General features: G+C 46.3%; 1 protein-coding gene across 1 annotated transcript; it reads right to left on the bottom strand.

Annotated features, from left to right (window-relative positions):
- Positions 1-44576: 44576 nt before the first annotated feature.
- LOC123079566 (uncharacterized) lies at positions 44577-47314 on the bottom strand. Its single transcript, XM_044502360.1, has 4 exons — positions 47141-47314; positions 45989-46038; positions 45148-45532; positions 44577-44970 (listed from the first exon to the last, which is right to left on the bottom strand). The coding sequence occupies exons 1-4, from the start codon at positions 47312-47314 to the stop codon at positions 44908-44910; spliced, it is 672 nt and encodes a 223-aa protein (XP_044358295.1). The 3' UTR covers positions 44577-44907.
- Positions 47315-72089: the final 24775 nt, after the last annotated feature.

Raw genomic sequence — 72089 nt, 5'->3', positions numbered from 1 at the left:
CTCAATGTTCAGGTAGCTTAATCCAGGCTTTCCATTGAAAACACTTTTCAAATAACCCTATGTGCTGTCCAAAAATTCTACATCATTTCTGATCAACAATATGTTAATAACATATACTCATCAGAAATTCTATAGTGCTCCCACTCACTTCTTTGGAAATACAAGTTTCTCATAAACTTTGTATAAACCCAAAATCTTTGATTATCTCATCAAAGCGTATATTCCAACTCCGAGATGCTTACTCCAGTCCTTAGAAGGATTGTTGGAGCTTTGCATACTTGTTAGCATCTTTTAGGATTGACAAAACCTTTTTGGTTGTATCACATACAACCTTTCCTCAAGAATATCATCGAGGAAACAATGTTTTGACATCCTATCTGCAAGATTTCATAAATCATGCAGTAACTGCTAATATAATTCCAACAGACTCTTAGCATCGCTACGAGTGAGAAAGTCTCATCGCAGTCAACTCCTTGAACTTGTCGGAAAACATCTTAACGACAAGTCGAGCTTTCTTAATGGTGACACTTACCATCATTGTCCGTCTTCCTTTTAAAATCCATCTGTACTCAACAGCCTTACGACCATCGAGTAGTTCTGCCAAAGTCTACACTTTGTTTTCATACATGGATCCTCTCTCGGATTTTATGGCCTCGAGCCATTCATCGGAATCCGGGCCCACCATCGCTTCTCCATAGCTCGTAGGTTCATTGTTGTCTAGCAACATGACCTCCAAGACAGGATTACGTACCACTCTGAAGTAGTACGCATCCTTGTCGACCTACGAGGTTTGGTAGTGACTTGATCCAAAGTTTCATGATCACTATCATAAGCTTCTACTTCAATTGGTGTAGGTGCCACAGGAACAACTTCCTGTGCCCTGCTACACACTAGTCGAAGTGATGGTTCAACAACCTCATCAAGTCTCCACCATCCTCCCACTCAATTCTTTCAAGAGAAACCTTTCCTCGAGAAAGGACCCGTTTCTAGAAACAATCACTTTTGCTTCCGGATCTGAAATAGGAGGTATACCCAACTGTTTTGGGTGTCCTATGAAGATGTATTTATCCACTTTGGGGTCGAGCTTATCAGGATGAAACTTTTTCACATAAGCATCGCAGCCCCAAACTTTCAAGAAACGACAGCTTAGGTTTCTCTAAACCATAGTTCATACGGTGTCATCTCAATGGAATTACGTGGTGCCCTATTTAAAGTGAGTGTGGTTATCTCTAATGCCTAACCCATGAACGATAGTGGTAATTCGATAAGAGACATCATGGAATGCCCCATATCCAATGGGGTGTATCTATGATGTTCGGACACACCATCACACTATGGTGTTCCAGGCGGTGTTAGTTGTGAAACAATTTCCACAATGTCTTAATTGTGTACCAAACTCGCAACTCAGATATTCATCTCTATGATCATATCATAGACATTTTATCCTCTTGTCACGAAGATCTTCAACTTCACTCTGAAACTACTTGAACCTTTCAATAATTCAGACTTGTGTTTCATCAAGTAAATATACTCAACATCTACTCAAATCATCTGTGAAGTAAGAACATAACGATATCCACTGCGTGCCTCAGCACTCATTGGACTGCACACATCAAAATGTATTACTTCCAACAAGTTGCTTTCTTGTTCCATCTTACTGAAAACGAGGCTTTTCAGTCATCTTGCCCATGTGGTATGATTTGCATGTCTCAAGTGATTCAAATCAAGTGAGTCCAAACGATCCATCTGCATGGAGTTTCTTCATGCGTACATACCAATAGACATGGTTCGCATGTCTCAAACTTTTCAAAAACGAGTGAGTCCAAAGATCCATCAACATGGAGCTTCTTCATGCGTTTTATACCAATATGACTTACATGGCAGTGCCACAAGTAGGTGGTACTATCATTACTATCTTATATCTTTTGCCATGAACATGTGTATCACTACGATCAAGATTCAATAAACCATTCATTTTAGGTGCAAGACCATTGAAGGTATTATTCAAATAAACAGAGTAACCATTATTCTCCTTAAATGAATAACCGTATTGCGATAGACATAATCCAATCATGTCTATGCTCAACGCAAACACCAAATAACAATTATTTAGGTTTAACACCAATCTCGATGGTAGAGGGAGCATGCGATGCTTGATCACATCAACCTTGGAAATACTTCCAACACATATCGTCACCTCGCCTTTAGCTAGTCTCCGTTTATTCTGTAGCCTTTTATTTCGAGTTACTATCACTTAGCAACTGAACCGGTATCTATTACCATGGTGCTACTAGGAGTACTAGTAAAGTACACATTAATATAATGTATATCCAATATACTTCTATCGACCTTGCCAGCCTTCTCATCTACCAAGTATCTAGGATAGTTCTGCTTCAGTGACTGTTCCCCTCATTACAGAAGCACTTAGTCTCAGGTTTGGGTTCGACCTTGGGTTTCTTCACTAGAACAGCAACTGATTTGCCATTTCATGAAGTATCCCTTCTTGCCCTTGCCCTTCTTGAAACTAGTGGTTTCACCAACCATCAACAATTGATGCTCCTACTTGATTTCTACTTTCGTGGTGTCAAACATCGCGAATTGCTCAAGGATCGTCATGTCTATCCCTGATATGTTATAGTTCATCACGAAGTTCTAATAGCTTGGTGGCAGTGACTATGAAGAACCATCACTATCTCATCTGGAAGATTAACTCCCACTCAATTAAAGTGATGTAGTACTCAGACAATCTGCGCACATGCTCAACAATTGAGCTTTTCTCCCTTAGTTTGCAGGCTAAGAAACTCGTCGGAGGTCTCATACCTCTTGACGTGGGCACGATCTTGAAATCCCAATTTCAGCCCTTGGAACATCTCATATGTTCCGCGACGTTTCAAAAACGTCTTCGGCGCCACAATTCTAAACTGTTTAACATTACGGAACTATCATGTAGTCATCAAAACGTGTATGTCAGATGTTCACAACATCCGTACATGACGTTCGAGGTTCAGCACACCGAGCGGTGCATTAAGGACATAATCCTTCTACGCAGCAATGAGGACAATCCTCAGTTTACGGACCCAGTCCGCATAATTGCTACTATCAACTTTGAACTAAATTTTCTCTAGGAACATATCTAAAATAGTAGAACTAAAACTCGAGCTACAACATAATTTGCAAAGACCTTTTGACTATGTTCAGGATAATTAAGTTCATCTTATGAACTCCCACTCAGATAGACATCCCTCTAGTAATCTAAGTGATACATGATCCGAGTCAACTAGGCCATGTCCGATCATCACGTGAGACGGACTAGTCATCATCGGTGAACATATTCATATTGATCGTATCCACTATACGACTCATGTTCGACCTTTCGGTCTCTTGTGTTCCGAGGCCATGTTTGTACATGCTAGGCTCGTCAAGTCAACCTAAGTGTTTCGCGTGTGTAAATCTGGCTTACACCCGTTGTATGTGAACGTTAGAATCTATCACACCCGATCATCACGTGGTGCTTCGAAACAACGAACTTTCGCAACGGTGCACAGTTAGGGGGACCACTTTCTTGAAATTATTATGAGGGATATTCTTATTTACTACCGTCGTTCTAAGCAAATAAGATGCATAAACATGATAAACATCACATGCAATCAAATAGTGACATGATATGGCCAATATCATTTTGCTCCTTTTGATCTCCATCTTCGGGGCTCCATGATCATCATCGTCACCGGCATGACACCATGATATCCATCATCATGATCTCCATCATCGTGTCTCCATGAAGTTGTCTCGCCAACTGATTACTTCTACTACTATAGCTAACGGTTTAGCAATGAAGTAAAGTAATTACATGGCGTTATTCAGTGACACGCAGGTCATATAATAATTAAAGACAACTCCTATGGCTCCTGCCGGTTGTCATACTCATCGACATGCAAGTAGTGATTCCTAATACAAGAATATGATCAATCTCATACATCACATATATTTGATTCATCACATCCTTCTTGGCCATATCACATCACATGGCATATGCTACAAAAACAAGTTAGACGTCCTCTAATTGTTGTTGCAAGTTTTTACGTGGCTGCTATAGGTTTCTAGCAAGAACGTTTCTTACCTACGCCAAAACCACAACGTGATATGCCAATTGCTATTTACCCTTCATAAGGACCCTTTTCATCGAATCTGATCTGACTAAAGTGAGAGAGACTCGCACCCGCTAGCCACCTTATGCAACAAGTACATGTCAGTCGGTGGAACCTATCTCACGTAAGCGTACGTGTAAGGTCGGTCCAGGCCGCTTCATCCCACAATACCGTCGAAACAAGATAGGACTAGTAACAGTAAGAATATTGAACAAAATCTACGCCCACAACTACTTCTGTTCTACTCGTGCATAGAATCTACGCAATATACCTAGCTCATGATGCCACTGTTGGGGAACGTAGCAGTAATTCAAAATTTTCTACGCATCACCAAGATCAATCTATGGAGAGACTAGAAACGAGAGAGAGGGGAGTGCATCTTCATACCCTTGAAGATTGCGATGCGGAAGCGTTACAAGAACGCGGATGAAGGAGTCGTACTCGTAGCGATTTAGATCGTGGTTGATTCCGATCTAAGCGCCGAACAACGGCGCCTCCGCGTTCAACACACGTACAGCCCGGGGACGTCTCCTCCTTCTTGATCCAGCAAGGGGAGAGGAGAAGTTGAGGGAGAGCTCCGGCAGCACGACGGCGTGGTGGTGGAGCTTGCAGTTCTCCGGCAGGGCTTCGCCAAGCACTACTACTACGGAGGAGGTGTTGGGGAGGGAGAGGGCTGCACCAGGGGCAAGGGTGAAGCTCCCATGCGCCTCCCCACTATATATAGGGGTGGAGGGGGCTGGTTTCTTGCCCTCCAAGTCCATTGGGGCGTTGGCAAAGGTGGGAGGAAAGAAATCCCATCATTTCCTTCCCCACCGATTGTTATCCCCCTTTTTTAGGGATCTTGATCTTATCCCTTCGGGATATGATCTTATTCTTTCTAAGGGGGGATCTTGGTGCGCCTTGACCAGGGGTGTGGGGACTTGCCCCCACTACCCACATTCATGTGGGTCCCCCTATGCAGGTGGGCCCCACTCCAGAACCTTCTAGAACCTTCCCGGTACAATACCGAAAAATCCCGAACATTTTCCGGTGGCCAAAATAGGACTTCCCATATATAAATCTTTACCTCCAGACCATTCCAGAACTCCTCGTGACGTCCAGGATCTCATCCGGGACTCCGAACAACATTCGGTAACTGCACACTAATTCCCATAACAACTCTAGTGTCACCGAACCTTAAGTGTGTAGACCCTACGGGTTCGGGAATCATGCAGACATGACTAAGACAACTCTCTGGCCAATAACCAACAGCGGGATCTGGATACCCATGTTGGCTCCCACATGTTCCACGATGATCTCATTGGATGAACCACGATGTCAAGGATTCAAGCAATCCCGTATACAATTCCCTTTGTCAATCGGTACGTTACTTGCCCGAGATTCGATCGTCGGTATTCCAATACCTCATTCAATCTCATTACCCGCAAGTCACTTTAGTCGTTCCGTAATGCATGATCTCGTGACTAACTACTTAGTCACATTGAGCTCATTATGATGATGCATTACCGAGTGGGCCCAGAGATACCTCTCCGTCATCGGAGTGACAAATCCCAGTCTCGATTCGTGCCAACCCAACAGACACTTTCAGAGATACCTGTAGTGCACCTTTATAGCCACCCAGTTACGTTATGATGTTTGGTACACCCAAAGCATTCCTACGGTATCCGGGAGTTGCACAATCTCATGGTCTAAGGAAATGATACTTGACATTAGAAAAGCTCTTAGCAAACGAACTACTCGATCTTGTGCGATGCTTAGGATTGGGTCTTGTCCATCACATCATTCTCCTAATGATGTGATCCCGTTATCAATGACATCCAATGTCCATGGTCAGGAAACCATAACCATCTATTGATCAACGAGCTAGTCAACTAGAGGCTCACTAGGGACATGTTGTGGTCTATGCATTCACACATGTATTACGGTTTCCAGCTAATACAATTATAGCATGAACAATAGAAAATTATCATGAACAAGGAAATACAATAATAACCATTTTATTATTGCCTCTAGGGCATATTTCCAACAAAGGCAGCATGTCCATCAGTAAACTGGCAAACGTGGCGACATGCATGGCCATGCAGCAACCGCGGGAAATCTAGAAGACCACCAGAAAAGCTCACGTGAACTGGACCAAGACATATGCATGCATCGCACAACCAAACAAATATTAAAGAGAAAACAAAGGAAGGTCGCTGTAGGATGTACTGCACACACAGAGATAACATGTCACTGAAACAACATAGGACAATTTATAGATCTACAATAGCAGTGGAGGGGACATGAGATTGGACTGAAGTTTTCTAGAAAGAAGTACGTGTCCCGATCGGACCCATCTTCCATAGTAAAAAAAATTGAAACTGATGTAAAAATTGTAACGTGGCAAATTAAGGAACCAGCTATGGACACGTACAATAAAAATACATGAAAGGAAACTGACGTGACATGAAAGTAAACTGACGTGACTCTTCATGGGCATTCAATAGAAAGAAAGACATGGTAAAGAAAGACGTGACTTACGGGCCTAGTATTCTTAGTATATCTCTTCTCCGCTTTCATTAGATAAGGATTGGAACTCATAGCTGACGCGGAGATGGCGAGGCGGCCGGCGGCTGTGGCGATCGCCGCGAATACGGCGGCCTCCGCTGGCCCTGGGCGCGCGGGCATGTCGGCGCAGTTTTGGGCGCTTGCGGAATCAGAGGATGATGATGAAGACGATGGTATCTACGCCGGAGACTCACCGGAGTTGTATTCGCCTACGACATCTGACATGATCAGTGAAGCTTTCAATCTCGGTTATTCGGAGGAGGAAGTGGCCATGATTGTGGACGATGTTGTGCCAAGCAACGATCTGGCGCGGGAGGGTCTGAACCCTGAGGATAAGGTGGAGATCGTTCGACGGATAGTTCACCGGAGGACGGCGGCCTCCGCGCTCCGGCCATGGAAAGGACCGGTGCCCAAGGTATGCATCCAGCCCCTCACTTTGTCGGATTTCTTCCTGCCGGATTCTTGGACATGTGTGACTAGAAAGAAGAAACGGAAAGGCCGGCCGGTGACGGCGCAGCCAGCGCTGGTGACCTGCGCGGCAGCTCAGGTCCGAGCGGCCAGGGAGCAGCATTTGAATCTGCTGCTGGGCTCTCCTGGGCCGGCGGCTGAGCGGGCCTGTGCTGACATGACTGGGTATGTGGCCCAGCATGCCAGCTGCGAGGCAGGGCGGGCCGGACTGTTCGGTCCTGGACATGAGGCCCAGGTAATGTCATTCGTCAATGCAGAGTACATAGCCGCATGCGTCTCGCCGCCTCCCTGTTCTCCTGATCGATCTCCACCTCCGCCTCCGCCTAGGGTTCGTCGTGCTCGTGTTGTCCCCAGGCTTCGTACATGTGGGGTTGGCCGTGCTGTACGTATTCCTCCCCTCGCTGCCATGGCGGGGCGTGGGGGTGGTCCAACTGGACCGAAGCCATCGGCCGGGGCCGTGCCGGTCGGTCGTGGCGGTGGTGTGGCTGCTGGATAGGAGTTTCTGGTTGCGGCTGGGACTGCGTCGGCCGGAGCGGGTCGCGATGGCGGCGCGCCGGGGCTCAGACCTCCGGTGGCTAGTGTCGGACGTGGTGCCCTGGCACCATCTAGGCATCCAGTGGTGGCCGGTGCTGCACCCGTCACCGTGGGTCGAGGTGGGCAGAGGCCGCCGATGCAGGTTCCAGCGGTAGTGACTACCGCCTGTCGGGGTGGCACGGCTGTTGGGCCACGGCCTTCGTCGCAGAGGCCGGGAACGGTAGCGGGACGGGACGGCGCTGCGCAGCCACGGCCTCCGCTGCCTAAGACCACCGTCGTGCCTGTCCCGGCGCCTAATCATCAGTCTCGGGCTGCTCCGCCGTTGCAGCATGTCGCGAGGCCAATGCAGCAGCGGCCTGGACCGGTTCAGACTCATGCTCTACCACCTGGGACTGCCAATGGAGGGATGGGAGTGCCTCGTGACCCAGCTAACTGTGGAGCTAGTGGACTGCCCCGGGGTCAATGGGGAGATGATGGTTACAATGCTTTCGGTGATGGCCAACACCGTGGTTCCTCGTCGACGGGTGGTGGCCGCGGATACGCTTGGCAGAGTGATGGTTCTGCCGAGAGACCTTTTCTCAGTCCTCCAGGTGGTTTTGTTGAGGGGGCGTCTGGCCCTGACTATCGGCAGCGGGGCGGATACAACGTCATCGTGGTGGTCAAGGTGGTCGAGGTGGTCGGTTCCATCATCGGCAGCCTCCTCCATCGGTGGCCGTCGAGCAGATGGTCGCCGCCGGGGTTGCGGAGTCGCCGGTTTTGTCCGGTCAGGCTATGGATGTGGTGACGACGCTCACCAACGCTGAGATACCTGGGACTGAGACTATGGTGTCTGCTTCAGTGGAGGCGGCATATAGGGCTGATTCGGGTAGCGCGTCCAAGTGGGCGCGCAAGAAGGAGAAGATGTTGTGCTATCATTGTGGAGAGAAGGGTCAATTTATTGCGGAATGTGTGGCTGAACTATGTGATACTTGTGGCAAGCCGTCTCATGATACGGGGGAATGCCCGATTTTGCCTGATCAGATGTCGTCCCTTACTATGTATGGAGTGTATTGTGCTAAGCTCATGTTCTTTGAGTCTCCTAGCGCGAGGGAGATTCCGGAGGAGACCCAGAATATGACCACTAGGGTTGTGAAGGTATCCAAAGGAGAGGTCTTTGAGACCCAGATTATGCAAAGGCTGAAGGAGTTAACTCCAGGTGACTTCCAGTGGGAGCTCGTTTGTCTCGAGACCAACATGTTTAGGGTTGAGTTCCCTTCAGTTGAGGATTTGCAGAGACTTCTGAGTTTTGGGCTTTGCAGAGTGCATGGCACAGAATGCATCCTCGAGTTCCACGAGTGGAAGAAGGTCGAACCTCAGGGCAAGCCTCTTACTCAGGTTTGGCTATGTTTTTCGGGGCTCCCTTGAAGCCGATGCAGGACGCTAGGGTCGTGTCTAGCTTGGGCATTATGGTGGGGAAAACTGAGAGAGTGGATATGGCCTTTACCCGAGCTCACGGGGTAGCCCGACTACTAGTGAGTGTTCTGGATATTGAGTCCATGCCTAATGTGGTCAAGTGGACATATAGAGGCCAGATTTATAACCTCGTGATTGAGTTTGAGGATGAGGATTTGTTCGTTGAGGCTTCCAATGGGAATGGTGTAGACATGCACGAGGGAGATGACAACTCGGGTGCTAAGGAGGCACCGGTTGATGATGCTAGACGAGAGTTTTCCAACGGACCGGGGCCCATTTCTCAGACGCCCGGGGATGGGACAGCACCACCCTCTCTGAGATTTGGGTCTTTTGAGCATGCTTCTGCACCCCCCAGACTTTGGAGTGACCCGATAGAGTCAGACGATGTTTTTGAGCGCACGTTACCTACCTTGGATTTTGAGGATGCTGAGGGTCCCGTTCTCGGGGCCTCGCCGACCTCGATCAGGGGAGAGGAGGAGTCTAGGTAGGTGTCCACTCCTTCTCTTGCTTAGCGCGTTGCCTCTCCTCGGGACGCGGTTTTGGTGGTGGAGGTCTTACCTTCAGGAGGGGGTCTGGGACAGGTGGCCTCGGCACCCTCTTCTTCTTTCGCGTCGACAGAGCTGCAGTTGGCGGCTCCGCCTTCTGGAGGGGGCTCGCGACACTTGGCCTCGGCGCCCTCTTCCCCTGGGGCTCCTAGGGTGCTTGCCCCTCTTGTGGCACCGGTGAGTCCCTCTAGCCCTAGGGTGGCCGCCCCTCTTCTGGCGCTGGTGAGTCCCTCTAGCCAGAGGGCTGGGGTGGATGGGGAATACGGGCAGCAGCCCATGCACTCCCCTCCCCCAGTACGTCTGCACCTCCTTGCCATATTGCGCGGCCGACGTCGGCGGCGCCGTGGAGCTCCCCGCCGCCGCTTTCAGGTGTTCCTGATGTTTCGTCGACGGAGGCCGACCGGCTGCGTTGTGGGGGTGAGGCAGGAAGCCCCACCCCGAGTAGGGTCACTCGGGAGGAGGTTATTGCATTTGGAGGGATTCCGGATCCGGTCTCTGTGGGGCGACAGTTGAGCTACCGTCTCCAGGATCATTCGGAGGTTGATGACATATAGCAGCGGTGCGCCATGAGGGAGGCCAAGCTTCATGACGTTGAGGTCACTACTGGTATGTCGGTCAATGCCTCTAATTCCGTTTTGCATTTTTCTAATGATGAGATTATTAATAATGCAAACCAATTAGGAGTTTCACTAGGTAGTAATGATAGTGAAATTTCAAATTCCGTTAATGATATCCTAGATTTAGAGGCGGAGAGGGCTTTAGAGATGATTTGAAACTTACCTGCGGTTAAACCCATGAATGATTCCGATATTGATGCTTTAGGGGTCAGGGAGCTCGATAATTTTTGTGTGGATCTTGCACCATCCCTTCCTGAGTCTGACGAGGAGGATGACACCTCTGAGGCTGTTGTGGTTAGATCCACAGAGCCTGGTTGTGAGGACCAGCTGGAGGGTTAGAACAAACCTAAACGCAAGTGGAAACGGAAGATTTACCCGGCTTCGGCAGTGCGTAGGAGTGCTAGGGTCCGTACTGCTAAAAAAATTCATGACAAAATATGAAAGGAATCTTTTGGAATAGCAGAGGTCTGAAAGACTTGGCTAAAAGAAGGTTTTTTGCAGAGGCGTCTATTGAGCATAGGCTAGATTTTATCGCATCGTTGGAAACTGGTAGAGATAATTTTCGCCACAGTTTCTCAATACTTTATCGGGAGGTATTGATTTTGATTGGCATTGTCTGCCACCGAGAGGAAGATCGGATGGGATCTTACTCGGAGTTAGATGCGATTCGCTCGAAGTCTGAAGTGTGGTGATGGGAGACTTTGCTGTTAAGTTTCAGGTGCGGTCGAAGGCCGATGGGTTTAATTGGGCTCTGGTGGCGGTATATGGTGACGCACAACCCAAACTCAAATCTGAGTTCTTGGCAGATCTTGTTCGGATTTGTGGCTATGAGCAGCTACCAATCTTGGTGGGGGTGATTTCAACATTATTAGAAGGCGTGAGGAGAAGAACAATGATAATTTCGACGGGAGATGGTCGTTTATGTTTAATACCATTATTGAAAGCTTGGATCTGAGAGAGACACAGCTTTCGGGAAGAAAATTCGTCTGGGCTAACGCGTTGCCAAATCCGACGTTTGAAAAGCTGGATCGAGTACTAGCTAGCGTCAAATGGGAACAAAATTTTCCCTTCGTAACAGTTTAGGCACTTTTCCGTGGTATTTCCGATCACACGCCTTTATTTGTAGACTCTGGTGAGGCTACCCACTTGGGAAAAAATCGTTTTCATTTGAACTAGCTTGGTTTGAACGAGACGACTTCTTAGATCTTGTAGCCATGGAATGGGCTAAGGATGCAGGAGGCAGGACCGCGCTTGAGCGTTGGCAGAATAAGATTAGGCACTTGAGAAGTTTCCTACGTGGGTGGGTTAAGCATCTTAGTGGGATTTACAAGGTCAAAAAGGAAAGGCTCCTTACCCTTATTCAGTCCCTAGATGTAAAAGCCGAATCCACGGTTCTGCTGGCCTCGGAGCTTCATGCTAAGCTTGACGCGGAGATGAGATTGAAAGAGCTTCTTCGTGAATAGGAATTAAAGTGGGCGCTGCGAGCCAAGGTACGATGAGTCGTCCAGGGGGATGTGAACACTCAATTCTTTCACATGATCGCCAATGGCAAACACAGAAAGAAGAGGATCTTTCAGCTTGAACAAGATGAAGGAACGATTTTAGGACAGGAGAACCTAAAATTATACATAACCGAGTATTACAAACAGTTGTTTGGGCCTCCAGAGGATAACTTCGTTTCTCTTGATGTGTCTAGGATTGAGGATGTTCCTCAACTTACTACTGATGAGAATGATATTTTGGCTGCTTCTTTCTCCGAGAAAGAGGTGTTTGAGGCCATCTCACAGATGAAAAATAATAAGGCTCCCGGCCCATATGGATTTCTGGCGGAGTTCTATAAGAAGTGTTGGCATATTATTAAGGGAGATTTGTTGCCATTGTTCCATGATTTATTCTCTGGACAACTTCAGCTATTTCAACTGAATTTTGGAACGATAACCCTGCTTCCTAAGAAAACAGAGGATGTGAGAATTGAGCAATTCAGGCCCATCTGTCTTCTTAATGTTAGTTTCAAAATCTTTACCAAAGTTGGGACTAATAGGCTCACGCAAATTGCGCATTCTGTGGTGCAGCATTCCCAAACTGCTTTCATGCCGGACAGAAATATCCTAGAAGGGGTTGTGGTCCTTCATGAAACGCTCCACGAGATTCACACAAAAAACTAGATGGAGTAGTTTTCAAGGTGGATTTTGAGAAAGCGTACGATAAGGTCAAATGGTCCTTCCTTCAACAGGCCTTACGTATGAAGGGTTTTGATGAAGCCTGGCGACGCCAGGTAGAATCTTTCACGCAAAAAGGGAGTGTTGGAATTAAAGTGAATGACGACATAGGTCATTATTTCTAGACACACAAGGGCCTGAGACAAGGTGATCCAATGTCTCCTATTTTGTTCAACATTGTGGTTGATATGTTGGCAATTCTGATAGGTAGGGCAAAGGAGGCTGGTCAGGTGGGTGGCTTGGTGCCTCATCTAGTTGATGGAGGTGTGTCTATCCTACAGCACGCTGATGATACGATCATCTTTATGGAGCAGGACTTGGTAAGAGCAAGAAATATGAAGCTGGTGTTATGCTTATTTGAACAATTGACCGTGTTGAAGATTAACTTTCATAAAAGCGAGTTGTTCTGTTTTGGTAGAGCCAATGAGGAACAAGAGGCTTATAGGCAATTGTTTGGATGCGAATTGGGGACTTTACCTTTCACGTACTTAGGTATACCCATTCACCATCGTAAGCTGACAAATAGAGAATGGAAGTGTATCGAGGATTGGTTCAAGAAGAAACTGAGTTGCTGGAAGGGCAAACTCATGTCCTACGGAGGCCGATTGGTTCTTATTAATTCGGTGCTCACGAGTATGCCTATGTTTCTCTTGTCTTTCTTCGAAGTCCCAGTTGGTGTTAGGAAAAGGATGGACTTCTATCGATCCAGATTTTTCTGGTAGAGCGACGAACTAAAAAGAAAATACGGACTCACCAAATGGGATATCATCTATCGACCAAAGGACCAAGGGGGTATTGGCATTGAGAATCTTGAAGTCAAGAATAGATGTCTTCTCAGTAAGTGGTTGTATAAGTTATCAGTTGAGACTGATGCCACGTGGGCGCAGATTCTCCGTAGTAAGTATGTGCAGTCCAAAACTTTGTCCCAGGTGACAGTGAGACGGACGGACTCGCCTTTTTGGAAGGGGCTCATGAGATTCAAAGCAACCTATTTCAATAGGACAAAGTTTATAATCGTTAATGGCACTACCACGCGCTTCTGGGAGGATACCTGGCTTGGAGAGACGCCACTGGCGCTTCAGTACCCATCCCTGTATAGTATTGTTCAACGACGTGATGCTTATGTTGCAACGATACTACTGCCCATCCCCCTTAATATTCATTTTAGGAGGACGCTTGTTGGCAACCGGTAGGAAGCCTGGCTTCATTTAGTGAGTAGACTGATGGAGGTTCAGCTATCTCAACAGCCCGATCAGTTGTGCTGGAAGCTCACTATGTCTGGAGAGTTCACAGTTAAATTGATGTATATCGATGTTATCAACTCTAGCGCCATTCCTAGTTCCTAATATGTTTGGAAAGTCAAAGTTCCTTTGAAAATTTATGTGGTTTGTACATAAACAAGTCATATTAACAAAGGTTAACTTGGTAAAGCGCAACTGGACAGGATCTACTAGGTGTAGTTCTTGTGATTGGGATAGAACTATCAAACACCTTTTTTTTGATTGCCTGTTGGCCAAAGTTTTGTGGCAGACGGTGCAAATTGCCTTGAACATTACTCCTCTGAATTCTGTTAGTACGTTATTTGGAACGTGGCTTGTTGGGATAGAGTTTGAAACAGCTAGACACATTCGCGTAGGAGTATGTGCTTTACTACGGGCAATTTGGAACTGCAGAAATGATTTGGTTTTTAACAGAACAACAAATATTCATTTTTTGCAGGTTATCTTCCGAGCCACTGCGCTGATCCATATGTAGTTGTTACTTACTCCGACGGAGGCCAGGGAGCATTCGGTTACTGGATCTATCCGGTGGGAGATGGTAGCACGGGATATCTTCAACCGGTTTGGATGGCGGTCATGTAATAGGATAGGCGATTAGTTTTCTTATCTTTGGTATGCTAGCCGGTTGAGGCCTCTTGGCTTTTGTGTTTTTGGCATTGTGGCTCTTTGTGAGCTTGCTGTTACTTTTGTTTCAGACTTTAGGACCTTGTTGAACCTTTTTGCTTATTTATAAAGGTGGCTGTATGCATCGTTCTGATGCAGAGGCCGGGGAGGCCCCCCTTTTCGAAAAATAAAAAAAATAGATAAGGATAAATGACAGAACAACAATGAATCCACCGCCACCCGCTGCACAGGCGGTGGCATTATCCGCGATACATTCTTGCAGCATGATCAGAGCTGGCCGCCCGTACCAGGAGAACTGCGAGGCAGCAAGTTGGCAAGCCGCACCGACGTGATTATTTTAGTCGTGGGCATCATCAAAAATGCTGAAATAAATCAAGTTGTCTAGGGATACACTATCCTCCTAACCATTCAATCAAGGGTTGATTCATTACACTAGCCCTTTTTGGTGTATTTTGCCTTACATGTTGAGTCCGAGCCTTGTATGGTGTGCATGTTTTCTGTAAAACATCGGGAACACATATTCACCAGGGGATAATACTACCGTTTTTTCTTTTGGAACCACATACTGTCTTTTAATTGTAGGGTTCGGCACATCAACTAATTTAACCACGCCCTAAAAAGTGAGCCCTACGCTACACATATGCCCACAATCCGGTGTACCGCCTCGCCAAACTCAGGGCTTCCATTGCAGTTAATAATATATCTAAACCCCAACAAGTTACAATTGTTAAAGGTTTATTGAACATTTACGCAACAACAACTGGTCAACTCATAAACCCCTCAAAGTGTTCCATCATGTTTTTTGGTAATTGTTCTAAGCCAGTGACTAATAATTAGGTTAAGAGGATTCTGGATATTACAAAAGAAGTTTTTGAACAAAATACCTATGTTAGCTAAACGGACATGGAGGTTAATCCAGAACCCTGACGGTCTGTTTGCTTGCCTCCTCGGGCAAAATACTATCCCAACAAAAGTTTACTGGATATGATTTATTCGGGCAACTCTTCGGCCATCTGGAAAGGTATTGAGCATGGACTACAACTGGTGAAAAAATGTATTATTTGGAGGATCGGGGATGGGTCCCAGGTGCACACATGGTGGGATCCCTGGATCCTGAGAGGGCATGATCTAAGATTGATCACCCCAAAGAGAATTGTCGGTTTAACCAAGTCTCAGTTTTTTTTGTACAACCATGATGGTTGGAATTTCGAGAGGCTCCGATAGCATTTCTGGGACGTAGATGTTTAACAGATTTTGAAGCTACTTAGTTCATCATGGAACCGGGCAGACTTTCTTGCATGGTTCCCGAAGAAATCTAGTTGGTTCAGCATGAAGAGGCATATTGTTTGTCTACTAAAGAACATGATGAGTGTTTCGCGGGAGGGGTGTCAAGTACAAACCCGGAGGGCGATCTCTCTCTGTGGAATAATGTTTGGGGCGGAGAGTTTCGTTGAAGATGCGTATTATCGCTTGGAAACCAGGAACCGATGCACTTGCAACAGAGCAAAAAAAAAAGGTTTGCAACCACCCAACAACTCTTGGTCAATGTTGGATGTGTAGCTGAGATAATGAAGGAACCTACCATGCTCTAGTTACACCTGTCGGATTTCGGGTTCCGGCAGACCCTTAAGGTTCGAACTCTGGGGTGCGCACGGAGATCACTCCCCCTACCGGCTCACGTCGTGTCGCCTCGCAAAGGATCTAGGCTACACGAAGAACAACACAAGGGACACAAGGTTTATACTGGTTCAGGCCACCATGGTTGTGTAATACCCTACTCTAGTGTGTGTGGTGTGTGGATTGCCTCAAGGGCTGATGAACAATACAAGGGAAGAACAGCCACGCGAGGGATGTTCTTGCGGTGGTGTTGTCTCTTCGGTTGGGTGATTCCAGATGCCTCTATACTGTGGTGGCTAGCCCTATTTATAGAGCAAGGCCCTGGTCCTGTTCCCAAATATTGAGTGCGAAGGGTGCCAACAATTGGCCATTTTGAAGGGGAACATCTAGTACACTTATCCTGACTAAAGTTGGTCCTCGCCTGCCAAAGGCTCTGATGATGACGCCCTCCTGGGCTCCATGATGACTTCCATCCTGCCGTTCTGCTGGTCTTGGTCTTGTTGCACCGAAATGGTAACCTTTGCCTGATGCCTTGGCCTGTGCTTGCCCCCTTTACACCGAAGGGGAAACAAGGACACTTCCCAGGTCGGCGCCCGCCTGGCTTCGATCGTCATGGCTTGCGTCACGGGCACCTCGTGAGGTACCCCGCCTTGATCTCTCCGCCTCCTCGCGAGCCAGCCTGATGAGGCTGCGCCTGAGGAAGCTTCCCGTCGTCCGCCCCACGAGGCTTGGCCCATCGCGAGGGTCTTGAGCTTGTGTTGACAAAGATGGGCCGTACTGGGCCACTCCTTGAGCCACGCTGCAGGCCGCAGGCAGGCAAGTCTGGGTACCCCCGTTCTCAGAACGCCGACAGTAGCCCCCGGGCCCAAGGCGCGCCCGAACTTGGCTTAGCAGAGAAGCAAAGGGGCAAGTGCGAAGCGCCGCGGGCCCCAAAAACCTGCGGCCTTGGGCGACGCGTGGCGATTGATTGGACGTGGGCGTCCCCTCTTTCGTCTGGCGCTTTGGGAACTTGAGGGCGCTCGACGTGACGGTGCCCAAGGTGGTGAAGGAGTTCCTTCAGCGCCGCATTGCTCCTCTCCAGCGTCACTCCCGTCGGATGTGGGCTTTTGCGGGGCATGAAGACCGCATGAGGCTCCAAGAGGAAGACCTGGCGCCCGAAGTGCTGAGGAAGGTCCTTATGATCCTGACTGGCGATCCTTCCCAGGCAGCCTCCGGCAGGGGGCTGCCCTATTGTATCTTTGCTCGGGCAGGCCCGACTTTGCGAAGTAGATGCCTATCTTTGACGAGTGGGGGCTGCGTCCTGCTGGCCTCACGGGGCCCCGCGAGAATCCCGTCGTTGTGATTGCCCTTCCAGTCGCCCCAAGCGGCTCCGCCTCAAGTGATGAAGCAGGGAGACGGGAACCGTCGGGAGCCGAAGGGGGTGATGTCTAGAGGCTGACCCCGCGTAGAGTCCCAAAGGCGGCATCTCCCGAAGCCTATCCTGGGGCAGCAGAAGGCGAGGAGTCGCGGCCTTCGGCTCCTAAGGATAGGGCTTCTGAGGCCCCAACCGTGGCTCATGAGGCGGCACCTAGCGGCGTCCTCCAGGTTGATTCCCCTTGCGCTGAACACCCTGACGCCTCCTCCATGCTGCAGGTGGACTCTTGCGCCGAGCTCCTTGGCCGCTTCCGCATGGACTTCGAGGCCCTTCAAAAGAGAAAGGAAGCCTTGGGTGGTGATGATTACCCCTGCCGCCTATTGAAGCGCAGGAAGTATTTTGCCATTGACGAGTGAGTCTTCTCCTCTCTTGGTCCCTTGCTTTCCCGTTGCTTCAGCTGACCATTCCCTTGCAGGGCCCTTCCTGCCGAGTTCATGGAGGCGGCTGAGGAGCCGTCCCCTCAAGCTTTGCCCTCTTCACCGATTTTGAGCGCCCCGAGCTCGAGTACCGCTCTTGCCGTGGGGTTGGTCGGAGAAGTGAGCCATCCAGCAGAGCATCCTAACTCTGCGCGCCTCATGCCCCTTTTTCACGAGATCTCCTGGGGCACAGCCAGCCTGCCCTGAGATCCCCCTTTGGTCGTGGATGGCGACTGGCTGAGGTTGATCTTGCATTCTTCCTTGGGGGACGAACCAGCTCCGGGCCAGGCTTCTGGCGGGGCGTGCTCGGCCATCACGAGGGCGCCAGCCCCCAGCCCCCTGCCCGGAGGGGGCGTGCCGGTTCATGGCCCTCCGCATGCGCCAGGGGCGGAGGATGACGCGGAAGATGTGCTCGGGCGCGCTCGGGAGCGCCGCGCCCTTCGCCAAGAGTTTCTTCAGAGGGCGGCCAATGCGGTGAGCCAGCTCGGTGCGGAGCTTGCCGGTGAGGACGTGCGCCTTGAGGCTGAAGGCATGCGCCTTGCTGAGGAGAGGCACAAGCTGAAGGTAGCTGTCGCCCTCGCGCGTCATCAGCGTGACCTTGAAAATGTGAAGGCCGAAGCGTCGCTGGCGGCTTCGCGGGAGGCCTGCTCCCAAGCCGTCGAGGAGGCTCGGGAGGCATACCGATGAAGCAAGGCTGCAGAGGAGCGTGCGTGGGAGCTCCAGGCCTGGAGCAACTCCCTGGAGCAGCAAGTGGAGCTGCGTCAGGCGGCCCTTGTGTCGCTGAAGAGGGCTTCCGTCGACCAGGCGGAGCTCTAGAGACGTGAGAAGGCGCTAGCGCTGGAGGCCGCTAAGCGCACCCTTGATCTCGAGCGGTTGGAGACGAGGGAGCGCCTGGTGGAACGTGGCAGATGATGTCGCTGCGCGGGAAGCCCAAGCCCAAGAGGAGGTTGAACGTCGCGTGGCGGAGGCTCGCTCGAACCTTGAGCACGAGTACGGGGAAAGGCTGGAGCTGATCAGGGTCGAAGCGGAGGGCAGGACTGCCGCCCTTAAGGCCAAGCTAGATGTAGTGACGCGGTGTGCGGACGCCTCCCGGGCCGCCCTTGTCACAGCGCAGGCGGAGCTGGTTTCCTCCCGCGCCGAGGTGCTCCTTCTTCATCAGAGGGTTGATGAGGCTGAGGCCGTTGCACGGTGGAACGAGGACGAGATACGTCAGCGGCAGACCTTGGAGCACGTGCATGGCCCCATGCTCCGCGCGCTCCGGGAAAGGGCTAACGCGGCCTTGGGCAACATCTGTGAGGCAGCCGTTGGGGAGCCCCATGTGATTAACTATGCCGGCAACCTTTGGTTCTTCATAGATGTGGTGACGCGGCTGGAGGCTCGGCCGGGCAGGGCCGACAGGCTTGTGGAGGAGAGGAGTCGTGCCCTGCTTGGACGTGCTTTCTCTCGCGTCTTCAGTTATCTTTAGGACAGGGACCCCCTCTTTGATTTCGACGCCGCCATCGCACCGGTACCCGTGGCCATCCGGGGCGATCTGGCGCACTGGGTGGAAGACAACATGGACGCCCTTGTTAGGGCCTTCACCACTGATGATGATGGCGTGGTTGTGGCTGCCGATGAGGGCGGTGTGGTGAATGATCCGGATGCTGATGACGGCGACGTCGCGGGCGACGGCGAGGCCAGCGACGCCAGTGATGACTCCGGAGGTGCCCTTGAAGATGCATTGGGAGATTTATCCGATTGATCGCGCATTATTCCTGCTGTTTATCCTGCGCAGAAAGAGTTTGGGCTTGGCCCTGAAGGTCGTAAGAGCATTTTGGGAGGGGGAGCCCCTCATGTAAAACTTGCAGTTAGTGTATTTGTAGACATGATGCCGCATGCACGCCATGCCGAGCCATTGGCCCCACGATGGGACAGTTAGCTTTGTTTACCTTTGGCCCAGACGGGCCCCGAGCGATCCTGCGGGGGTTGCAGTGCCCCGAGTGCCTCCTAAGTGGACCCACTGATCCTATAACGAGAACCTCCTGAGAGGGCGTAGTGACATCAGTCCGGGCTGCATACATGCCTGGCCTGGCCCGACTCACGAGGGGCTCGCGAGGGGAGGCAGCTGACGCTGAATGGACGCAAAGCGGTAGCCAGAATGTGAGAGATTGCTCGAATGAGACTAAACACCCCTTCCCCGAACACAGGCAAGTCTCAAGCTCAAATCCAAGTTAAATTCATACCGAGGAGATTCGACAACCAAGAGAAAGGCAAAAAAACAGAAAAGCCGCGTGCGGCACCTAGTCTAGTCTTCGACGTCTTCTCACCAGTGCGGAGCTAAGTGCTGCCACTTGCGTGGGCGGGAGCCCCCGAGGCCCGAGGGCGGCTCTCCGGAGACTCCGGGGCATGTACAGCCCCACTCATTATTACGTGAGAGTGTCACGGGGCGGCGAGCTTCACAGGCACTGGGCCTTCTTCACAGGTACCGGCCTTGCTTCATATCGCCAGACGAGGGCCCCGCCTTGCGCCACACTCTATTGCCACCGACGATGGACGGAGACCGAGGACGCCGCCGATGGGATAGAGCGGTTGCCAGCGGTTCCCCTGACGACCACGGGTCCTCTGCCGGGGGCAGGCCCTGGGGCATCTCCCCGGCAGAGGGCCTACCTCCTGGGGACTCCTTGCTCCGAGCACCGTGGGGGTGAGGCCGGATCTCGGCCCCTCTCCGGCAGCCCCCGGTGCCCTCCTCCTAAGGGATAGGAAGCTGCCGGATTGGGGCGGCCATCTACCATGGCAACCTGTACCTCCTGTGACTCATGGTTAGCGTAAGCTTGCTCCTGAGGAATTAGCGGTACCCGATAGTTGCTGCCACCAGCGCGGTCGTCGAGGCCCTCCTGGGGTTCCCGAAAGAGTTCAGCTTCTGGCGTCTCTTCCCCCCAGCCTGGGCCAAGGAACGAGCCATGGTCTTCTTCTAGTGCGCGCCTTTGATCTACCATGTGGGGCACATAAGCTTCCGGGGCCGCCGCCCCGAACGCCTTGTTGTAGTGCCCCTCGTGCCACGCAGTCCTGCTCGAAGTGCTGTCTTGGGGGTGGTAGCGTGGTGGCCCGCCGGGACCGTGGGCCACAGCAAACACCCCTTCGTCGGACGGAGGTGGAGCCGGCACTGCTGGTCGCCCGATGCTGATGGCCAGGTTAGCGCTGGGGAGGCCTTGGAACCCGCTTGAAGCTGCATGGGCGCGTACGGGGCCTCCATTCGGTCTGCTCTGGACCTGGGGTGGCAGCTGGGCGCAGAAGGGATGAGCCCCCGAGGCGGCAGAGCTCGGGAGCTCTGCTACCCGCTCTAGTAGCACGTCACGGCTGCCCTCCAGCAGCCTGCATCGTAGTAGTTCTCGAGCCACCGTGAGCGCGACCCTTGAGTTCGCCTGCTCCCATCGGGTGTATGGCGCTGTAGCTGCAGCGTGGCTTGAAGCCCTTGCTGCTGACCGCACCTGCCGCGGCGTGAGAGCAGGCGACGCCTGGCCACGTCGCCCGCGACCCGCAGCGCCCTGCGGAGCGCGGGCTGCCTGGGGTACAAGGTTGAGGTCATCCTGGGCGGGCAGCTCGGTGCGGGCAGGCCAGGCCGCCCAGGGGTCGGGGTGGCCCGTTGGGTCGCCGGACATGATGATGATGATGCGACGGAACGCGAGGCGGTGGAAGAAAGATTCTGGTGGACCCCTACCTGGCGCGCCAAATGTCGGATTTCGGGTTCCGGTAGACCCTTAAGGTTCGAACTCTGGGGTGCGCGCGGAGATCACTCCCCATACCGGCTCACGTCTCGTCGCCTCGCAAAGGATCTAGGCTACATGAAGAACAACACAAGGGACACAAGGTTTATACTGGTTCAGGCCACCATGGTGGTGTAATACCCTACTCCAGTGTGTGTGGTGTGTGGATTGCCTCAAGGGCTGATGAACAATACAAGGGAAGAACAGCCTCGCGAGGGATGTTCTTGCGGTGGTGTTGTCTCTTCGGTCGGGTGATTCCAGATGCCTCTATACTATGGTGGCTAGCCCTATTTATAGAGCAAGGCCCTGGTCCTCTTCCCAAATATTGAGCGGGAAGGGCGCCAACAATTGGCCATTTTGAAGGGGAACATCTAGTACACTTATCCTGACTAAAGTTGGTCCTCGCCTGCCAAAGGTTCTGACGATGACGCCTTCCTGGGCTCCACGATGACTTCCATCCTGCCGTTCTGCTGGTCTTGGTCTTGTTGCACCGAAATGGTAACCTTTGCCTCATGCCTTGGCCTGTGTTTGCCCCCTTTGCACCGAAGGGGAAACAAGGATACTGCCCAGGCCGACGCCCGCCTGGCACCCGCCTGGCTTCGGTCGTCATGGCTTGCGTCACGGGCACCTCGTGAGGTACCCCGCCTTGATCTCTCCGCCTGCTCGCGAGCCAGCCTGACGAGGCTGCGCCTGAGGAAGCTTCCTGTCATCCGCCCCATGAGGCTTGGCCCCTCGCGAGGGTCTTGAGCTTGTGTTGACGAAGATGGGCCGTACTAAGCCACTCCTTGAGCCACGCTGCAGGCCACATGCAGGCAAGTCTGGGTACCCCCGTTCCCAGAACACCGACAACACCCCCTCAAGAAAGATGTGTGTGGCAAACCATGAGCTCTATTTGGCCTTTGCCACATGATGATATTCAAGTTGATAACAGAAAAAGAATGGTTCTTACACAATGTTGCTGCATGCAATCCTCAAGGCCGGGACATGGCCATTCTTCTTATATGGGGGATTTGGCAAAACGATTTTGTGCATGGTATGGATGTACCTCCGATTGAGACCACTATGGAATTATTGGATTGCTACTGTAAGTCTCTAGACCTAGCTAGGAATCATAGCTTGGATGAGATTATGAAGGGGAAAATGTTGCTAGGAGAAGAGGCACCACGCCATATGGTGAAGTAGGTGGTGCCACCTGCCCCTTGGCCCCCACCTCCGATGGGGTGGACAACGCTATCGATCGACGACTCTTTCTCTAGTTAATATGGTAGTACAAGTGTTGGAATCATATTGCGTCGGGATGATGGCTCGGTTATTTTTGCTACATATCGAGTTATTTTTAATTACAATGAGGCACTCGAGGCGGAGATACATCCACTGATGCAAGGTATGGTCCTGGCGTTGCAACATACTGATAGGTTAGTGATTTTTCAATCTGACTCCTCCGAAGGAGTTTCAATCCTCTTAGGCGATAACTTACCTTCTTCTGCATATGGACACTTAGTAGCTGAGATCAAGTCGATGTTGATTGGTAGGGAGTTTGCACCTCAGAAGTGCAGTAGAACTCAAAATAGGGTAGCCGATTGTATAGCAAATTATAGTCGTATCGAGTCGTGTACTGCGGTAGGGATGAGTAGATGTACTCCATGTTGTGGGAATATAGTGTCTTTCGATTGTAACCCTATGAGCTTGGAATAAAACTCCCATTACTTTCGCAAAAAATAAGAAGAAGAAAATCAATATGAACCTCAATGTGCTACAAAATCTCAAGTTACACTCCACGTAGTGAGGAGTATCAGATACTAGTATCACGCATGTGATACTATTGTATGACACCACCTTCGCAGTGCAAAGTATCATGCTAGTTTAGTATTAGACGACATCATTTATTGATTTGCATGCCACATAGTACCACAACATTTATTATGATAGGATATCATGATAGTATTGTTTTAGCATCTTCTTTTTTCTCAAATAATACTACTAGCGAATGAGCATATGATAAGGAGACGATTAATGTTACATGTAGTTTTTATATAAATGCCCAAGATATTGTTTATCTACCTCCTTACCAAATACTTCTCCATACCTGAAAGGAAGGGGGTTACGACGTTAATGGTATCCTTAGAGAAGAAAACCAATTATCACTTAAGCCCATGTGCACCACCGTCCATCCTCCAAACCCCACAACTTTTAAAGTATAGAGTGGGTGCATGCAAGAATGAGTGTTTTATGTTGATATTTATGTGTGAGTGGCTATCATGTGACACAACATTAAGCTGGGGTTAGGTGATCCCATGCGCTAGTTGTTCACCGCACTCAATTATGTAATAAGTATTTTGAATTCAAAGAAATATGTCCGAAGAAATTACTTATGCATGGTACCATTGTACAATGAGACCATGTGCAAATATACACAGTTTCACTCCACGGAAAACTAATCACTTGCTCCTAGCTTTTCTTTTGACTGTTAAAGTAATCAATGCCAATGATCCTTCCTTAATATTGTCCTCTTTTCTCTACGGAAAGAAGGAAGGATCAAGGGCAAGAAAATGGTAGACATGACAATAAGAGAGCTTGAATGTTGTTCTTCATAAGCATCGGGAGCATGGGCAGAAGGGGACTCATCCATAATCAGTTTGATCAGGCCATTGGCATTACCTCTCATGTTACTAGCTCCATCATATCCTTTCCCATGAACCATCGCAAAGGTCAAATTGTAGTCCATAAGCATTTTCGGAATTGCAGCTTTTAGTGTCAAAGAGGTAGTATCTTTAACATGAACAACACCAAGAAATCTTACAACCGCCCTTCCTTTCTTATCAACAAAATGCAAGCAAAGAACCAACTATTCATTCTGATACACATCACTAGACTCATCTGCAAGTATTGCAAAATGACCACCATCAAGTTCTTCAATGACTAGTTTAGTAGTCTCTTGTGCACAACATTTTATCACCTCTTGTTGTATATCATGGTGAGTCATCTTGCAGTTCTGTGGAGCATTCTTGAGAACAACCCTATCAACCTCTTCAAAATTTCCTACTAGCCAATTTAGAAGATCAAGGAAATTTCCTTTATTTAGCAAGTCTTCACTTTCATCATGTCCTCTAAATGCCAAGCCTTGGCGCAACAAAAATCTCCCACACTTGAGTGTCCATGTCAAATGTTGTTTATACAAATCCTTGTATTGTGAGGTGTTTGAAGCAATAGAATCCCGAATTGATGTTTGTGGTGTAGTGAACATATCATACTTCTCTTGAGCTTCAGCATGAGCACTACTTACATTACCAACATGCCTTGTCAATCTTGCTTTCATGTTCCAGGTTCTAAACCCATCCGTAACAAATGAATCTCCACTGAGGCTTTTTTGTTTTATCCTTGAACAAATAGCAAACAAAGCAGAAAGTGGCCTCTTTGTCCACACTATACTCAAGCCACTTTGAAAGAACATGAGGTGTCCCATGTTTGGTTTTGGTAATTGATGACAATCTCTATGGACTAATGGTTGCCTTGAGTTATTTTTGAAGGTTTTGTCCATAGGCTTTTCTTGAAGTCCATGTGTTGGTTTCAAGGAGTTTATGAGTTGACCAAGGTGCTATTAAGGAATTATCCAAAGATTGGTCATGTGAGTGTTGAGCTTATTGCAAGCCTGTTTTGAAGAAGAAGATTGTGTGATCACTCATGTTTACCTTCAAGACATCATCCAAATGAAGACAGTTGGAAAGATTCAAGGTTGATCAAGACTAAGTCAAGAGTGAATCAAGTTGATCAACTCACCAAGCGTATAAGATGTACCAAGAGGGATCAAGTGATCCCATGGTATGGTAAGCATTGTCAATTACGCTCTGTGTACTAACCCATGGTATTCGTGATAGTTCTTTGTGGGGTTAGGATGCGGTGTGCAAGTTCAAGTGATGCATCACGAAGAGATCAAGTGCTTGAAGCTTGCCGCCCATTGTGGTGACAATGGACTTGTGAAGATGAGCCGAAGAGTGGCTCACCCATAGTGGACTATGGGGGAGCAATCATCTAGTTTTCATCGAGCCAACGCAATCAAGAAAGGTGGTCCAACTTGAGGGAGTCAAGATCGTCATCATCTAGCTCAAGTGGACCATGTGCAAGGCAAAGGGTTTCCCTTGATAGGTTTTCTATTTTACCGGTCTCATGGTGGTAGTTGGGAGACCGGGTTATAGGATTGTTTGCCATACTATCAAGGGGGGCTCTAAAGTTGGTAGCTTGATCGTATCGTTAGTAGGGAGCTCAAACCATTGCATCCTTGCATATTGTTTCTTGCTTCTTGTTTGGTTCTCTTTGTGAGTCTTAGAGCTTATGGTCATCTTGATGACAAGCTTGAGTTCATCGAAAACGGAGTTCCCATGCGTCTTTTATGATGTTTTCGGTGTTGGAGGTTTTACCGGTCTTATCCGAGGAAGGGTTCTCACCATTTTCTTATGGGCCTTTTCTAATTTGCTTATTATTGATATTTCTTTCATGATTGTGTTATCCCTTGTCACTAGCTTTCCAACAAACTTGGTTTCATCGAATTCGGAGTCCGTTTGCAAAAGTTGTGGCAATTTTGGTGTTCTGAAAAGGCTGCAGCGGTACTACCGCGAATTGGAGCAGATGCAATTTTTTACTACCGCTCCAGAGTGGTACTATCACGGCTCCTACAGAAGTAGTACCGCTCCATACCAAAAACTCGTCCCAAGTCCTGCGGTGGTAGGCCCGGATGTAATTTTTTAGTACCGCTCGCAAGCAGTAGTACCGCTACCCTTAGCAGTAGTACCGCTACCCCTAGCGGTAGTACCGTGAGGTCAAGCGGTACTACCGCTCCGATGGTTCTTCTAGCCTTTTTGCCTCCTCGCTGTTGTGTTTCAAAGGGGTACTACTGCCCTAGCGGTAGTACCACTCCTTGGAGCGGTAGTACCGCTCTATGCGGGCTGTGAGCATAACGGTTGGATTTTTTTCCCACCTATAAAAGGGGGTCTTCTTTCCCAATGAACCTCATCTCTTAAGCTCGTGTTCTTCCCCCATTGTTGACCTTCTTCGAGCTTTCTAACTCTCAATCCCTCCAATGATTCTTGCTAGTTCTTGAGGGAAGAGAGAGAGAAGATCTAGATCCACGTTTCCACCAATCACTTTCTCCTCTAAGTGAGGGGAACCCCTTGGATCTAGATCTTGGAGTTCTTCGTGTTATTCTTTCGTTCTTCCTCTCGTTTTCCTCCCTAGCATTAGTTGCTTTGGTGGGATTTGGGAGAGAAGGACTTGGGTACTCTGTGTGCCCTGGCCATTGCATTTGGTGCATCGGTTTGAGTTCTCCACGTGATACGTGGAAGTTACAAGTTGAGAAGCTTATTACTCTTGGGTGCTTGGTACCCTTGAGCTTGTTACTCTTGGGTGTTTGGACACCCTAGAGCTTGTTCCTCTTGGGTGCCTTGGCGCCCTAGACGGTTGGTGTTGTTCGGAGCTCAATCATTGTGGTGTAAAGCTCCTGGCAAGCATCGGGGTCTCCAATTAGGTTGTGGAGATCGCCCCGAGCAATTTGACGGGTACCGGTGACCGCCCCCAAGGGTTGCCAAAGTGTACGGGTTCGGTGACCGCCCCCAAGGGTTGCCATTTGTACGGGTTCGGTGACTGTCGGTGTCAAAACCGGCGGATCTCGGGTAGGGGGTCCCGAACTGTGCGTCTAGGCGGATGGTAACAGGAGACAGGGGACACGATGTTTTACCCAGGTTCGGGCCCTCTTGATGGAGGTAAAACCCTACGTCCTGCTTGATTGATATTGATATTGTGGATGTTTACAAGAGTGGATCTACCACGAGATCAAGGAGGCTAAACCCTAGAAACTAGCCTATGGTATGATTGTAAGGGTTGTTGTTGTGTCCTACGGAATAGAGCCATCCGGTTTATATAGACACCGGAGAGGGCTAGGGTTACATAGAGTCGGTTACAATGGTAGGAGATCTACGTATCCGTATCGCCAAGCTTGCCTTCCACGCCAAGGAAAGTCCCATCCGGACACGGGGCGAAGTCTTCAATCTTGTATCTTCATAGTCTTGGAGTCCGGTCGATGATGATAGTCCGGCCGATGATAGTTCGGCTGATGATGGTAGTCCGGCTATCCGGACACCCCCTAATCCAGGACTCCCTCAGTAGCCCCTGAACCAGGCTTCAATGACGATAAGTCCGGCGCGTATATTGCTTGGCATTGCAAGGCGGGTTCCTCCTCCGAATGATAGAAGATTGTGAACACCAGGATAGTGTCCGGCTCTGCAAAATAAATTCCACATTCCACCGTAGAGAGAATAATATATACACAAGTTCAATCTGCTGACGTTTTTTGCGGCATGACGTCACGCCACTACCAAGCCATTACTTGAATCGTTTTTTACTCTACCACCTCAGCGCATTTAGCGAAGCGGTTTCCTTGGCACGTCTTGTCGAAGCAGAGATCGTGTTCCCCCTTAATCCGGGATTCTCATCAATACGGACGTGGGTAACCCAACCGCGCCCGTCGCGCGCCCCCTCTATCGAAGGCGAGTCCCAAACGGTCACGGAGACGGCTCTTGGTATTCTCCCCCTTTATAACGGGACCAAGGCTTGTTTCTTTTCTTCAGTCCTCCATCGAATCCTCTCCCTGCTCCAAGTTCCAGCACCTAGAGCTCCAGATTCGAGCGCTTCGGACCTTCAACGATGTCCGGTTCCGACCTCCAGGGCCGGTGGATGCCCTCCTCCGTCACGGAGGAGGACGTGCTAAAGCTGCAGGAGGCCAAGTAACTGGCTTATGAGATTTCGCACAGGTTGCCTGCCGAAGGGCAGGCCATCCCCACCCCCGAGCCCGGCGAGTATGTCGTTTTTGTATCCCACCTCCGTCGGGGTTTAGGCTTCCCGATGGATCCTTTTGTGAGAGGGCTCATGTTTTACTATGGGTTGGAATTCCACGATTTGGCTCCGGAGTCCATCCTCCATATTTCCGCATTTATTGTTGTCTGCGAAGCCTTCCTCCGCGTCACCCCTCACTTCGGCCTGTGGCTGAAGACCTTCAATGTGGCGCCGAAGATGATCGGGGGGCGTCAAGCGGAGTGCGGCGGGGCGGCCATAAGTAGGAGGGCCGATGCCCCGTGGCCCGCTGGCTCCTTCCAAGAGGAGCTCGGCCCGTGGCAGCAAGAGTGGTTCTATATCACCGTTCCGAGGGGCCGCAGACAAAAGCCGCCGCCCTTATTCCGCCCGGGACCTCCACGACGGTTGATGTCGTGGGTCAACCAAGGGCTCAACTGGGGGCCGTCAAAGGACGTGCCCCTACTGCAGGGCCGGATTCGAGATCTCCAAACGAGGGAGGTCGATATGGTGGTGGTAATGCAGGTTATGCTGATTAGGCGTATCCCGCCCTGCAAACGCCGCCCTCTCCGGCTGTGGGAGTTCAATCCGGAGGGCCCACGGATTCTTCAACACTTCATGGGTATGACACCCCTGGAGATGTACAAATTATTCTTCGGATCGCAAGAGGCGCGTCCGGAATTGACCGAGGATGCTGGCCTAAGCTGCAATCGCCCGGATACTCAAGTAAGTAGTTCCAAGTCCGGACATACCGTTTGTTTGCCTTTCGATAATTCGCCTTATGACCAACTTCCTTCTAAACAGGAGTGGATAGCGGAAGCAAAATTGATATGGTGTCCGGCCCCCCTCCCCGAGACCGCGCCGGATTCCGTGCTGGTTCGGATGCTTGAGGTTGCGCCTCCAGAGGAAGGCGAAGGGGAAAGCAGGAAAGCTACTGCCTCGCCTAAGGAGGCTCTTGAAAGAGGGGGGATCGAGAATCCCTCCCTCCAAGGGGAGAAGAGGACTGCCTCCGAGGACCCGGGGGCAAAAGCCCCTAAACGGGGGAAGAAATCTTCGCCAGAGGGCCCTGCGTCCGGGGAGGCCCCGGCCGCACAATCTCCCTTAAGAATCAGCCCTCCAACGAGCCGTAAGTAGAAAGAAAGGAGTTTTATAATAAGGGACATCCCTATTTGTGCTTCTGAGGATAACTAAAGTTTTTACCTTGTAGTTCGGATCTCCGTCCTTCGCAAATGAGCTCGTCTTCGGGGGACCTTCGTCCGGAGATGATGGAGAGCGAGACGCCTCCGTCCGGGGCGCCGTCGGATAGGGCGGACGAGCCTGAAGTGTCGTCACGGAGGGAGCCCCCGGGTTTGGCAAAGCCGGATAGTTCGGCGCCAACTGGTGTACGGCTGAAGGATCTGCTTGAGAAGGCGTCTATCTCAGAAGATCACCACGCATTGATGAGCATGGTGATTGAAAGGGTTTCGTCCGCCGAAGGCGGGTTGCATAATGCCGTCAGGAGTTTGCTGGCGGGGTTTGAGGTGCGTAAAAATGACACACCTTTTAACAGTTTAGCATATAGAATGCGCCCTGTATAGATAGTAGCCCCTGAGACTCGGTAGGTTGTCGAAATCGACAGCGTGCCGAGGATCAAAATCGCAGGTTTAAATTTCCGCCGTGCCGATGCAGGTGGCGGGTCGTCCGGGGGCCAGCCGGACTGATGGAGTTGCTGAACTAAAGCGGCAACTCGCTGTTGCGGATGCGGACATCACGCTGGTCAACAGGCGACTTGATGAGTCGCAAGGTAAGTGTTTCTGTGCGGTCACTTGGTAAGGGGGCCGAAGCCAGCTCCTTACAACATGTGCGTGAAATGCAGATAGTGCCGCTGCTGTGGAGAGCCTTCGGGCCGAACTTGCTCAAGCCAAGGAGCAGGCCAGAAGGAGTAATGCGGCAGCCTCGAGGGCGGCCGAGGAGTTAGCGGCAGAAAGGGCCGCACACTGCCGGAGCAGGGAAGAGATGGCCGAAATGGCCGTGAAGTTAAAAGATGCTACCGACCGCAATGAGGCTCTTGGGAAGGAGCGCCTAGCGGGGCAAGAAGACCGGGAGAAGGCCACCGCCGAAGCCAAGGATGCCCGCTCTGCAATGCGGGCTATAAAGGAAGAGCTGCGCCAGGCCGGAGATATTGTAGCTGGCAAGCCTTTTCTGCTGCGCCGAAGGTTTACGGATCCAAAGTATGCTCAGCTGGGCCAACTGTGGGGTCCAGAGGACCCTTATGTGAACTTAGCAGCGAGTGCGGCGGATGCCGTTGTGCATTTTCAAAGCCAGAAGGATCACAATACGGAAGAGCTGTTTTGGTCTCAATTCCATAGTTCGGAGCGTTCACTTCCGCAGACCGGCCGTTTGGCCGGGTGGGCTGAGCTAAATAGGTTGTCCGGGCTTGCTATGAAGGATATAGTGACCCATGTCCGGCCGGATAGGCCCGAGCCGAAGAGTTACTTTGGCTTATTGCAGCAATTTCTTGGGGCGGTGCCGCATATCAAGGCGATGAAGCGGTCGGCCTGCATAGAGGGTGCGCGGATGGCACTCGCTCGTGTGAAGACACATTGGACAGAGATGGATGCCACCGCTGTTGCGACCCCGGGTTCGGATGATAACCGGTTACCCGCCGAGCACTATTTTGGCGAAGTGCTGCGTGGTGCTCGTGTAATAGAGTCGCAGTGCTCAAAAAATGTTACGTTCGAATGAACGTTTTTATGATGTAAAACAATATTTATGATGTAAGCGCCTTTTATACTTGTGCGTTCAAGTAATAGAATATCTCCTATGCGGCCGTTCATGTATACGTGTGTATAACCTGAAAGATGGCAGTCGTCGGCTTCAGCCCCCACGCACAAGGTGCGGGGGTGTTCGCAAAAAATAGCGCGTTTTCACACTTAATCCGACGTCTCGGTCCTGTAAAGGAGGTGGTAGCGTAGCAAACGAGGCAACCGGACTATAATGCTTTATCACTTTCACTTAGCCATGGAGTTCGAGGGTGGGGCTACGACATAGCCCCTGGGGGCACCGCGCTCTCCGAATTTGGGGCGCGTATGTGCCTGACCGGGAAACGGCCCTTCGTCAAAGCGGAGGAATTCTAAACATTCCCATGGTCGATCGAGTGGTTGACCAGTCTCTCGCTGTATCATGACAGTCAGTTTTCGGCTTTCTCTACTGAGGTGCTCGCCCAGCCGAACTGGGGCACAATCGCAGTAGTTCTCCTGGTGCCGCGTTAGCCGATGATACGGAACGTAAGGCAGCAAAACACAGGAGCCGGGCAAACCCAACATTTGACCAAAGACATGATTCGGAGCTGATGCATATAAGGCCTAACTCGAGACGCCGAACACTCCCGAAGGTGTTCGGTCTTTACAATAGCGGGCAAAACAATGCCCTAAGCCCCTTGTGTCCAGGTACGGGCAGGTTCTTCTGGCGCGGCCGATGCCAAAACGCCAGTCTCCACTCTGGTTATAATGAGAAACCAGGGGATTATAGCAACAAGAGACAGTAAGAAAGGTTTACGTAGGGTCTTAGTCTGAAAAGAGTCCTTGCAACGGGTCCCTACTGCACGTCTGCGCCTGTGTCTCCGTTGTGCCGTATCCTGGACGGGTGTGCACGCTGTTCATCTGTAAAAAGAGAGGAACTTAGTTGGAAAAGAAATCGTGCGAGAAAGTGCATAAAAAATTGAAATATAGATTAATAAAGCTGAGCCTATGCTAGCTCATTATGGCTTATATGTACAAACCCTTGTGAAGGGGTGTGCGGCTAGGTAGCCCCTAGCTTATTCATTCCGGACTCGTCCAGCCGTGTCCGGGGTCTCAGGCGACCTTTTAATGAAATGATGCCACGTGGACCGGGCATTTTAAGCGTAAGAGACGCGTAATGTGGTATTGCATTGAAGCGGACGAAAGCTTCCCGTCCCAGTGATGCTTGATAGCTACTTTTAAATGGGGCGACATGAAAGGTTAGCTTTTCTCGTCGGAAGTTGTCAGGTGACCCGAACACAACTTCTAGTAATAATGAACCTGTGCACCTGGCGTAAGGGCCTGGCGCCACTCCTTTGAAGGAAGTGCGGCTATGCCGAATTGTAGTGGGGTTTATCCCGACTTGCGGATTGTGTCCGGATATAGCAGGTTTAAGTCACTGCCGCCGTCCATCAAAACCTGCGTGAATTGCAGTCCGTCTATTATGGGATCCGATATCAGGGCAGTCTATCCTGCGTTCCGGATACTTCTGGACTAATCCAGATGGTCGAAAGTGATTGGTTTTGACATCCAATCTCGGTGTTCCGCTGGGGTGGACCGTGCGACACTTGTCTTAGCGAGTGCCTTGTTGGTTTTCCGTACTATCACATGAAGTGAGTTTACTGTTTTGACTTCTTGTGGGAAAGTCTTTTGACTTCCGGTGCTCTGCTGGTGGGGTTCGTCATCGTCCTCGCTTGGCGCATCGAGCCCCTTGTGTCCGGCGTTGAGTCTGCCGGACTGTTTAAAAACCCAACAATTTCGGTTGGTATGGTTTGCAGGCCTTCCGGAGGTACTGTGGATTTGACATATCCGATCTAAAATTTTGTTTAAATTTGATAGCTCGTCGCTGTTGTCCTTAAGAGGCAGTGTTTTATTGTTTGGCCGCGAGCTTTTGAATCCGGCGTTGACCGCCGTGCCCTTTGGGCTTTTTTCTTTATTCCGGCGCTGATCTTTCCTGCGCCGTGATTTTCCGTTTCCATCTCTGATCTCGGATGTACTCGGGTCGCTGGTGCTGCATCTTGCTAGCCAGCTGTCTTCTCCTGCGCAAAAGCGCGTCATGAGGCTTGTTAGCGCGGCCATTGTTCTTGGCTTCTCTTGGCCGAGGTGTCTGGCGAGCCATTCGTCTCGGACGTTGTGTTTAAAAGCTGCTAAGGCTTCCGCGTCCGGACAGTCGACTATTTGGTTCTTTTTGGTAAGGAACCTGTTCCAGAATTTGCGCGCTGACTCTCCGGGCTGTTGGGTTATATGACTCAGATCGTCTGCATCCGGAGGGCGGACATAAGTCCCTTGAAAATTTGCTCTAAACGCGTCCTCAAGCTCTTCCCAACTTCCAACAGTGTTTTCTGGGAGGCTTTTGAGCCAATGCCGAGCTGGCCCTTTGAGCTTGAGGGGTAGGTATTTTATGGCGTGGAGATCATCTCCTCTAGCCATGTGTATGTGTAGTATGTAATCTTCTATCCAGACTCCGGGGTCTGTTGTGCCGTCGTATGCCTCTATGTTTATGGGTTTGAACCCTGCTGGAAATTCATGATCCAGCACCTCATCGGTAAAACATAGCGGGTGTGCGGCGCCCCTGTATTTGGGTGTGCCGCTGTCTTCGAACACTTGTCGTGTTGTGTTACTTCCTGGGGCCCTCTTTTTTGGCCCGTAGATGGACCTAGTTGGGCCGTCCGTTTTCCCAGGATCATAAGTCGGCTTGTGTGCGGCGCCGCTTGTCGCTTTTGGCCTGTCATCTGGCCGTCTATCCGGCCAGGCGGCCTCTTTATTTTTTGACTGTGAGGGCTCTATGGCTTCCTCGTCGAATTCTGGCAGCAGCTTGCGCTTCGGGTAGCTCTTTGTTTGATGGCCATTGCCATATTTGTCTGCGGTCTTGAGTATTTTGCTCCACTTCATTCTGAGGATGTCTTCCGCTGTTTTGAGCTTCCGTTTTTCCTTCTTCAAACTTCTTGCAGTGGCGACGAGTCTTTTGTGAAGGTTCTTATGCTCCGGTGGTGTGTCCGGACTGTTGATTGCTCCGTGAAGGGGTTGATTATCCGGTTCGTCCTGTTCGGATGGTTGCTTGGTTGTTTCTTCGTCGTCCGCTGGTTTGCCCTGCTCTATCGCTGGGTCGTTAGGAATGCTGCTTTGATCGAGGCGGGACTTAGGGCGGCGTCTACGTCGCCGTTTTGGTTGTTTATCGGCGGGATTATCCTCTGCCGCGTCCCGTTGTTCCTCGGTATCGCTTCCCTTTGGGGTGTCCACCATATGTATGTCATGTGACGAGGTGGCCTTCCAGTGCCCTGTAGGCGCTGGTTCTTGATCGTCTCCGGCATCGTCGTCCATACCGTTGATGTCTTCGGAGTCGTAGTTTAGCACGTCGGTTAGATCGTCGACGGTGGCTACGAAGTGGGTGGTGGGTGGGCTCTGAATTTCTTCATTGTCCGCGTCCCGACCATCCTGGCCGTAGTTCGGCCAGGGCTCTCCGGATAGTGAGAGATGCTTCAGCGAATTTAAGATATCGCCGAAGGGTGAGTGCTGAAAGGTGTCCGCAGCGGTGAATTCATGATCGGCGCCCAATCGGATTCGACTAGCAGGGGCGCAGGAGGTTCGGAGTCCGGCAGGGGGTCCGGCACCTCGGAGTCATGGGCTTTATGCGGGACAAGATAAGTGTTCGGCTCCATCGCCGTAGAAGTTGCAGCTCCCGAGGCGGTGTCCAGCCATCCGTCCTCGATCTGAGCGATCGGCTCCGGACTATGGGTCGGAGCGGATTCGTGTGCGGCCTCCAAGGTGCTGTCCGGCGGCAGAGTTAGGTCGTGCCCATCGTGACAGCGCGGCACGCTCGGCTGTGGCTCAGATCCATCGAAGATCAAGTCCCCGCGGATATCGGCCGTGAAGTTTAGGCTTCCAAACCTGACCTGACGGCCAGGGGCGTAGCTTTCGATCTGCTCCAGATGGCCAAGTGAGTTGGCCCGCAGTGCGAAGCCGCCGAATACGAAGATCTGTCCGGGGAGAAAAGTCTCACCCAGGACTGCGTCGTTGTCGATTGAAGAGGCCATCAAGCCTATCGGTGACGACATAGAGGAACTCTCAATGAAAGCACCAATGTCGGTGTCAAAACCGGCGGATCTCGGGTAGGGGGTCCCGAACTGTGCGTCTAGGCGGATGGTAACAGGAGACAGGGGACACGATGTTGTACCCAGGTTCGGGCCCTCTTGATGGAGGTAAAACCCTACGTCCTGCTTGATTGATATTGATATTGTGGATGTTTACAGGAGTGGATCTACCACGAGATCAAGGAGGCTAAACCCTAGAAGCTAGCCTATGGTATGATTGTAAGGGTTGTTGTTGTGTCCTACGGACTAGAGCCATCCGGTTTATATAAACACCGGAGAGGGCTAGGGTTACATAGAGTCGGTTACAATGGTAGGAGATCTACGTATCTGTATCGCCAAGCTTGCCTTCCATGCCAAGGAAAGTCCCATCCGGACACGGGGCGAAGTCTTCAATCTTGTATCTTCATAGTCTTGGAGTCCGGTCGATGATGATAGTCCGGCCGATGATAGTTCGACTGATGATGGTAGTCCGGCTATCCGGACACCCCCTAATCCAGGACTCCCTCAGTGACCGCCCTCAAGGGTCCCTTAGTGGAAGCACGACATCTTGCATTGTGCGAGGGTGTGAGGAGATTACGGTGGCCCTAGTGGCTTCTTGGGGAGCATTGTGCCTCCACACCGCTCCAAACGGAGATTAGCATCCGCGAGGGTGTGAACTTCGGGATACATCGTCGTCTCTGTGTGCCTTGGTTATCTCTTACCCGAGCCCTTTACTTATGCACTTTACTTTGTGATAGCCATATTATTCTTTGTCATATATCTTGCTATCACATAGTTACTTATCTTGCTTAGCATAAGTTGTTGGTGCACATAGGTGAGCCTAGTTGTTGTAGGTTTTGTGCTTGACAAATTAACCGTTAGGTTTATTCCGCATTTGTTCAAGCCTCTACCGTAATTATTTTAAAATGCCTATTCACCCCCCCCCCCTCTAGGCGACATCCACGATCTTTCAATTGGTATCAGAGCCTCGTCTCTCTTTATTAGGCTTTACCGCCTAGAGAGTAAAGATGTCGACTGGGGGATTAGGATTCTCTGACACTCTTAGTTTCGATGGCACAAATTTTGATGTTTGGGTAATTCGCATGCTTAATCTCTTTAGGGTCATGGACCCAAATTTAGAGCGAATTATAGATATGTGTTTTTCTCCTCCAAAGGATCCCCAAAGATTTTCTTTAGAGGATGAGAAAAACTTTTATCTCAATGCTCAAGCTTCTAATGTGCTTTTCGATGCTTTGAGAAATGTAGTTATATTTCAACTCATGCCGTTCTGGGATGCTCATGATTTGTGGACGAAGCTTCAAGATAAATATGGTGTGTCCAAGATTTGTGGGGATGATTGTTCTCCCTCCACCTTCGGTCATATAGTCTTCTCAACTTCTTCTACTACACCTACGTGTGGTTTCCCACAAGGTAATGATATGGTGAGTAGTGTTGGTCATTGCAATGATGATAGTATGCTTATTGTGGATGATCCTTCACCACTATATTATTGCAATGCTCCTTCTTTGGGCTTTAACACTTCAAGCACTCCAAATGTTTCACATGCTTGTGTTGATAGTCCTTGCATATCATGTAGAAATTGCTTGACTAAATCTCATGATGATATGCTTGCTATGTCTTATTGCCATGATAAAAATGCATCTATTTCCTCGAATTGTTGTGCTAACAATGTAGAGGAAACCCAGCACTCCATGGAACAATATGTGGTGTTTTATGGTGCTTCAAGGGATCCTACATCATCATCTATTGCATTTTGCATTATGGCCAAGGCCTCAAAGGTATCTCCCACTTTGAATCCCAATATATCTTGTGATGATATTGATGATGGCAAGAATGATGACGATGTTGATTATGATGAAGAGAATGATAATGTTACCTCCTTAAAAATTAAGGGGGAAATGGTTTTTAAACCTCTTCATAAAAATAAAATCGCTCGTTCCAACTTCATGGAAATTATGTCCATTGCCATTGAGGGCAAGAAATATATTGACGAGTTGGAATCTCATCTCGAGGAGCATGAGGTCACCATTGAGAAAATTTAAGTTCATGAGCGTGATTACGCTAATGAGATTGCGGACCTCTCTCAAGCTCTTGAACTTGAACAAACCACCAAGGAATCTCTTGAGGAGACTTTTGCTTTAGAATTACCTAGAGTGAGGGAATCTCGTGATAGAGCTCTTGAGGTGGCCAACGATTTTCAAACTAAAAATGAGGAGCTTGAAGTTGAGCATGCTAAACTCCTTGAGGACTTTGAGCACCTCAAAAATGACTCAAGGGTCATTAGGAGTGAGCTCATCAAACTCACCGAGTCTCATGCTCAACTTAAAGCTTCATATTCAAAAGAGCTTGCCAAGTTGTCTTCTCCTCTTGTTGCTAATGATGATGCTTGTGCTACTAACTCTATCTCTTGTGAAGCATCCATATTGAAGGAGAATGTTGAGCTACGTGCTCAACTTGAGTTGCTATCTAGCAAATATGGGAAATTGGAAGAAAGTCATGAAAAGCTCTCAAACTCTCATGATGATCTTCTAGTATCCCATAATGTGCTAAAGATAGCTCATGAGGCCATGCTTGCTAAGGTAACATCTACTGAGCCTCATGTGGATACTAGCACTACATCTAGTCAAAGTGCTATATTGCCATGTGCTAGTCCTTGTAATTCATCTACTCACAATGTTGGTACATCTTGTGATGAATTGCTTTCCTTGCCTTGTTGCTCTAACGATGAATCTTATACTTCCACTAGTACTTGTGTTGAGACTAACCATGTAGAGAAAATCAAAGAGCTCAAGGCCCAAGTCACTTCTTTGAAGAAAGACTTGGAAAAGTGTCATGAAGGGAAGGCCACACTCAACAATATCTTGAGTGTGCAAAAATCCCCCAATGACAAAGGTGGACTTGGATTCAACTCCAATAAGAAGAAGAAGTCCAAGAGCAACAACAAGAAGGGCCAAAAACAAGTCAAGAGTTCGGCCAAGATTATTTGCTTCAAGTGCAAAATTGAAGGGCATCATGTTAGATCTTGCCCATTGAAGAAGAAGGCCTTTAGTGACAAGAAACAAGGGAAGCGGCTACAAGTGCATTCTCATGCTCAAACTCAAGTTGAAGAAAGGTCTCTTCCCAAGAAGACTCAAGCTAATGCTTCTCAAGTTGAGAAATCAAGTGAGAAGAATATGAAGAGTAGACATTGCTACCTATGTCGTGAGAAAGGTCACCTCGCTTCTTCATGCACTAGTGGTAACTTATCCAACCCAATTATTATTGATGATGTTTATTCTCTTGGGAAGGATAAGGTTGGCAATGTGGTTGCCAAGTTTGTTGGTACTCAAAGTGGTTTGAAGCAAAGAACCATTTGGGTAGCCAAGCCTATTGTGACTAATCTCTTAGGACCCAACTTGGTTGGGGACCAACTAGCTCAAACTTGATCAATAGGTGTTGTTGGAGGGCATTGGAGACTTGGCTACATTATGAAGAATTAAGGGGACTTAATCACTCTTATTGTCTCAAGCCAAGTCAATTGAATCATCAAGTCTATATCTTATATCCAATGTGCCTCCTTGCGGTAACTTGTACTTAAATTGCTTACATTGAAAGTTACTTGCCCCCTTGCATGTTTTGGTTTTTTTCCTTGCATGTGTTTGTATATGATGTGTCTCCAAATTGCCTTTGTGTATGTTGGTTTGCACATCATGTACTTGTGCGTCGTTCATTGAGCCTTAGTGCATCTTTTTTATTTCTTAGTTGGCTCTTGTGAGAGATTAATGGAATGTCCATTATGGGGGAGTGATGTGCTTTGTGCACCTCACAATCCTATAAATGTGTGTACATGAGTAATACAATCTAGTATTGATATTTCAAGATTATCTAGTTGCTATGTGGTATGTCTTCTCATGAGAAATTCAAATTCTAATTTGTCCATTAATTATCTCTTGTTGGATCCTCTTATTGCCTCTTGTTAAGTTTTCTTCATTGGTATCACATTATGGGGGAGTAATATGCTATGTGTATATTACTATCCTAGAAAATGTGTACATTTGAGATATTGTCACCTAGAATTGATATTGTACATTATCTTGTTCCTAGGTGGCATGTTAGCTCTACAAGTTGCAATTTGCTTGTGTTTGGTGTGAAGATGATGTCGGATATCTTCGCTATCTACCACCGGGAATTATTTCCAAATACTTCTTGTCTATTGAAAATTGGTACTCACTTATGTGTGGTAGAAATTATTGATCATCTTCATGTTGGCGTTTGCTTTTTATTTGCCTTATCTCTTGCCAAGTTTGTGTCAACTCCCATTGCCTTCCATGCCACTTGAGGATCTTGTTGTTTTCTTGATCTTGTCTAGTGCTTTCCTTGATATAGTCAACGTGGTGATCCTACCTTGTGCATTTTGTATTCAAATGCAAATTCTCTATAATGCACAACTCGTGGGGGAGCTATCCTATTTTCTATAAAACACTAAACTTGTGATCCATTTTAAGTGTGTGTTGGTGGACGGAAAGCCGTTTCTTTTTGGTACTTGTGCCATCATGAAACTTTGTAGAGAGCTTGGTTTGTTTGGAACCATCCTCTCTTTTGGGAGTTCGATATCATTTTGTGGGTTCCAATGGATATCTCATTCCTTGATGTATCTTTTAATGATATCTTCCAAGTGATGATTTCTCCATTTGGTATTCTTTTCACTTGGTATTTCCTTGTATTTTGTTATCGGGTCTTGAAAGTCTTGAGCATGTATTTTAACTTCATGTAGTTCCTTTTGCATGTTTTCTTTCTTTGATCAAATATATAGGGGAAACTCCACCAAGTCTCAAATGGGATGAGATGTGCATGAGATTCATTTTCATATCTATATGCACATATCTATGTGGAGTTTATCCTATGTATTGTTGGTTCTCTAACTCTTTGGTCCCAATGAGTTCGGGTACCATTTTGTTTGTGTTGTTGTTCTAGGAACAATTGGAGATGCATTGGATACTCGGCTCATTCAAAAGGAAGGTGTTGTCACCATGTGCATATTGGAGTCAAGCTAGGATGATCAATGAACTACTTTCTACCTTCAATTGATATCTACTTCATCCTTCCAATTCTATCTCGGTAACAAGTATCATCATCTACTACATGCACATTATTGCATCAATCGTGTGTAGATTGTATCATGGCATGTTATTCTTTCTTTCTTGTGATACTTGTTTCCTTTCTCAAAGCATCCCAACAATGATCTCTTGTTGCTAGTTGTGATGTCTTTGATGGTTGTGTGGTAGGAATTCATTTATATACAATAAGACCATATCTAGCCTTGGGCTATGCTTCCAAGCACATATCTTATTGGTATATGTATGACTTCCTTTTGGATATCTTGTTTCTTCGTGTTGTAACTATTTCGGGTGTACATCCTTCTTTGTAGATATATATATCGTCATGATTTCGTCTACCTAGACCCTTATACACTGGAGAGAAATTACATCTCCAGATGATATCTTTTCTTTCACGTCCACCTTGTCCTTCTTTTGTTATTTATTTGGTGGCTCCATGAAAGCTTTTGCCTTGAGTGCGTGTCTTATCTCGTTGCATCTTGATGCACTCTTGTGTGGTGAAGATTATTTTCCTCATGCTTGTCTTCACGAGGCTTAATTGGTATCCCATGTCTTGATGATGCTTATGCTTTCTATCTTCACCTTGGGTTGTCACAAGTGTTGGTTATTCATTTTGCATATTTAGTGTTCTTGTGCACCCATTTGCTTAGTTGTGTGTAGGAATGAAAGGCTTTGTACCGTGTATCTCATTCATTCGAGACTATGTTGATGCTTACGCTCATCCGTATATTAGTCTTCTCATGTGATTTGCCATGACTCACACACATCATTTTGGTTGAGCCTATTCTTAAGTTGCCTCTTTTACTTTTTGCTCAACCATGTGTTTGTTCCAAGTACTAGGCTTAGTTTCCTATATGCTCTCTTGCACTTGTTGTTAGTTTCTATTGATTTTGGGGGAGCTATGATCCTATTTTGTGCACTCTGTATCCAAATACAAAAATTCTTGACGTGCACAAATCATGGGGAGCTTCTCTAGTTTCTTTAGAACAATCCTCTGATCATATCATAATATCTTTATTCATGTCGCACGTAGGATCATTGGTCTAGTTGGTTCAATTGATATCCGTTGATTTCTTGCTTCAATTGGTATCTTCTGATTGCTTGTGTCTCTCTTTGTTATGTCTTTGTGGCATATCTTTCTTTTGCAATCTTTGGGCCGCAATATAGTTTGTCTTCCTCCAAGTATTTACCGTTGAACATGTGTATTGCATTCCACTCTCTTGTTGAGAAATACACAATTTATGGAGGAACACTTTTTATATTGGCCTTCTAAGCTTTTCACCCATTTTGGCAATCGATGCCAATGGGGAGGAGTTTCAGAGAGTTTTGTTCCTAAGCATTTGCATCCCATTCTCATGCATCATTGATTGTTGCATTGCATGGTGATGCATCCCATTCTCATGCATCATTGGTTGTTGCATTGCATGGTGATGCATAATTCCTTTTATAAACTCTCTTGAAAGTGATTGTCATCAATTACCAAAATGGGGGAGATTGAAAGAACATGCGGTGCCCCCATGTTTGGTTTTGGTAATTGATGACAATCTCTATGGACTAATGGTTGCCTTGAGTCATTTTTGAAGGTTTTGTCCATAGGCTTTTCTTGAAGTCCATGTGTTGGTTTCAAGGAGTTTATGAGTTGACCAAGGTGCTATTAAGGAATTATCCAAAGATTGGTCATGTGAGTGTTGAGCTTATTGCAAGCATGTTTTGAAGAAGAAGATTGTGTGATCACTCATGTTTACCTTCAAGACATCATCCAAAGGAAGAGAGTTGGAAATATTCAAGGTTGACCAAGACTAAGTCAAGAGTGAATCAAGTTGATCAACTCATAAAGCGTAGAAGATGTACCAAGAGGGATCAAGTGATCCCATGGTATGGTAAGCATTGTCAATTACGCTCTGTGTACTAACCCATGGTATTCGTGAGAGTTCTTTGTGGGGTTAGGATGCGGTGTGTAAGTTCAAGTGATGCATCACGAAGAGATCAAGTGCTTGTAGCTTGCCGCCCATTGTGGTGACAATGGACTTGTGAAGATGAGCCGAAGAGTGGCTCACCCATAGTGGACTATGGGGGAGCAATCATCTAGTCTTCATCGAGCCAACGCAATCAAGAAAGGTGGTCCAACTTGAGGGAGTCAAGATCGTCATCATTTAGCTCAAGTGGACCATGTGCAAGGCAAAGGTTTTCCCTTGATAGGTTTTCTATTTTATCGGTCTCATGGTGGTAGTTGGGAGACCGGGTTATAGGATCGTTTGCCATACTATCAAGGGGGGCCCTCAAGTTGGTAGCTTAATCATATCGTTAGTAGAGAGCTCAAACCATTGCATCCTTGCATCTTGTTTCTTGCTTCTTGTTTGGTTCTCTTTGTGAGTCTTAGAGCTTATGGTCATCTTGATGACAAGCTTGAATTCATCGAAAACGGAGTTCGCATGCGTCTTTTATGATGTTTTCGGTGTTGGAGATTTTACTGGTCTTATCCGAGGAAGGGTTCTCACCATTTTCTTATGGGCCTTTTCTAATTTGCTTCTTATTGATATTTCTTTCAAGATTGTGTTAGCCCTTGTCGCTAGCTTTCCAACAACTTGCTTTCATCGAATTCGGAGTCCGTTTGCAAAAGTTGTGGCAGTTTTGGTGTTCTGAAAAGGCTGCAGCGGTACTACCGCAAATTGGAGCGGATGTAATTTTTTACTACCGCTCCAGAGCGGTACTACCGTGGCTCCTCCGCGGTAGTATCGCTCCAGACCAAAAACTCGTCCCAAGTCCTGCGGTGGTAGGCCCGGATGTAATTTTTTAGTACCGCTCGCAAACAGTAGTACCGCTACCCTTAGCAGTAGTACCGCTACCCCTAGCAGTAGTACCGTGAGGTCAAGCGGTACTACCGCTCCGACGGTTCTTCTGGCCTTTTTGCCTCCTCGATATTGTGTTTCAAAGGGGTACTGCAGCCCTAGCGGTAGTACCGCTCCTTGGAGCGGTAGTACCACTCTGTGCGGGCTGTGAGCATAACGGTTGGATTTTTTCCCACCTATAAAAAGGGGTCTTCTTCCCCAATGAACCTCATCTCTTAAGCTCGTGTTCTTCCCCCATTGTTTAGCTTCTTCGAGCTTGCTAACTATCAATCCCTCCAATGATTCTTGCTAGTTCTTGAGGGAAAAGAGAGAGGAGATCTAGATCCACGTTTCCACCAATCACTTTCTCCTCTAAGTGAGGGGAACCCCTTGGATCTAGATTTTGGAGTTCTCCGTGTTCTTCTTTCGTTCTTCCTCTCATTTTCCTCCCTAGCATTAGTTGCTTTGGTGGGATTTGGGAGAGAAGGACTTGGGCACTCCATGTGCCCTGGCCATTGCATTTGGTGCATCGGTTTGAGTTCTCCACATGATACGTGGAAGTTATAAGTTGAGAAGCTTATTACTCTTGGGTGCTTGGTACCCTTGAACTTGTTACTCTTGGGTGTTTGGACACCCTAGAGCTTGTTCCTTTTGGTTGCCTTGGCGCCCTAGACGGTTGGTGTTGTTCGGAGCTCAATCATTGTGGTGTAAAGCTCCGGGCAAATGTCGGGGTCTCCAATTAGGTTATGGAGATCGCCCCGAGCAATTTGACGGGTACCGGTGACCGCCCCCAAGGGTTGCCAAAGTGTACGGGTTCGGTGACCGCCCCCAAGGGTTGTCATTTGTATGGGTTCGGTGACCGCCGTCAAGGGTCCCTTAGTGGAATCATGGCATCTTGCATTGTGCGGGGGCGTGAGGAGATTACGGTGGCCCTAGGCTTCTTGGGGAGCATTGTACCTCCACACCGCTCCAAACGGAGATTAGCATCCGCGAGGGTGTGAACTTCGGGATACATCGTCGTCTCTGCATGCCTCGGTTATCTCTTACCCGAGCCCTTTACTTATGCACTTTACTTTGTAATAGCCATATTGTTCTTTGTCATATATCTTGCTATCACATAGTTAGTTATCTTGCTTAGCATAAGTTGTTGGTGCACATAGGTGAGCCTAGTTGTTGTAGGTTTTGTGCTTGACAAATTAACCGTTGGGTTTATTCCGCATTTGTTCAAGCCTCTACCATAATTATTTTAAAATGTCTATTCACCCCCTCCCCCCTCTAGGCGACATCCACGATCTTTCACACTTGTAATCCTTAAACCAAGAAGGACAAAAGTGACGGGGATGTTCACTAAAATCTCTGATCTCAAATTTGTGACCCTTTGGTTGACAAGCTCCCAAGTCAATGTATCTCCTTCTAATTACATCCCGGCCATTGACATGATATGAAGATATGGGAAGTCGCTTGCCAGAATCACGTTCCAGAGCCGCCAAATCTGCTTCGAATTGGGGACTTGGTTCATCATCTTCATCAACTGCTTCATCATCTTCTACAATTGGGGACGGGGAGCCTCTCTCCCTCTCCAGTTGTGGAGCTTCGTCATGTGTATGCACTAGTGCTAGCTGTAGGTTGCTCTCAACCTCAACGGAAAGAGCAGTTGGTGTGGATGTAGAACTCATTTCCTTGCCTTTGAAGATTTGTCCCACAATTCAAACAAGCTAATATCTTTCTTCTTCATCTACGTCACAATCACATAAACAAAGTAGAAATCAGTGGCAGTGGCAATGTGGCATCAAATCCATCACATAAACATCCTTGTCCTTCAAACTCCAATGTTCATTTAGTTCAATTTCAGTTTACAAACAAATCTTCAGATTTTATAAAAAAAAACAGAGGACAAAAAGCCAAAAAATACCTTGGTGGAGCACTGGATCTGTGCTGGTCTGCTGGAGGAGACGATCAGCAGTGGAGTAGTCAAGAGAGCACTGGAGGCCGGCCGGATCTCGAACTCGAAGGCGGAGGAGAAGGAGAGTAGGAGACCCAGTCGGAGGCGGACCAGATGCAGTTCGGGGAGGGGAGGGGCGGAGCCGGACTGCCGGAGCCGGGATCCGAGGCCGGATGGGCAGTACTGCCGAGGGGAGGGAAGGAGAGGGCCGGCCAGACCTGGATTCACGGCCGCTGCCGCGACGCTAAGTTTGGGAGGAATCGGGGGAGGGGAAGGGAGACTGGAACTGGTCGATAGGTTCCTCGCCCGCGCGTACAACGAGACACACGTCTGGTTCGCTGCGTGACTTTGTCCTCTGTTTGGGATGGGCCAATATTAAATATGTATATTGATTTTTTTGGGCCTAAATCTTGGGTATTCCAGGGAATACCCAGGAAGACCCCAGCGCCGCCGCTGAGTGGAGTAGTTAGCTAGCCTTTTTTTATCCTGCTATTGTTCTTGCCAATAGGTCATAGTAGTTATGTCCCCTACTAGTGTTCATATTAACGCCATGGGCATTGATTAATTTTCCTTTCTTTGTACATTATAAAAACTGTATCTTTAAGTAACACAATATCCATCCAACATTTTTTATATAATCACTCATTATTTCCACGTTTATCATATTCCCTTTCTTGTCACTAGCCATCACCCTAGGTTAATCCTTCGTCAGTATCTCGTGCTTCTCGGCCATCGAAGCATGTCAATCCAATGATTTTTAATGATGAGCGCTCAACATGTTTACGCTAATCACATAATTATTAACATGTACTTGATATCTGACCTAATATCAACGTGCAATTGATTCATCCCTAATATTAACTGAAATTTCACGTACGCATTTACTAATTAAATATAAAGAGCTCAAAGTTTATGCTGGTTTGAGGATATGAGATTTTTTCCACGGTCACCAATAGGACGAAAAGAGGTTTAGTTTGTTGAATCAGTTCAAAATTAGATGCTTTGCATGTGCACATAGTTTTGAACCATCTCCCTTCAATAATACATTGATGTTCTAGATATAGATGCAGTTCTCGTGATGCAACTTGGGTCGTTGTTTTCATACATAATATTAAACTTTATGTCATCGTTCATTGAAGTTAGAGTAGCCTCAAGAATTGTGCTATGCAAGCCGCCGCCGCTGAATCCCCATTTGTCGAAAGTTTCCATCTTATGTCATCCTCAATGTCGCTATTAAGGTACTTTGTATGCCGTAGCCGAGAATAATCCCCATTTGTCAAAAGTTTTCAACTTATGTGATCCTCGGTATCGCTATTAAGGTGCTTTGTAAGCCATAGCTGCGAATAATCCCCATTTGTGAAAAGTTTTCAACTTATGTCATCCTTGGTATCGCTATTAAGGTGGACTTAGCATAGATGAGTCGAAAGGTCGACGAACTCCAACATATGAGCCACGTTTATCTCATTACTCATTTTGATCAACATGATCCATCCCTCCCACGAAGGGCTTGCTTCACACTCCAATTCTTTCTTTTGGAAAGCCCATAGACGAGAGGTGTCAGGTCTTTCAGTATTTTGTCTCATTTAATCCTTCAGTATTTCGTGCTTCTTGGCTCCTTGCTCGTGGTACACACGGTGCCAACTGTATCGTGCAGGCATGCGAGCCCTGTTCACCAAACAAACGATGCCTCGTCATTTCTAGATGGAGAGATTCAGGTATTTAGCGGGACTGACGGAACGGCCAAGGTATACGGCTCACGCAGCCAAGCGCAGACCGGTGGCCATGTCCACCTCAATTCCAAGTGTGCATGTGCACCCACCACCTGATTAACCACTCCTAGTTGATAATCGAAGACGCCTTCCCGATGATTACACGAGCAGTTGGCGCACAGCCAAAATTGACCACGCAACACGTATCAAACTCAAAACCCTCTTTGCTGCATTTGCGTCCTCTGCCAGATTACCAGTTGTTGCTTGACCTTCCGCCCGCTCTCATCATCATTAGAGAATAACGATACAAATGACAGAATAGCCATGACCCCTTCGCCAGTCGCCACCTGCTGCACCGGCGGTGGCATTATAGGCGTACGTTCTTCCAGCGTGTTGGGAGCTGGCCGCCCGTAGCAGGGAAACCGCATGGCAGCAAGTTGGCAATAGCCGCGCCTGGCTGGCGGCTGCCGTGGTGTGCACTCGCCGTTTTGTTCCCGTTTGCCCGGATGGCACCGACACGCACGGCCAGTTCGATCTCCTGGTTTCAGAGTGTCCCGACTGCCCGGGGACGCGGCCAATCAGTCGACAGGAGATTACTTTACTCCTGGCTCCTCGCAGCCTGCTGAAAATGCACTGCATTCTTTGAAGTTGATAGCCTTCTATTCTATGGCGTGCTTTGCTTTGTGTCGAGTCCGAGGCTCCGAGCCTTCTATGGTGTGCATGCTGTGAGCCAGAGAAACTGATCTGGGGACACATTTTCGTCAGGGACAATACTTCTTTTAAATGATGATGAAGGGTCCGGCATGCCAACATAATTTAATCGCATCCCAAAAAGTGAGCACTACGTTTGCAGGAGACACTAGTGTAGTACAATAACATTGGCCTCTGTGTCTCCCAAAGGAGCGGTGGATTTTGCAGGGCGCACTAGTGGTGCTACATAGTGCGTGTTTGGTTGCTGTCAGCTACAGTACCTGCGTTGCATACACTTCTTCACTCAGCCTGTCTCTGAAAAAATATCCTCATATGCGACATCTGCAAATTGTTTGGTTACCTGCATATGGACTTCCTGCATTAGGGGATCAACTTTGTCACGTTGTTTGGTTGCCTGCATTGTCTCGGCGCATACAACTACACGTTGTTTGGTTGCCCGCATGGGGTATGGTTAAGAGTTAGCACTTCACTTAGCACACAGGGTTAAGAGATAGCAGAGGAAGGGGGAGAAGAAATGCAGTGTGCGCCGAACCATGGCGACTGCGGTGGATAGTGGCTGTGGCGCCGTGTCCGACATGACGAGCATGGAGTCGTGGGCGAGCGACCCCGTCGGCGGCACGGCGAGCGACACCGTCGGTGAACTAGTTGCGGTACTCGCGCAAAGACAGTCGACAAAGAAGGAGAATGCAGTGCTCGCGCCATGGTATCGTCAGTGCAGTAGACGAGAGAGCAGGCCGAGATGATCGACGCTGAAAATGACTCCAGTGTAGTAGTGCGAGAGAGAGAAGGCCAAGATGATCAACCCCATCGGCGGCGCGACCAACTGCAGTGTGCGCGCCATTGCAGCGTTAGTGCAGTAGGAGAACGACAGAGAGTAGGCCGAGATGAGCGGCACTGGAAACGACTCTAGTGTAGTAGGACGTGTGCAAGGAGATCAAGGAGAAGGGCTTCGGCGTCGAGAGGGACGAATAGGAGGGCTCTGAGCAGAGGACAGAGGAGCTCGACATGGCGGCGTCAGTGCACTAGACTGTTGTTCAAGGAGAGATGAAGTTATGATCGTCGAAATCAAAAACTTACAACACGAATTTTGTGCAGAACTGCGAGATTAGGCTGCTGGTCAAAGAAAATTTCAAACGATCGATCGTGTGAGACGAATCTGACAAAATTCGTTCAGAATAGCTCCAAACGGGAACATGAAATAAAGAACTTCCCGTCGACGAAACTACGAACTGGTCACCCGAATTGAACCGTATCGTCAAGGTGCATCTTTTTGTGTAGAGCTTACCTCCAATCGAAGCATCGTTGTGTAGATCAGAGGGACAAGGAAAAGAGAAGATTAGAGAGAAGCTTTCTGGAGGTTGAAGAAGACCTCACGTAATCACCTCGCATCCCTCCGGTCTCCACTCGTGCAAGGGCCCGCTCGCTTGCGCTCGCCTCGGCCTGGCTCGCGAGAAACTGTCGATTCGAGCGTTTCCAGTGAGCCATGCTCTGGGCTTCTTTAGGAAGCGTGCGATGCAGGCCCAACAGTGTATATAGGTTACCAAACAAACCGGATTCTTCCCGCGCGGGCCTGGTTGGGCCTCATGCAGACAACCATATACACCGGCTATCCAGCATCGGGTTCATTTTGTTGCCGTGTTGTGCATCCTCCACTCAGTACGGAAATACCGCCACACAATACTACTTGAAGCTTTCATTTCAGCTAATAACCCAATCTCCTTTTTTTTTGAAAAGGAGGTGTTGAAACCTCCGCCCCTGCCCCCCGCAAAAAAAAACCTCCTGCCTCTGCATTGGTGCTAAATGCATGTGGCCCTATGTGTGCTTTCAACGATTCAATTTGCGTGCAATAGGGTACTGCGGTGATGACAAACCAGGTGTGAGAGAGCGAGCCTGAGCCGGGGATGACATGGCCTACTCCGCCAGCGCTGATGGAGACGAGGATGACGCCAAGCCGGAGCCGACCACTCGCTGCTACAGTGTGAGTATCACTGCGGAAGAAATCCAGGAGTGTGGGATACGTGTGCGACGAAGGTCGCAGACGTCGAGAAAAGGGGCGGGAGGGGGGGGGGCAAATTATTGAGGAAGAAACTATGGAGGGAGGGATGGCTGAAAATCGATGAATGTAACAGCTTAGACAGGACAGGGCAGGGCCAGTGTCGGTAGACGGTCGGCGAGCAGGAGAGATGACAAATGGAAGGCGGTGTGGCGTGGTGGTCTCGGCCAACAATCGCTTGCTTCATGCGGCCGTGGCCCACACCAAGCTCCCTTGAGTTTTTTTAGGCAAATGAATTCCTTGAGTAGCTCACTGTTGTTGGCAGTTCGTCGGCCTCGGTCGAGGGAGTGGCTTTGTATCTCCTGTTGCGAGACCAAATGAAGTCTCGCCTGAAGGGCACCCTCTCCTCGCTACCATTGGGCCGACCCTAGTAGCTCCCTATGGGCTAGTTTGTTTTCTTTTTTCTTTTGTTCATATTTAAAAAAAATCTAAATACATACATTCCAAAATTTTACCTGAATATTTGATTTTTTATAATTTTAACACAGCATAAAATATTTGTGAGCATAGTTTTTATAAAAAAGTTAGTAACATTCAAAAAAATGTTTGTGGTTAAAAATTGACCACGCATTTCAGAAAAGTATACATGACCTTTCGAAAAAATGTCCATTCAATTTAAAAAAATGCTTGTGTAATTAAAAAAATGTTTTCAACCATTTTAAAAATGTATGTTACGTTTAAGAATTGTTCATGGGTTTTAAAAAATTAATCATGACATTCAATTTTTTAATATACAATGTAAACTTATTCGCATAGTTTTAGAAAAACATTTCATATCTTTGAAAACTATGTTTCAACTTGTGTTTGAAAAATGTTTAACATGTATTCTGAACAGATGTTCAAAACATATATTTAAAAAAATATTAATCTTGTGTTTGAAAATGTTCAATGTGTGCAAAAATGTTTCAGATGTGCAAAAAAATGTTCAGTGTGTGCTGTAAAAAGTATGCATGTATTGATAAAAGAAAAAAACCCAAAGAAAACAAAAGAGAAGCCAATGAAAAACCCATAACACACCTAAACGTAAGAAAAATAAATCACATGACAGGTTAGAAAAACCAGTATGAACCTGTCCATAGAACCGCTATGGTATCTACAGTGTTGGCCGGCCCATTTAGTCCAGTGCGAGAGACGTGACCGAAGGATCTCTCCCAGTAGGGGAGAAATAGCTCTGGCGCTCGGACAGGTCTACATTTTTTATATTTCGTGTCATTTTTGGGCGTCCACGAGATGCAGTCAAACGGCTTGTCTACTTTTTGAGAGCAACTCTTTGGGAGCCTCCCCAACGATCATATGGGATGCGCTGAGAGTTCGCACTCAGCCGTCGCCATATGTTGCACTCTGGGCGCTCCCTTTTGAATTTTGTTTTTTTAATTTATTTTTTCACATGCAATTTTAGCTTTTTAGGTGTTTTTTTATTTTTTTTACTTTTCAGTTTTCAATCAGTATTTCTTAACTTTTCGACAAATTGTTTTTACGCAAAAGACGCATTTTTTTTCGTGAGAAATATGGTTTTTCTTTCGCGAGAGGTACGGCCCTGCCTCTCGGAAATGAAAAAAGTGTATTTTCTCTTTTTTCTTCTTCTGCGGGAGGCAGGGTTTTGCTTCCGCAAGAGGAAGGCACGGCCGTGCCTCTTGAAAACGAAAAAGAAACATGTTTTCTCTTTTTTTTTCGCGGGAGGCATGACCTTGCTTCCGCGAGAGGCACGGCCGTACCTCTGGGAAACAGAAAAAAATACGTGTTTTCTCTTTTTTTCCGCGAGAGGCACGGTCGTGCATCTCGGAAATGAAAAAAAACTACATTTTCTATTTTTCTTTCTAGGAGAGGCATGATTTTTTCTTGCGAGAGGCACGGATTTTCTTTCGCGAGGGGTATGGCCGTGCCTCTCGGAAACGGCTTCCCAAAAGGAAAGAAAATGTGCCCCCAGTTCGATTTTTTCGATCGGTTTTTCCATATATTTTTTTGCAAAAAAAGTTTGTCAAAACCTATCAACATGAGATCCAGTGTTGAAGATCTCGACGGGAGGAATCTAACGGTGAAAATGGTTCAAGATTTGGATGCATGGTTTAAGATAAAACATTTTGAATAAACGGATCTACGAAAAAAGGGAAAACTCACGGGACGCCACTTGTCGCATCTTGGGGAGGGGGAGGGTGATCTTTGAAAGAAGTATTTCTTAATTAGTTTTTCTTAACAACACCTGTAACTTTATGCGATTGCTAAAACTCAGCTAGCTGAGATTTAATTTTTGTCTCATTCACTTTGTCGACCGTTGGATTAAAAGTGCAGTTAATTTATTTTTTTCAGTAACTAAAAGTGCAGTTATTTCTGCGAGATGAGCGGACCGGCTGTTCGTATTGTCGTATGAGCAGTACAGGCCCATGGCCCATGTAGGTAGCGCCTGGAGCAGTCTTTTTAGGTGGCATTTTTTTTAGGGGAAGGTGGCATTTTTCTTTTTATATTCAGAAGCTAAGCTTGTTTCCCTGTTCGATGCCACCAAGCTAGGGATGGCACCCGCATGGTTTGAATATGGGTGAAGCCATCCCATACCCTTACCCGTCATCTCAAACTTTACCCATACTCATTGACGGGTACAATTTTTTCCGATGTCCATCACCCATCAGGGTAAATGGGTACCATGGGTAAAATTAACCAGATTTGCAACACACAATTTAAACATTACATAGCCATAAACAACAACTTATAATAATAATTTATAAACAACAACACATCATGATAGCAACACATACTCGTTCGTGGGCTAGCTATTGTGGTGCATCGGCCTAACATGAATGTGTGATGAGGTCTTTTTAGGGTTGTGGGATTTATGTACATATAATATGTTTAATATGTGAATAAATAATATAGTCAGAATATTATGCGGGTACATGGGTACATGGGTATGGGTTATACTAAATCATACCCGTACCCACTATACCCAATGGGTATAAAAATTTCCTATTTGTCTACCTATGGGTATTTTTTTGACCCATACCCTTGCCCTAATAGGGTTTTTACCCGCAGGGTACGTGGGTAATGGGTACCCATTGCCATCCCTACCAAGCATCATTCTCGCATTTTTTATCCCTCCGTTCTCGTCTTCAGCAGCGGTTATTCAGTTTCTTTTTTCTAAGAGATCCCTTTCCATTGTTTGAATGCATACAATTTTTAGTAGTTCTTTTTATGGTAAAACAATTGTTATAGATTTTCTTGAGTACAATTTTTTTGTTGCAGGATTAACTTCTAATCTATTCATTATCTTTCAAAGCAGTACAAAGAACACTAGAATTAAAAATTACATCCAGGTCCATAGACCACGACGACTACAAGCACTAGAATGAGCCGAAGGCGCGCCGCCATCATCGTCCCTCCCTCATTGGAGCCAGGCAAACCTTGTTGTAGTAGACGGTCGGGAAGTCATCATGCTAAGGACCAAAAGGGCCAATGCACCAGAACACCAATCGTCGCGGATGAAGAGAAACTAGAATAGAAGGATCCAATCTGAAGACACAGAACACATACTAACGAAGGCTAGATCCATGTGGATCCATCAAAGACAAACGCCGACCAAATCCCGCGAGATCTATCGGAGATACACCTCCACACGCCCTCCGTTGATACTAGACGTGCCACCAGAACGGGGACTAGGCGGGGAGAATCTTATTCCAACTTCAAGAAGCCGTCGTCGTCTCGTCTTCGTGAGCAGAACACAAACCCTAAACGCACAAAGAAAAACCTCCAAAAACGAATGAGCCCTCTTGAAGGAAATATGCCCTAGAGGCAATAATAAAGTTGTTATTTTATATTTCCTTATTTCATGATAAATGTTTATTATTCATGCTAGAATTGTATTAACCGGAAACTTGATACATGTGTGAATGTATAGACAAAATATTGTGTTCCTAGTAAGCCTCTACTAGACTAGCTCGTTAATTAAAGATGGTTAAGTTTCCTAACCATAGACATGTGTTGTCATTTGATGAACGAGATCACATCATTAGTAGAATGATGTGATGGACAAGACCCATTCATTAGCTTAGCATTATGATCGTTTAGTTTTATTGCTATTGCTTTCTTCATGTCAAATACATGTTCCTCCGACTATGAGATTATACAACTCCCGGATACCGGAGGAATGCCTTGTGGCTATCTAACGTCACAACATAACTGAGTGGTTATAAAGATGCTCTACAGGTATCTCCAAAGGTGTCTGTTGGGTTGGCATAGATCGAGATTAGGATTTGTCACGCCGAGTATCGGAGAGGTATCTCTGGGCCCTCTCGATAATGCACATCATAAGAAGCCTTACAAGCAAAGTGACTAATGAGTTAGTTGTATGATGATGCATTACGGAACGAGTAAAGAGACTTGCCGGTAATGAGATTGAACTAGGTATGAAGATACCGACGATCGAATCTTGGGCAAGTAACATACCGATGACAAAGGAAATAACGTATGTTGTGGTTCGACCGACAAAGATCCTCATAGAATATGTGGGAGCCAATATGAGCATCCAGGTTCGCTATTGGATATTAACCGGAGAGGTGTCTTGGTCATTTCTACATAGTTCTCGAACCTGTAGGGTTCGCACGCTTAACGTTTGATGAAGATTTTGTATTATGTTAGTTATGTGATTTGGTGACCGAATGTTGTTCGGAGTCTCTGATGAGATCACGGACATGACGAGGAGTCTCGAAATGGTCGAGAGGTAAAGATTTATATATAGGACGATAGTATTTGGACACTGAAAGTGTTCCGGAGGGTACCATGTACATATTGGGTCAGCGGAAGGGGTTCCGGGCAACCCCCGGCAAAGATATGGGCCTAATGGGCCAAGAGGGGAAACGCAACAGCCAGCAGGGGCTGCTGCGCCCCCCATATGGGCCGAACCAGAGGAGGAAGGAAAGAGGGGAAGAGAGAAGGAAGGGTAGGGATTCGGCCACCCCCTTCCTTCCCTCCTCTCTCCTCCTTCCTTCCCCCTCCGGAAAACAAGGTAAGGGGGGAGGGGGCGATTGGACTAGGCCCCCAAGTAGGATTCCTCCTACTTGGGGGCGCCCCAAGGCTGTTACCCTCCCCTCCCACCTATATATACGTGGGGAGAGGGCGCCTAGAACACACATCAACTATTGTTAGCCGTGTGCGGCGCCCCCTCCATAGTTTATGCTTCCGGTCATATTCTCGTAGTGCTTAGGCGAAGCCCTGCACGGATCACTTCAGAATCACTTTCACCACGCCGTCGTGCTGACGGAACTCATCTACTTCCTCGACACTTTGCTGGATCAAGAGTTCGAGGGACGTCATCGAGTTGAACGTGTGCAGAATTCGTAGATGACGTACGTTCGGTGCTTGATCGGTCGAAACAAGAAGAAGTTCGACTACATCAACCGCGTTGTCAAACGCTTTCTCTTTCGGTCTACGAGGGTATGTAGACACACTCTCCCCCTCTTGTTGCTACGCATCTCCTAGATATATCTTGCGTGAGCGTAGGAAATATTTTGAAATTGCATGCTACCTTACCCATCAGTGGCATCCGAGCCAGGTCTATGCGTAGATGATATGCACAACTAGAACAGTAAGAGTTGTGGGCGGTGATCGTCATACTGCTTACCACCAATGTCTTATTTTTATTCGGCGGTATTGTTGGATGAAGCGGCCCGGACCGGAAGAATATCATACGGAAACCAATATTCAATGAAAACTTCATGAAGACCATATTTTAAAGTTTCAAAAAAATCTGAAAAAATAGGGGAAGTTAAGAGGGTGATGTTTTATTGCCACGCAAAATTTCAAGTTGAAACACATTAGGAGATGTGAGCTATGAAAAAGAAAAATTCAGCCCTGAATAGTGGCATTACTGTTCAGCACTATTCAACGCTGATTTTGTCTTTTTCATAGCTCACACCTTGTAATGCGTCTCAACTTGAATTTTTGTGTGGCAATAAAACATCATCCTCTTAACATTTCATATTTTTTTTCAGATTTTTTTTGAAACTTCAAAACATCTTCTTTTCGTGGTTTTCACCGGTTTCCACCGTCCACCGAATTTTGGTTTCCGTATGATATTCTCCCGGCCCAGACCAACCTAACATGACCACGTTCATGAGACCGGTTCCACCGACAGACATGCAACTAGTTTTGCATAAAGGTGGCTGGCGGGTGTCTGTTTCTCCTACTTTATTTGAATCAAATTTGATTGCCGCCGGTCCTTATTGAAGGTTAAAACAACAAACTTGATAAATCACCATTGTGGTATTTGTGTCGTAGGTAAGATCGGTTCTTGCTAGAAGGCCATAGCATCCACGTAAAACTTGCAACAACAAAGTAGAGGACGTCTAACTTGTTTTTGCAGGGCATGCTCGTGATGTGATATGGTCAAGACATGATGTTTTGTAAAAGTTATCAGCAACTAGCAGGAGCCTTATGGTTGTCACTTTATTGTATGAAATGCAAACACCATGTAATTGCTTTACTTTATCACTATGCGTTAGCGATAGTTGTAGAAGCAATAGTTGGCAAGATGACCACGACGCTACAATGGAGATCAAGGTGTCAAGCCGGTGACAATGGAGATCATGACGATGCTTTAGAGATGGAGATCAAAAGCACAAGATGATGATGGCTATATCATGTCACATATTTTGATTGCATGTGATGTTTATCTTTATGCATATTATTTTGCTTACTATGGCGGTAGCATTATAAGATGATCCCTTAACTAAAATTTCAAGGTATAAGTGTTCTCCCTGAGTATGCACTGTTCTGATAGTTCTTCGTGCTGAGACACCACGTGATGATCAGGTGTGATAGGCTCTACGTTCACATACAACGGGTGCAAGATAGTTTTGCACATGCGGAATACTCCGGTTAAACTTGATGAGCCTAGCATGTACAAACATGGCCCCGGAACACTGGAGACCGAAAGGTCGAACGTGAATCATATAGTAGATATGATCAACATAGAGATGTTCACCATTGATGACTACTCCATCTCACGTGATGATCGGACATGGTTTAGTTGATTTGGATCATGTATCATTTAGATGACTTGAGGGATGTCTATCTAAGTGGGAGTCCTTAAGTAATATGATTAATTGAACTTAATTTATCATGAACTTGGTCCGGATAGTTTTTGCATATATATGTTGTAGATCAATGGACCGTGCTACCATTCTCTTGAATTTAAATGCATTCCTAGAGAAAACTAAGTTGAAAGATGATGGTAGCAACTACACGGACTGGGTCCATAACTTGAGGATTATCCTCATTGCTATACATAAGAATTATGTCCTTGATGTACTGCTGGGTGAAATGCGTGCTGCAGGAGCAGGTGTTGATGTTATGAACGTTTGGCAAGCTCGATCTGATGACTACTCAATAGTTCAGCGTGCCATGCTTTACGGCTTAGAATCGAGACTTCAAATACGTTTTGAACGTCATGGACCATATGAGATGTTCCAGGAGTTGAAGCTAATATTTCAAGCAAATGCCCGAGTTGAGAGATATAAAGTCTCCAACAAGTTCTATAGCTGCAAGATGGAGGGGAACTGTTCTGTCAATGAACACATACTCAGAATATCCGAATATCATAATCACTTGACTCAGCTAGGAGTTAATCTTCCAGATGATTGTGTCATTGACAGAGTTCACCAATCACTGCCACCAATCTACAAAGGCTTGGTGATGAACTATAATATGCAAGGGATGGAAAAGACTATTCCCGAGCACTTCGCAATGCTCAAAGTTGCGGAGGTAGAAATCAAGAAGGAGCATCAAGTGTTGATGGTTAACAAGACCACTACTTTCAAGAAAAAGGGCAAGGAAAAGAAGGGGAACTTCAAGAAGAATGGCAAGAAAGTTGCCACTCCCGGGAAGAAGCCCAAAGCTGGACCCAAGCTTGAAACCGAGTGCTTCTACTACAAAGGGACTGGTCACTGGAAGCGGAACTTCCCAAGTATTTAGCGGATAGGAAGGATGACGAAGTGAATAAAGGTATATTTGATATACATGTTATTGATGTGTACCTTACTAATGCTCGTAGTAGTGCCTGAGTATTTGATACCGGTTTGGTTGCTCATATTTGTAACTCAAAATAGGGATTACGGATTAAACAAAGATTGGCTAAGGACAAGGTGATGATGTGCGTCGGGAATGGTTCCAAGGTCGATGTGATCGTCGTCGGCACGCTACCTCTACATCTACCTTTGGGATTAGTTTAGACCTGAATAATTGTTATTTGGTGCCAACGTTGAGCATGAACATTATATCTGGATCTTATTTAGTGCAAGACGGTTATTCATTTAAATCAGAGAATAATGGTTGTTCTATTTATATGAGTAATATCTTTTATGGTCGTGCACCCTTGAAGAGTGGTCTATTTCTGTTGAATCTCGATTGTGGTGATACACATATTCATAATATTGATGCCAAAAGATGCAAAGTTGATAATGATAGTGCAACATATTTGTGGCACTACCTTTTAGGTCATATTCGTATAAAGCGCATGAAGAAACTTCATGCAGATGGACTTTTGGAATCACTTGATTATGAATCATTTGATACTTGCGAACCATGCCTCATGGGCAAGATGACTAAAACTCCGTTCTCCGGAACAATGGAGCGAGCCAATGACTTATTGGAATAATACATACCGATGTATGCGGTCTGATGAGTGTTGAGGCTCGCGGCGGGTATCGTTATTTTCTGACCTTCACAGATGATTTGAGCAGATATGGGTATATCTACTTAATGAAACACAAGTCTGAAACATTTGAAAAGTTCAAAGAATTTCAGAGTGAAGTGGAGAATCATCATAACAAGAAAATAAAGTTTCTACAATCTGATCACAGAGGTGAATATTTTAGTTACGTGTTTGGCCTTCATTTAAAACAATGTGGAATAGTTTCACACCTCACGCCACTGGGAACACCACAGCATAATGGTGTGTCGGAACGTCGGAACCGTACTTTATTAGATATGGTGCGGTCTATGATGTCTCTTACCGATTTACCACTATCCTTTTGGGGTTATGCATTAGAGACAACTGCATTCACATTAAATAGGGCACCATCAAAATCCGTTGAAACGACACCGTATGAACTGTGGTTTGGCAATAAACCTAAGTTGTCGTTTCTTAAAGTTTGGAGATGCGATGCTTATGTCAAAAGGATTCAACCTGATAAGTTCGAACCCAAATCAGAGAAGTGTGTCTTCATAGGATACCCTATGGAAACAGTTGGATACACCTTCTACCACAGATCAGAAGGCAAGATCTTTGTTGCCAAGAATGGAACCTTTCTAGAGAAGGTGTTTCTCTCAAAAGAAGTGAGTGGGAAGTAGAACTTGATGAGGTAATTGTACCTTCTCTCAATTTGGAAAGTAGCTCATCCGAGAAATCCGTTCCCGTGATGCCTACACCAACTAGAGAGGAAGCTAATGCTAATGATCATGAAACTTCATATCAAGTTACTACTGAACCTCGTAGGTGAACCAGAACATAATCTGCACCAGAGTGGTACGGTAATATTGTTCTGGAAGTCATGTTACTTGACCATGACGAACCTACGAACTATGAAGAAGCTATGATGAGCCCAGATTAGGATAAATGGTTTCAGGCCATGAAATATGAAATAGGATCCATGTATGAGAACAAAGATTTTCCCGATGATCGTCGACCCATAGAAAATAAATGGATCTTTAAGAAGAAGACTGACGCTGATGGTAATGTTACTATCTATAAAGCTCGACTTGCCACAAAAGGTTTTTGACAAATTCAAGGAGTTGACTATGATGATACTTTCTCACCCGCAGCGATGCTTAAGTCTGTCCAAATCATGTTAGCAATTGCCGCATTTTATGATTATGAAATCTGGCAAATGGACGTCAAAACTGCATTACTTACTGGATTTCTTAAAGAAGAGTTGTATATGATGCAACCAGAAGGTTTTGTCGATCCTAAAGGTGCTAACAAAGTGTGCAAGCTCCAGCAAGAATCTCGAAGTTCGAATATACGCTTTGATGAGGTGATCAAAGCATATGGTTTTATACAGACTTTCGGAGAAGCCTGTATTTACAAGAAAGTGAGTGGGAGCTCTGTAGCATTTCTAATATTATATGTAGATGACATATTGTTGATTGGAAATGATATAGAATTTCTGGATAGCATAAAAGGATACTTGAATAAAAGTTTTTCAATAAAAGACCTCGGTGAAGCTGCTTATATATTGGGCATCAAGATCTATAGAGATAGATCAAGACGCTTAATAGGACTTTCACAAAGCACATACCTTGACAAAGTTTTGAAGAAGTTCAAAATGGATCAGTCAAAGAAAGGGTTCTTGCATGTATTACGAGTTGTGAAATTGAGTCAGACCCAATGCCCGACCACTGTAGAAGATATAGAGAAAATGGAAGTCATTTTCTATGCCTCAGCCATAGGTTCTATCATGTATGTTATGTTGTGTACCAGATCTGATGTGTGCCTTGCTATAAGCTTAGCAGGGAGGTACCAAGTAATCCAGGAGTGAATCACTGGACAACGGTCAATAACATCCTGGAGTACCTGAAAAGGACTAAGGATATATTTCTCATTTATGGAGGTGACAAAGAGCTCGTCGTAAATGGTTACGTCGATGCTAGCTTTGACACTGATCCGGATGACTCTAAGTCACAAACCGGATACGTATTTATATTGAATGGTGGAGCTGTCAGGTTGTGCAGTTCCAAGCAGAGCGTCGTGGCGGGATCTACATGTGAAGTGGAGTACATAGCTGCTTCGGAAGCAGTAAATGAAGGATTCTGGATGAAGGAGTTCATATCCGATCTAGGTGTAATACCTAGTGCATCAGGTCCAATGAAAATCTTTAATGCAAATACTGGAGCAATTGCCTTAGCGAAGGAATCCAGATTTCACAAAAAGACCAAACATATCAAGAGACGCTTCAACTCCATCTGAGATCTAGTCAAGGAGGGAGACATAGAGATTTGCAAAATACATACAGATCTGAATGTAGCAGACCTGTTGACTAAGCCTCTTCCATGAGCAAAACATGATCAACACCAAGACTCCATGGGTGTGAAATCTAGATTATTGACTCTAGTGCAAGTGGGAGACCGAAGGAAATATGCCCTAGAGGCAAAAATAAAGTTGTTATTTTATATTTCCTTATTTCATGATAAATGTTTATTATTCATGCTATAATTGTATTAACCGAAAACTTGATACATGTGTGAATACATAGACAAAATATTGTGTCCCTAGTAAGCCTCTACTAGACTAGCTCGTTAATTAAAGATGGTTAAGTTTCCTAACCATATACATGTGTTGTCATTTGATGAACGGGATCACATCATTAGTAGAATGATGTGATGGACAAGACCCATTTGTTAACTTATCATTATGATCGTTCAGTTGTATTGCTATTGCTTTCTTGATGTCAAATACATATTCCTTCGACTATGAGATTATGCAACTCCCGGATACCAGAGGAATGCCTTATGTGCTATCAAACGTCAGAACGTAGCTGGATGATTATAAAGATGCTCTACAGGTATCTCCGAAGGTGTTTGTTGGGTTGGCATAGATCAAGATTAGGATTTGTCACTCCGAGTATCGGAGAGGTATCTCTGGGCCCTCTCGGTAATGCACATCATAAGAAGTCTTGCAAGCAAAGTGATTGATGAGTTAGTTGTAGGATGATGCATTACGGAACGAGTAAAGAGACTTGCCGCTAACTGCTACCTCTTGAGCATGCGTTGGTTTTTCCCTTGAAGAAGAAAGGGTGATGCAGCAAAGTAGCGTAAGTATTTCCCTCAGTTTTTTAGAACCAAGGTATCAATCCAGTAGGAGGCTCCAGGCAAGTCCCTCGTACCTACACAAACAAACAAGAACCTCGCAACCAACACGATAAAGGGGATGTCAATCCCTTCACGGCCACTTGCCAAAATGAGATCTGATAGAGATAATAAGACAAGATAAAATATTTTTTAGTATTTTTATGATATATATTGAAAAGTAAAGATTGCAAAATAAAGTAGATTGGAAACTTAGATGATGGAAAATAGACCCGGGGGGCATAGGTTTCACTAGTGGCTTCTCCCAAGATAGCATAAGTATTACGGTGGGTGAACAAATTACTATCGAGCAATTGATAGAAAAGTGCATAGTTATGAGAATATCTAGGCATGATCATGTATATAGGCATCACGTCCGCGACAAGTAGATCGACTCCTGCCTGCATCTACTACTATTACTCCACACATCGACTGCTATCCAGCATGCATCTAGAGTATCAAGTTCATAAGAACAGAGTAACGCATTAAGCAAGATGACATGATGTAGAGGGATAAACTCAAGCAATATGATATAAACCCCATCTTTTTATCCTCGATAGCAACAATACAATACGTGCCTTGCTGCCCCTGCTGTCACTGGGAAAGGACACCGTAAGATTGAACCCAAAGCTAAGCACTTCTCCTATTGCAAGAAAGATCAATCTAGTAGGCCAAACAAAACTGATAATTCGAAGAGACTTGCAAAGATAACCAATCATACATAAAATAATTCAGAGGAGATTCAAATATTTCTCATAGATAAACTTGATCATAAACCCACAATTCATCGTATCTCGACAAACACACCGCAAAAAGAGTTACATCGAATAGATCTCCAAGAAGATCAAGGAGAACTTTGTATTGAGATTCAAAGAGAGAGAAGAAGCCATCTAGCTAATAACTATGGACCCGAAGGTCTATGGTAAACTACTCACAACTCATTGGAGAGGCCTTGGCGATGATGTAGAAGCCCTCCATGATCGATTCGCCCTCTGATGGAGCGCGGGAAAAGGCTCCAAGATGGGATCTCACGGGTAAGAAGGTTGCGGCGGTGGAAATAGTGTTTCGCGGTGCTCCTGGATGTTTTCGGGGTACATAGATATATATAGGCAAAGGAGGTCGGTGAGGGGAGCCATGGGGGACCGACAAGGCAGAGGGCGCCCCCCTAGGGAGCACCTTGCACCCTCGTGGCCGCCTCAGTTGCTTCTTGACGTCCACTCTAAGTCTCCTGGATTGCGTTTGTTCCAAAAAGATCGTTCCCGAAGGTTTCATTCTGTTTGGACTCCGTTTGATATTCCTTTTCTTCGAAACACTGAAATAGGCAAAAAAAACAGCAATTTGGGTTGGGCCTCCGGTTAGTAGGTTAGTCCCAAAAATGATATGAAAGTGTATAGTCAAGCCCATAAACATCCAAAACGAGTAATATAATAGCATAGAACAATCAAAAATTATAGATACGTTGCAGACGTATCAAGCATTGCTACGTCTTGAGCTAGCATTGGTTTTCCCCGAAGAGGAGAGGGTGATGCAGCAAGTGTAGCGTAAGTATTTCCCTCAGTTTTGAGAACCAAGGTATCAATCCAGTAGGAGGCTCCTCAAAAGTCCCACGCACCTACACAAACAAACTGAGAACTTGCAACCAACGCAATAAAGGGGTTGTCAATCCCTTCACGGCCACTTGCGAAAGTGAGATCTGATAGAGATAGTATGATAAGATAAATATATTTTTGGTATTTTATAATATAGATGCAAAAATTAAAGATGCAAATAAAAGTAGATTGAAAGCACATATGATAAGAGATAGACCCGGGGGCCATAGGTTTCACTAGAGGCTTCTCTCAAGATAGCATAAGTATTACGGTGGGTAATCAAATTACTACCGAGCAATTGATAGAAAAGCGCATAGTTATGAGATTATCTAGGCATGATCATGTATATAGGCATCACGTCCATAACAAGTAGACCGACTCCTGCCTGCATCTACTACTATTACTTCACACATCGACCGACTCCTGCCTACATCTAGATTATTAAGTTCATAATAACAGAGTAACACATTAAGCAAGATGACATGATGTAGAGGGATAAACTCATCCAATATGATGTAAACCCCATCTTGTTATCCTCGATGGCAACAATACAATACGTGTCTTGCAACCCTTTCTGTCACTGGGTAAGAACACCGCAAGATTGAACCCAAAGCTAAGCACTTCTCCCATGGCAAGAAAGATCAATCTAGTAGGCCAAACCAAACTGATAATTCGAAGAGACTTGCAAAGATAACTCAATCATACATAAAAGAATTCAGAGAAGATTCAAATATTATTCATAGATAAACTTGATCATAAACCCACAATTCATCGGATCTTGACAAACACACCGCAAAAAGAGATTACATCAAAGAGATCTCCACAAGAGAGGGGGATAACATTGTATTGAGATCCAAAAAGAGAGAAGAAGCCATCTAGCTAATAACTATGGACACGTAGGTTTGTGGTAAACTACTCACAACTCATCGGAGGGGCAAGGATGTTGATGTAGAAGCCCTCCATGGTCGATTCCCCCTCCGGCAGAGTGCCGGTGAAGGCTCCAAGATGGTATCTCGCGGATACAGAAGGTTACGGCGGTGGAAATTGTGTTTCGTGGTGCCCCTAGATGTTTTCGGGGTACGTAGGTATATATAGGAGGAAGAAGTATGTCGGTGGCCGCCCGAGGGGCCCACGAGACAGGGGGCGCGCCCTATAGGGGGGGGGGCAGCCTCCTATCTCGTGGCTTCCTTGGTAGCTTCTTGACTTGCACTCCAAGCTCTCCGGATCACGTTCGTTCCAAAAATCATGCTCCCGAAGGTTTCATTCCGTTTGGACTTCGTTTGATATTCCTTTTCTTCGAAATACTGAAATAGGCAAAAAAAAACAGCAATATGGGCTGGGCCTCCGGTTAGTAGGTTAGTCCCAAAAATGATATAAATGTGTAAAATAAAGCCCATAAACATCCAAAAGGGGTAATATAATAGCATGGAACAATCAAAAATTATAGATACATTGGAGACGTATCAAGCATCCCCAAGCTTAATTCCTGCTCGTCCTCGAGTAGGTAAATGATAAAAAACAGAATTTTTGATGTGGAATGCTACCAAGCATATTTCTCAATGTAATTTTCTTTTTTGTGGCATGAATGTTCAGATCCAAATGATTCAAAATAAAAGTTCATATTGACATAAACATAGTAATACTTCAAGCATACTAACAAGTAATCATGTCTTATCAAAATAACATAGCCAAAGAAAGCTTATCCCTACAAAATCATATAGTTAGGCTATGTTCCATTTTCGTCATACAAAATACTCCCATCATGCACAACCCCAGTTTCAGCCAAGCAATTGGTTCATACTTTTTAACACGCTTCAGCTTTTTTAACTCTTACACAATACATGAGCATAAGCCATGGATATAGCACTACGGGTGGAATAGAATATGATGATGGAGGTTGTGTGGAGAAGACAAAAAGGGAGAAAGTCTCACATTGACAAGGCTAATCAACGGGCTATGGAGATGCCCATCAATTGATGTCAACATGAGGAGTAGGGACTGCCATGCAACGGATGCACTAGAGCTATAAATGTATGAAAGCTCAACAAAAGAAACTAAGTGGGTGTGCATCCAACTTGCTTGCTGACAAAGACCTAGGGCATTTTTAGGAAGCCCATCATTGGAATATACAAGCCAATTTCTATAATGAAAATTTCCCACTAGTATATGAAAGTGGCAACATAAGAGACTCTCTATCATGAAGATCATGGTGCTACTTTGAAGCACAAGTGTGGAAAAAGGATAGTAACATTGTCCTTTCTCTCTTTTTCTCTCATTTTTTTATTTTTTTATTTTTTGGTGGGCTTCTTTGACCTTTTTTGGGCTTCTTTGGCCTCTTTTATTTTTCATAAAGTCTGAAGTCTCATCCCGAATTGTGGGGGAATCATAGTCTTCATCATCCTTTCCTCACTTGGGACAATGCTCTAATAATGAAGATCATCACACTTTAATTGATTTACAACTCAACAATTACAACTCAATACTTAGAACAAAATATGACTCTATGTGAATGCCTCCGGCGGTGTACCGAGATATGCAATGAATCAAGAGCGACATGTATGAAAGAATTATAAAGGTGGCTTTGCCACAAATATGAGGTCAACCAAAAAGCAATATGACAATGATGGAGCGTGTCATGATAAACGGAACGGTGGAAAGTTGCATGGCAATACATCTCGAAATGGCTATGGAAATGGCATAATAGGTAGGTATGGTGGCTGTTTTGAGGAAGATATAAGGAGGTTTATGTGTGATAGAGTGTATCGTATCACGGGGTTTGGATGCACCGGCGAAGTTTGCACCAACTCTCATGGTGAGAAAGGGTAATGCATGGTACCGTAGAGGCTAGCAATGATGAAGGGTAAGAGTGCGTATAATCCATGGACTCACATTAGTCATAAAGAACTCATATACTTATCGCAAAAGTTTATTAGCCCTCGAAGCAAAGTACTACTATGCATGCTCCTAGGGGAAGGGTTGGTAGGAGTTAACCATCGCGCGATCTCGACCTCCACATAGAAGGAAGGCAATCAAAAGAGCATCCCATGCAACAAATTTGTTACACAACTTTTACCATACGTGCATGCTACGAGACTTGCCAACTTCAACACACGTATTTCTCAATTCATAATTACCCAACTAGCATGACTATAACATTACCACCTTCATATCTCAAAACATTTATCAAGCATCAAATTGATCATAGTATTCAATGCACTCTATATGATAGTTTTTATTATACCCAACTTGGATGCCCATCATTCTAGGACAATTTTATAACCAAAGCAAATACCATGCTGTTCTAAAAGACTCTCAAAATAATATAATTGAAGCATGAGAGATCAATAATTTCTACAAAATAAAACCACCGCCGTGCTCTAAAGATTTAAGTGAAGCACATAGAGCAAAATTATCTAGCTCAAAAGATATAAGTGAAGCACATAGAGTATTCTAATAAATTACGAATCATGTGTGTCTCTCCCAAAAGGTGTGTACAGCAAGGATGATTGTGGTAAACTAAAAATCAAAGACTCATATCATACAAGATGCTCCAAGCAAAACACATATCATGTGGTGAATAAAAATATAGCCCCAAGTAAAGTTACCGATAGATGAAGACAAAAGAGGGGATGCCTTCCGGGGCATCCCCAAGCTTAGGCTTTTGGTTGTCCTTGAATTATCTTGGGGTGCCATAGGCATCCCCAATATTAGTCTCTTGCCACTCTTTATTCCATAGTCCATCAAATCTTTACCCAAAACTTGAAAACTTCACAACACAAAACTCAACAGGAAATCTCATGAGCTCCGTTAGTGCAAGAAAGAAAAAACACCACTTAAGGTACTATAATGAACTCATTATTTATTTATATTTGTGTTAAACCTACTGTATTCCAACTTCTCTATGGTTCATACCCCCCCGATACTAGCCATAGATTCATCAAAATAAGCAAACAACACACGAAAAATAGAATCTGTCAAAAACAGAACAGTCTGTAGCAATATGTAACTTTTGAATACTTGTGAAACTCTAAAAGTCCTACCAAAATAGTAAGTCCTAGGCAATTTGTCTATTGATCTACTTCAAAAAGAATCAACTCAAAATCACGTTTCTGTGATTTATTATAATTATTCTTGTGCGTGCAAAAGTTTCTGTTTCAGCAAGATCAAGTTAACTTTCACCCAAGATGATCCTATAGGTTCTACTTGGCACAAACACTAATTAAAACATAAAACCACATATAAACAGAGGCTATATGAATTTTTATTACTAAATAGGAACAAAAATCAAGGAACAAAAATAAAATTGAGTTGCCTCCCAACAAGCGCTATCGTTTAACGCCCCCAGCTAGGCATAAAAGCGAGAATAGATCTAAGTATTGCCATCTTTGGTATTCAATTCATAAGTGGCCCTCATAATAGATTCATAAGGTACTTTGATTTTCTTTCTAAGAAAGTGTTTCATTCCTTTCCTTAATGGAAATTGGAATCTGATATTTCCTTCCTTTATATCAATAATTGCACCAATCATTCTAAGGAAATGTCTATCAAGAATAATAGGACATGAAAGATTGCAATATATATCAAGAACGATAAAATCTACGGGCACATAATTCCTATTTGCAATAATAAGAATATCATTAATCCTTACCATAGGTTTCTTAATGGTGGAATCTGCAAGGTGCAAGTTTAAAGAGCAATCATCAAATTCACGGAAACCTAGCACATCACATAAAGTTTTTGGAATCGTGGAAACACTAGCACCCAAATTACACAAAGCATAGCATTCATGATCTTTAATTTTAATTTTAATAGTAGGTTCCCACTCATCATAAATTTTTCTAGGGATAGAAACTTCTAATTCAAGTTTTTTCTTCATAAGATTGCATCAAAGCATCAACGATATGTTTAGTAAAAGCTTTATTTTGCCTATAAGCATGAGGAGAATTCAACACGGATTGCAACAAGGAAATACAATCTATTAAAGAACAATTATCATAATTAAATTCCTTGAAATCCAAAATAGTGGGTTCATTGCTATGTTGACCTCTTCAATCCCACTTTTACAAATTTTAGCATCAAGATCAAAAAACTCCGAATCATTGGGACGCCTTTTAACTAAAGTTGACTCATCTCCAGTCCCATTATTATCAAGATTCATATTGCAAAACAAAGATTTAATAGGAGACACATCAATCACTTTTAGATCTTCATCATTATTTTTTTCTAACCCTTCTGGGTTGGCGGCCATCTTATTAACTAAGGTGGCTCACTTATCAGAAATTTGGTCAATTGATTTTTCAAGATGAGCAAACTGAGAATTCAAACCATAAAACTCCTTAGACATATCATCAAGGTCTTTATTCATGTATTCCATAAAGCTTTTTTGTCCTTTAAGCTCGTTTCTAAAGAAATTATTATGCTCAATTTGCAAAGCCATAAAGCTTCTAATATTGATTTCGATCTCTTCCAAACTTCTAAGGTGAAGATCGGCATTTTTAGGCAAGGCCATTAGGGCAAACCAGCGCACAAGAGACAAGCGAAAAAGAGGCGAACGGAAAAGAGGGGGCGAATAAAACGGCAAGGGTGAAGTGGGGGAGAGGAAAACGAGAGGCAAATGACAAATAATGTAATGCGAGGGAGATGAGTTTGTGATGGGTACTTGGTATGTCTTGACTTGAGCGAAGACCTCCCCGACAACGGCGCCAGAAATCCTTCTTGCTACCTCTTGAGCATGCGTTGGTTTTTCCCTTGAAGAGGAAAGGGTGATGTAGCAAAGTAGCGTAAGTATTTCCCTCAGTTTTTGAGAACCAAGGTATCAATCCAGTAGGAGGCTCCATGCAAGTCCCTCGTACCTACACAAACAAACAAGAACCTCGCAACCAACGCGATAAAGGGGTTGTCAATCCCTTCACGGCCACTTACGAAAGTGAGATCTGATAGAGATAATAAGATAAGATAAATATTTTTAGTATTTTTATGATATAGATTGAAAAGTAAAAATTGCAAAATAAAGTATATTGGAAACTTATATGATGGAAAATAGACCCGGGGGCCATAGGTTTCACTAGTGGCTTCTCTCAAGATGGCATAAGTATTACGGTGGGTGAACAAATTACTGTCAAGCAATCGATAGAAAAGTGCATAGTTATGAGAATATCTAGGCATGATCATGTATATAGGCATCATGTCCGCGACAATTAGATTGACTCCTGCCTGCATCTACTACTATTACTCCACACATCGACCGCTATCCAGCATGCATCTAGAGTATTAAGTTCATAAGAACAAAGTAACACATTAAGCAAGATGACATGATGTAGAGGGATAAACTCAAGCAATATGATATAAACCCCATCTTTTTATCCTCGATGGCAACAATACAACACGTGCCTTGCTGCCCCTGCTGTCACTGGGAAAGGACACAGTAAGATTGAACCCAAAGCTAAGCACTTCTCCCATTGCAAGAAAGATCAATCTATTAGGCCAAACCAAACTGATAATTCGAAGAGACTTGCAAAGATAACCAATCATACATAAAAGAATTCAGAGGAGATTCAAATATTTCTCATAGATAAACTTGATCATAAACCCACAATTCATCGGATCTCGACAAACACACCGCAAAAAGAGTTACATTGAATAGATCTCCAAGAAGATCGAGGAGAAATTTGTATTGAGATTCAAAGAGAGAGAAGAAGCCATCTAGCTAATAACTGTGGACCCGAAGGTCTAAGGTAAACTACTCACAACTCATCGGAGAGGCCTTGGCAATGATGTAGAAGCCCTCCGTGATCGATTCCCCCTCCGGCGGAGCGCCAGAAAAGGCTCCAAGATGGGATCTCACGGGTACAGAAGGTTGCGATGGTGGAAATAGTGTTTCGTGGTGCTCCTGGATGTTTTCGGGGTACGTAGATATATGTAGGCGAAGAAGGTCAGTCAGGGGAGCCACAAGGGGCCCACGAGGCAGGGGGCCCCCCCCTAGGGCGCGCCTTGCACCCTCGTGGCCGCCTCAGCTGCTTCTTGACGTCCACTCCAAGTCTCCTGGATTGCGTTTGTTCCAAAAAGATCGTTCTCAAAGGTTTCATTCCGTTTGAACTCCGTTTAATATTCCTTTTCTTCGAAACACTGAAATAGGCAAAAAAAAACAACAATTTGGGTTGGGCCTCCGGTTAGTACGTTTGTCCCAAAAATGATATAAAAGTGTATAGTAAAGCCCATAAACATCCAAAACGGGTAATATAATAGCATGGAACAATAAAAAATTATAGGTACGTTGGAGACGTATCAATAACGAGATTGAACTAGGTATGAAGATACCGACGATCGAATCTCGGGCAAGTAACATACCAATGACACAGGGAATAACGTATGTTGTCATAACGCTTCGATCGATAAAGATCTTCGTAGAATATGTGGGAACCAATATGAGCATCCACGCTCCACTATTTGTTATTGACCGGGGAGGTGTCCCGGTCATTTCTACATAGTTCTCGAACCCGTAGGGTTCGCACGCTTAACGTTCGATGATGATTTTGTATTATATGAGTTATGTGATTTGGCGACCGAATGTTGTTCGAAGTCCTGGATGAGATCACGGACATGACGAGGAGTCTCGAAATGGTCAAGAGGTAAACATTGATATATAGGACGATAGTATTCGGACACCAGGAGTGTTCCGGAGGGTAACGGGTACATATCGGGTCACCGGAAGGGGTTCCGGGCACCTCCAGGCAAAGGTATGGGCCTAATGGGCCAAGAGGGGAAACACGGTAGCCAGTAGGGGCTGTTGCGCCCCCCATATGGGCCGAACTAGAGAAGGAAGGAAAGAGGGGATGATAGAAGGAAGGGGAGGGATTCGGCCTTCCCCTTCCTTCCCTCCTCTCTCCTCCTTTCTTCCCCCTTCGGAAAATATGGTACGGGAGGGGGGGCGATTAGACTAGGCCCCCAAGTAGGATTTTCCTACTTGTGGCGCCCCAAGGCTGTTCCCCTCCCCTCCCACTTATATATACGTGGGGAGGGGGCGCCAAGAACACACATCAACTATTGCTAGCCGTGTGCGGCGCCCCCCTCCACAGTTTACGCCTCCGGTCATATTCTCGTAGTGCTTAGGCGAAGCCCTGCACGGATCACTTCACCATCACCGTCACCACGCCGTCGTGCTGACGGAACTCATCTCCTTTCTCGACACTCTACTGGATCAAGAGTTCGAGGGATGTCATCAAGCTGAATGTGTGCAGAACTCGGAGGTGTTGTACGTTGAGTGCTTGATCGGTTGGAACAATAAGAAGTTCAACTACATCAACCGCGTTGTCAAATGTTTCCGCTTTCGGTCTACGAGGGTACGTAGACACACTCTTCCCCTCTCGTTGCTATGCATCTCCTAGATAAATCTTGCGTGAGCGTAGGAATTTTTTTGAAATTGCATGCTACGTTACCCATCACCTCCTGCAGACAAGAGCCACGATCCACCATGCCTCCATACCCTAAGGCAACAGAAGACAGAGCCGATCTGCGGCAGCGCCGACAGGAGGTGTCAACCTGATTGGCCTCGCGCCAGACGCACGAGCCGAGAGACGTACGAGAGACGTTCCTGAGTACATTTTTTAATAGTTGTTTTACAAGTTGAAATTGCATGTGCACTATAAGACATGCACCTGGATGTGTTGTAATCCGACTACAACTTTATGTGTTGTAATCGGACTACAAATGCACGCATTGCACTTTGAATGTAACTGGGGTCAGGAGGAGGTTTGTTGGGCTAGTTGCATGTCCTCCACTAGAGATGCAACTACAAACATTGTACTCTGACTGCAACTACAGTTGCATCTAGGCAGTATTTTCTCAACGCAATGCTTTTTTTCTTTTTTTTTTGATTTCTTCTTTTTGGATAGAACATAGGAAAGCGTAGTGAGGCGAAAGGGCTCAACTTTTTGATCTTCTCATTTTCTTTGTTTGTTTCAAAACTTTCACTATGGGCCACACTAGGCGTCGGCTGGCAGATAACTAGAAAATATCTGCTGC

The sequence above is a fragment of the Triticum aestivum genome, chromosome 1B (genome assembly GCF_018294505.1).
Source record: "Triticum aestivum cultivar Chinese Spring chromosome 1B, IWGSC CS RefSeq v2.1, whole genome shotgun sequence".
Classification (NCBI taxonomy): domain Eukaryota; kingdom Viridiplantae; phylum Streptophyta; class Magnoliopsida; order Poales; family Poaceae; genus Triticum; species Triticum aestivum.
Note: the sequence above shows the minus strand (reverse complement) of the source record. Positions and strands in the feature narration are given on the sequence as shown.

Coding starts and splice junctions, on each gene's coding strand:
- LOC123079566 (XM_044502360.1), bottom strand. CDS start 47,314: ATGCGGTTTCCCTGCTACGGGCGGCCAGCTCCCAACACGCTGGAAGAA. Junction 46,039..47,140: donor GGAAGGTCAAGCAACAACTG/GTAATCTGGCAG, acceptor GTGAAATTTCAG/TTAATATTAGGGATGAATCA. Junction 45,533..45,988: donor GATATTAGGTCAGATATCAA/GTACATGTTAAT, acceptor CATCCCAAACAG/AGGACAAAGTCACGCAGCGA.